The following is a 72089-nucleotide window of genomic DNA, read 5'->3' as shown; positions in this document are numbered from 1 at the left end:
AGGAGTGAGGGTCAGGCAGCTCCCCCCTGTCTGTGAAGCCAGCCTCTCACTAGTAATGCAGGGAGGGAGCTGTCTCAGACTTCACCATCCTCCCCCCCCCCCCTCACCCACACACCATTCACTAGCTGGGACATGGGGGAAGTCAGGAGTGAGGGTCAGGCAGCTCCCCCCTGTCTGTGAAGCCAGCCTCTCACTAGTAATGCAGGGAGGGAGCTGTCTCAGACTTCACCATCCTCCCCCCCCCCTCACCCACACACCATTCACTAGCTGGGACATGGGGGAAGTCAGGAGTGAGGGTCAGGCAGCTCCCCCCTGTCTGTGAAGCCAGCCTCTCACTAGTAATGCAGGGAGGGAGCTGTCTCAGACTTCACCATCCTCCCCCCCCCTCACCCACACACCATTCACTAGCTGGGACATGGGGGAAGTCAGGAGTGAGGGTCAGGCAGCTCCCCCCTGTCTGTGAAGCCAGCCTCTCACTAGTAATGCAGGGAGGGAGCTGTCTCAGACTTCACCATCCTCCTCCCCCCCCCCCCTCACCCACACACCATTCACTAGCTGGACATGGGGGAAGTCAGGAGTGAGGGTCAGGCAGCTCCCCCCTGTCTGTGAAGCCAGCCTCTCACTAGTAATGCAGGGAGGGAGCTGTCTCAGACTTCACCATCCTCCCCCCCCCTCACCCACACACCATTCACTAGCTGGGACATGGGGGAAGTCAGGAGTGAGGGTCAGGCAGCTCCCCCCTGTCTGTGAAGCCAGCCTCTCACTAGTAATGCAGGGAGGGAGCTGTCTCAGACTTCACCATCCTCCCCCCCCTCACCCACACACCATTCACTAGCTGGGACATGGGGGAAGTCAGGAGTGAGGGTCAGGCAGCTCCCCCCTGTCTGTGAAGCCAGCCTCTCACTAGTAATGCAGGGAGGGAGCTGTCTCAGACTTCACCATCCTCCCCCCCCCCTCACCCACACACCATTCACTAGCTGGGACATGGGGGAAGTCAGGAGTGAGGGTCAGGCAGCTCCCCCCTGTCTGTGAAGCCAGCCTCTCACTAGTAATGCAGGGAGGGAGCTGTCTCAGACTTCACCATCCTCCTCCCCCCCCCCCCTCACCCACACACCCTTCACTAGCTGGGACATGGGGGAAGTCAGGAGTGAGGGTCAGGCAGCTCCCCCCCTGTCTGTGAAGCCAGCCTCTCACTAGTAATGCAGGGAGGGAGCTGTCTCAGACTTCACCATCCTCCTCCCCCCCCCTCACCCACACACCATTCACTAGCTGGGACATGGGGGAAGTCAGGAGTGAGGGTCAGGCAGCTCCCCCCTGTCTGTGAAGCCAGCCTCTCACTAGTAATGCAGGGAGGGAGCTGTCTCAGACTTCACCATCCTCCCCCCCCCCCCCCCTCACCCACACACCATTCACTAGCTGGGACATGGGGGAAGTCAGGAGTGAGGGTCAGGCAGCTCCCCCCTGTCTGTGAAGCCAGCCTCTCACTAGTAATGCAGGGAGGGAGCTGTCTCAGACTTCACCATCCTCCTCCCCCCCCCCTCACCCACACACCATTCACTAGCTGGGACATGGGGAAGTCAGGAGTGAGGGTCAGGCAGCTCCCCCCTGTCTGTGAAGCCAGCCTCTCACTAGTAATGCAGGGAGGGAGCTGTCTCAGACTTCACCATCCTCCCCCCCCCCCTCACCCACACACCATTCACTAGCTGGGACATGGGGGAAGTCAGGAGTGAGGGTCAGGCAGCTCCCCCCTGTCTGTGAAGCCAGCCTCTCACTAGTAATGCAGGGAGGGAGCTGTCTCAGACTTCACCATCCTCCTCCCCCCCCCCTCACCCACACACCATTCACTAGCTGGGACATGGGGGAAGTCAGGAGTGAGGGTCAGGCAGCTCCCCCCTGTCTGTGAAGCCAGCCTCTCACTAGTAATGCAGGGAGGGAGCTGTCTCAGACTTCACCATCCTCCCCCCCCCCCTCACCCACACACCATTCACTAGCTGGGACATGGGGGAAGTCAGGAGTGAGGGTCAGGCAGCTCCCCCCTGTCTGTGAAGCCAGCCTCTCACTAGTAATGCAGGGAGGGAGCTGTCTCAGACTTCACCATCCTCCCCCCCCCCTCACCCACACACCATTCACTAGCTGGGACATGGGGGAAGTCAGGAGTGAGGGTCAGGCAGCTCCCCCCTGTCTGTGAAGCCAGCCTCTCACTAGTAATGCAGGGAGGGAGCTGTCTCAGACTTCACCATCCTCCCCCCCCCCCCTCACCCACACACCATTCACTAGCTGGGACATGGGGGAAGTCAGGAGTGAGGGTCAGGCAGCTCCCCCCTGTCTGTGAAGCCAGCCTCTCACTAGTAATGCAGGGAGGGAGCTGTCTCAGACTTCACCATCCTCCTCCCCCCCCCCCCCCCACCCACACACCATTCACTAGCTGGACATGGGGGAAGTCAGGAGTGAGGGTCAGGCAGCTCCCCCCTGTCTGTGAAGCCAGCCTCTCACTAGTAATGCAGGGAGGGAGCTGTCTCAGACTTCACCATCCTCCCCCCCCCCTCACCCACACACCATTCACTAGCTGGGACATGGGGGAAGTCAGGAGTGAGGGTCAGGCAGCTCCCCCCTGTCTGTGAAGCCAGCCTCTCACTAGTAATGCAGGGAGGGAGCTGTCTCAGACTTCACCATCCTCCCCCCCCTCACCCACACACCATTCACTAGCTGGGACATGGGGGAAGTCAGGAGTGAGGGTCAGGCAGCTCCCCCCTGTCTGTGAAGCCAGCCTCTCACTAGTAATGCAGGGAGGGAGCTGTCTCAGACTTCACCATCCTCCCCCCCCCCCTCACCCACACACCATTCACTAGCTGGGACATGGGGGAAGTCAGGAGTGAGGGTCAGGCAGCTCCCCCCTGTCTGTGAAGCCAGCCTCTCACTAGTAATGCAGGGAGGGAGCTGTCTCAGACTTCACCATCCTCCTCCCCCCCCCCCTCACCCACACACCATTCACTAGCTGGGACATGGGGGAAGTCAGGAGTGAGGGTCAGGCAGCTCCCCCCTGTCTGTGAAGCCAGCCTCTCACTAGTAATGCAGGGAGGGAGCTGTCTCAGACTTCACCATCCTCCTCCCCCCCCCTCACCCACACACCATTCACTAGCTGGGACATGGGGGAAGTCAGGAGTGAGGGTCAGGCAGCTCCCCCCTGTCTGTGAAGCCAGCCTCTCACTAGTAATGCAGGGAGGGAGCTGTCTCAGACTTCACCATCCTCCCCCCCCCCCCTCACCCACACACCATTCACTAGCTGGGACATGGGGGAAGTCAGGAGTGAGGGTCAGGCAGCTCCCCCCTGTCTGTGAAGCCAGCCTCTCACTAGTAATGCAGGGAGGGAGCTGTCTCAGACTGGTATCAGGGTTAGGGCACTGTGTGCAGGAAGATCACAACACTCCTGGTATTAATAGGGATAGGGCACTGTAAGAGATGACTGTAGTAGATTGAATAAAGATCTGATGTTTCTGCTCTCCTCACACCAAACAAAAACAACACACAAGCAGAGAAGCCCTTCTTACAAAGCTGAGCTAGTGAGTTAAGTAGGAGGAAAAGTAAACATACTTGTGCCAGTGTGGCTACTTAAAAAATACACTTACCAACAATCAATTACATATATTTGAACTGTGTACAGTTCCAGCCAGGACCACCTTTCTAAAATGCACAGTGATTGGCAAATTCAACATGCACTAGCATTTCAGGTGCCTGCTAACAAAAATAATAAACAAACAAGTTCTAGTCACGTGAGTGCTGATCATTACATTACTTTTTTTGTCAAGCTTCCAACTGTTTCCATTTCACATCCCCCCAACCATTACCTCAGTGTTAGCCTTGGTAACATCAATAGATAAGAGCACAGCCAGCCAATAGGAATACATACATACATATTCATTCCTAAGTGACCTTTACTGACCTGGGAAGTGTGAACACTTTGTTTCATTTTCTGTTGGTGTTCGTTAGTTTCCAGTTCCATTTCCCATCCCCCCAACCATCACCTCAGTGGTAACCTTGGTAACATCAATAGATAAGAGGGCAGCCAGCCAATAGGAACACATATTCATTCCTAACTGACCTTCAGTGACCTGGAAAGTGTTTATTTGTATCATTTTCAGTTAGTGCGCACTAAATCGAGTTAGTGCGCACTAACGGGGAGTTAGTGCGCACTAACTCCCGTTAGTGCGCACTAACACGATTTAACGATTTTTAACGATAAATCGTTAGAATTTCTATTGTATCGTGTTCTATAACGATTTAAGACGATATTAACATTATCGGACGATAATTTTAATCGTTGAAAAACGATTCACATCCCTAATGCAGATGCTTTTACTAAAATTACATGGCGTAGCATTGAGCTTATCCTGATTCAAATTGCTTTCCACTTGTGTAATGCTATTCCTATAGTTACACAATGATGGGTTCCATATTAGGTGCTACAACCCAAGAAAGAGATCTAGGCGTCATGGTGGATAACACATTGAAATCGTCATTTCAGTGTGCTGCCGCAGTCAAAAAAGCAAACAGAATGTTGGGAATTACTAGAAAGGGAATGGTGAATAAAACAGAAAATATCATAATGCCTCTGTATCGCTCCATGGTGAGACTGCACCTTGAATACTGTGTACAATTTTGGTCGCCGCATCTCAAAAAAGATATAATTGCAATGGAGAAGGTACAGAGAAGGGCTACCAAAATGATAAGGGGAATGGAACAGCTCCCCTATGAGGAAAGACAAAAGAGGTTAGGACTTTTCAGCTTGGAGAAGAGACGACTGAGGGGGGATATGATAGAGGTGTTTAAAATCATGAGAGGTCTCGAACAGATAGATGTGAATCGGTTTTTTACTCTTTCGGATAATAGAAAGACTAGGAGACACTCCATGAAGTTAGCATGTGGCACATTTAAAACTAATCTAAGAAAGTTCTTTTTCCTCAACGCACAATTAAACTCTGGAATTTGTTGTCAGAGGATGTGGTTAGTGCAGTTAGTATAGCTCTGTTTAAAAAAGGATTGGATAAGTTCTTGGAGAAGAAGTCCATTACCTGCTATTAATTAAGTTGACTTAGATAATAACCACTGCTATTACTATCAACGGTAACATGGAATAGATTTAGTTTTTGGGCATTTGCCTGGTTCTTATGGCCTGGATTGGCCACTGTTGGAAACAGGATGCTGGACTTGATGGACTCTTAGTCTGACCCAGTATGGCATGTTCTTATGTTCTTATGTGTGTTGATGTGGACTGGATGGAGATTGCTTGTGTCTTAAATATGCCTTTTATTCGACTTGAAAATGTTTACCAACTGAATCAAGTAATTAATGTATGTACTTGGTCTAATAATTTATGTCTGCATGTTAAAACACTTGCCCTATTAGCTTTTCAGAGTGATAATCTGCAACAATATTTAATTCCAAATTTAGGCCTGTGTCAACAGAAAGGACATATATTAGTTGTGTCCAAGTAACCGTTTATGAATGATTCTGTGGAAGGTCTTTGTGGTTTGTTTTCTGACAATGTCCAAGAGAAATGTAGACTTACTATGACTAAGTACGATGAATTCTCTGAAACTAGTTTCCGGTATAAATAATGGGGGCCATTTTTCAAAGCATTTGCATGTCTTTTAAGCATGTAAATGTATATTACCTGTGTAAGTGGGCTTTTGAAATTTGCTATAAAATGCATTGAATTGTCCATAGAATTTGCTCACGAATGGGCACTTTACATGCATAAATGGTTTTTGAAAAAGTATAGTATGTTAATTTACATGTGTAACTGTGGTGATACACCAGTTTGTGTCTTTCTCACTCTGCAGACCTCCCTGTTTAAAACACACATAGGATCAACGCAAGACTGGGTATAAGTAAGGGAAAGTAAAAGTAGTGTCACAGGGGACTACGTTTGCCAGGGACATTCTGTCGAGTCTCTTCGGCAAAAAGCCAGCACACCTCGGTGGAGTCCTTAGTACCTTACGGAAGACTCCATTCAGGTGCATAAGAGGCTTCTGAAGCAGTTACAGGGGAGCTCACTGCTGGGAGAATACAGCCAGGGAAATAGCTGGGCAGACAGCCATGGATCAGACGGCGAAGACGACGAACCTGAAGCAGCATTTACTGGGCTCAGCCACTCAGATAAGGGAAGTTTTCCAGATTTATTGTAGAAAATGAAATTCTAAACTGCTGAATTTGAGGAAAGAGAAAGGAAAACTCACAAGGGAGAGAGAAGAAAAATAATTTTTGGGATAATTTTTGTACTGTTAAGAACTACAGAGTTAATACTCCAACACAAATAAACTCTGAAGTATTAAACAGGAAGAAATAGGAAGAGGACATTTGACTGTGAATTTGCCTGGGGTTAGCCAGCTACGTCTCTCAAATGCACAGAAGGAAGGTTTCTCCTTGATTAGTTAATAAGTTCTTTCTGGGAGCAATGCTAGAAAAAAAAAACAGAAGAGCTATCTGGCTGCAATCTAAGCAATCTAAAAGCTGCAATGATTTTTGTGTTTGGTGTTTTTTTTCTTTGGAAGCTAAGTATGGACTTTAATTGTTTACTGAAGAATTGTTTATTGCCCTGAAGATTAAAATTGTAATACATTCTAAATGAAGGAGCACATGTGGAGCTTGAAAATAAACAACTGAAGGAATTTCTGTCAAGTCTGGACTTTTTTTCTAGAAGTAAATGCTTGTAAACTAGTCAGCAGGTTAAATGACCAATGTTGCCCGCAGCAGAAGCATCTCCAAACTTGGCTACTGAAGCTGTTAATATGGGTAGCCAGGATTTACACTCCTTCCGCGCCTCGCCCTTTAACAATCACAACACTTCCATCCCCAATCCTTCTCCCCTCATTCCCTCCGATAATTCACAAACACAGTATTGGAATCCAACAGGCCGCAGCTTTATTGTACAAAATAGCTGCCCGAGCCCTCAGTACCCGATCTAGAAACTCAACCAACCATCTGCCACCTCCCAGTCAAGATGATCACTACTAGTCAACCGGCCATCAAGTTCCTCCGTTCATTGAACTCATTATCCCGGCCCCCGCCACCTCCCAGCAAGGAGCCCAAGCCAGTGTGACCCTCGCCACCTCCCAGCAAGGAGTCCCGTATTTTACAACTGCACCCAGCTGTCTTCATAAATTACAATTGACAAAGTCAACTCGAAGAAATAATAACATTTCACCCTAAAGGCTCGGGCAACCCGCCCCTTACCCCCGCTGCGACTAGAACCAACCCTGTTTACAATCCACAAACAGAAGGGCGGGCGGGCGGGAAGCGGCCACAGCAGCAAAAAAGGCGCGAATGAGGATTTGCGCCGTTGCTGCTGATGCTCCCCCCTTCAGGCCCTCACCTATTTACAAACTTCCGCCCTCCCCGGGCAATGAACACACTACCTTTAAAATTCAAACAAAAGCAGGGGACGAATGAACTGTCCCCCTGCTCACAAACCCCCCCTCCTCACTTCCCCCTCCCCCTCTCACCTAACCTAAAGTTCTTAGGGAGCACTGCTCCCTCCCTTTCTTAACTCCCTCTCATACTTCCCCCTCCCCCTCCTTTCACTTCCCCTAAACCCATGGCCAGCTGCCTCATGAGCCTGGCACCATATCACATTGGCCAAGCAGGCACAAGGCCTGCTTTGTCTCCCAGTCAGGGCACAGTGAACAAAGATTAAGACCTGTTCTCACTAATGCCTGGGAAGTCAGTGCCTATTGGAGCCCGTTAGTTCCAATCAGTGGTTTGAGAGCACCGGAATTTTCTTGTGGAATCTTTATGAAGCTGTCATGAAGGAAGCAAGCGACATGGTATAAAAGGTTGGAGGGACCGCTCGTAACCAAAAGGGGGCACTACAAGCATTCGAGAAGACACTGTGGGGTACATCTTTCATCTGGGGAGAGTTAGTCTAGGCCGCAAACGCCCTGTAATCTCTCTGATTTGTTAGGTTACTTGGTTACAGATTAGCCTACACCCAAGATTAGCCTACACCTAATTCACTGTATCTGCATGCCCCAAGGCTTCTACCTTGCGACAGTAACTCCTTTTATAATTACCTCCTAAGTTTGGTTAGTTAGTACTCCAGTCAAGGAAAATAATGTTTTCAAACAAACATAATGATATAAGTAAAGTTAATTTACCCAGGAATTTTCATTAATTACTATTTCAAAGAACTCTGTAGTTACTGTTTGTGTGTATGGGGGGGTGGGGTGTATCATTATATTACTGGAACCAGACCCTGTCCCTACAGAGACAGAGATCCTGGATGTGTTTCAGGGGACACAAAATCAGCTTTAACCAAGACCAAATGTATCTATTGGACTATAAAGATTTTCACACTATTGAAATGTCCGTCAACCCAGGATACAATGCAGTTCACTGACCTTGACTATGATTCTAGAGATAAGGAACTTTTGCAAATGTATTATGGTTTGACTTATGCTCTACCTATCCTAGTCATGCTATCAATTGTTCAAGTTTTCTCCTCATTTCTCCTCCTTTAGAAAGGTCATGACCATAGTCTGAAACACATGCAGAAGTTCCCCTCATAATGCAATACATTTGCGTGATCTCACTTTCTAAGTTTCTTGTTATGGAGTCTTGCTTAAGATGTTTAAGAGCTGTCATTTGAGGAAGTACACAAGGATCTGAGCCACATTATAAGCCATTATACTTATATATTGTATCACCTTAACTTAGTATTACATAAATTGTTTGCACTCTTAATTTCTACATCAAGTCTTACTGAGTTTCATTTACCTCATCTTTTATGCTATGCACAATTTATATATATTTCTGTCATTTAATAGAAACTTGGAAAATTATAACTTGCTAGTCAGGTTTAAGAACTGATAAGCTCATTCTCCATCAAATCAAAAAAAGGAGGAAAATGTAGAGGCAAAGTCCAAAAAAGCAGTCTAACAGTTTTTTCCACATATCAAATGGGCTTAGTGTTATGAGAGTCTCAGTTTAGTCGACCCTTGGGCCGACCTGCAGGAGACTGGGAAAAGATGGTCAATTTCTCTAGTATATGGCAGGCCGGGAGGCAGATGTTCAGGCAGGACGTAGAGGTGCTCTTCACCCTGGAAGCTGGTTCTCCCCTGGGAGGAGCCCATAGAAGCCCAAACGCTGGGACTTAGGCGGCTTCACCCTTGGAAGCCGAAACCCCCCCAGGAGGAGCCCGTAGGGGCCCGGCCACTGGGACTTAGGCGGTAGTGGATCAGGATTGGGAACTAGGGATGTGAATCGTTTTCCATATCGTCTTAACGATAGAAATCGTGTGGCAGGGCAAGAAAATCGTCTTAGGCACGATTTTTTAGTTAAAAAATCGTTAAAAATCGTTTTTTCCGATTAGTGCGCACTAACTCGAGTTAGTGCGCACTAATGGGAGTTAGTGCGCACTAACTGGGAGTTAGTGCGCACTAACTGAAAATGATACAATTTGACACTTTTCAGGTCAGTTAAGGTCAGTTTAGGAATGAATATGTATTCCTATTGGCTGCCCTCTTATTTATTCATGTTACCAAGTTTCCTACTGACAGTATATGGGGGATGGGAAATGGAAACAGTTGGTAGCTTGACAAAACAAGTAATGTGATCAGTCAATGTGACTAGAACTTGTGCCCTAACCCTGATACCAGGGGTATTGTGATCTTCCTGCACACAGTGCCCTATCCCTATTAATACCAGGAGTGTTGTGATCTTCCTGCACACAGTGCACTATCCCTAATACCAGGGGTGTTGTGATCTTCCTGCACACAGTGCCCTATTCCTGATACTGGGGGTGTTGTGATCTTCCTGCACACAGTGCCCTATTCCTGATACCGGGGGTGTTGTGATCTTCTTGCACACATCGCGGTATCAGGGATAGGGCACTGCATGCAGGAAGATCACAACACTCCTGGTATTAATAGGGATAGGGCACTGCATGCAGGAAGATCACAACACCCCTGGTATCAGGGATAGGGCACTGTGTGCAGGAAGATCACAATACCCCGGAGGAGTGAGGGTCAGGCAGCTCCCCCCTGTCTGTGAAGCCAGCCTCTCACTAGTAATGCAGGGAGGGAGCTGTCTCAGACTTCACCATCCACCCCCCCCCCTCACCCACACACCATTCACTAGCTGGGACATGGGGGAAGTCAGGAGTGAGGGACAGGCAGCTCCCCCCTGTCTGTGAAGCCAGCCTCTCACTAGTAATGCAGGGAGGGAGCTGTCTCAGACTTCACCATCCTCCCCCCCCCCCTCACCCACACACCATTCACTAGCTGGGACATGGGGGAAGTCAGGAGTGAGGGTCAGGCAGCTCCCCCCTGTCTGTGAAGCCAGCCTCTCACTAGTAATGCAGGGAGGGAGCTGTCTCAGACTTCACCATCCCCCCCCCCCCCCCCTCACCCACACACCATTCACTAGCTGGGACATGGGGGAAGTCAGGAGTGAGGGACAGGCAGCTCCTCCCTGTCTGTGAAGCCAGCCTCTCACTAGTAATGCAGGGAGGGAGCTGTCTCAGACTTCACCATCCTCCCCCCCCCCTCACCCACACACCATTCACTAGCTGGGACATGGGGGAAGTCAGGAGTGAGGGTCAGGCAGCTCCCCCCTGTCTGTGAAGCCAGCCTCTCACTAGTAATGCAGGGAGGGAGCTGTCTCAGACTTCACCATCCTCCCCCCCCCCTCACCCACACACCATTCACTAGCTGGGACATGGGGGAAGTCAGGAGTGAGGGTCAGGCAGCTCCCCCCTGTCTGTGAAGCCAGCCTCTCACTAGTAATGCAGGGAGGGAGCTGTCTCAGACTTCACCATCCTCCCCCCCCCCTCACCCCCCCACCCTTCACTAGCTGGGACATGGGGGAAGTCAGGAGTGAGGGTCAGGCAGCTCCCCCCTGTCTGTGAAGCCAGCCTCTCACTAGTAATGCAGGGAGGGAGCTGTCTCAGACTTCACCATCCTCCCCCCCCCCCCTCACCCACACACCATTCACTAGCTGGGACATGGGGGAAGTCAGGAGTGAGGGTCAGGCAGATCCCCCCTGTCTGTGAAGCCAGCCTCTCACTAGTAATGCAGGGAGGGAGCTGTCTCAGACTTCACCATCCTCCCCCCCCCCCCTCACCCACACACCATTCACTAGCTGGGACATGGGGGAAGTCAGGAGTGAGGGTCAGGCAGCTCCCCCCTGTCCGTGAAGCCAGCCTCTCACTAGTAATGCAGGGAGGGAGCTGTCTCAGACTTCACCATCCTCCCCCCCCCCCCTCACCCACACACCATTCACTAGCTGGGACATGGGGGAAGTCAGGAGTGAGGGTCAGGCAGCTCCCCCCTGTCTGTGAAGCCAGCCTCTCACTAGTAATGCAGGGAGGGAGCTGTCTCAGACTTCACCATCCTCCCCCCCCCCCCTCACCCACACACCATTCACTAGCTGGGACATGGGGGAAGTCAGGAGTGAGGGTCAGGCAGCTCCCCCCTGTCTGTGAAGCCAGCCTCTCACTAGTAATGCAGGGAGGGAGCTGTCTCAGACTTCACCATCCACCCCCCCCCCCCCCTCACCCACACACCATTCACTAGCTGGGACATGGGGGAAGTCAGGAGTGAGGGTCAGGTAGCTCCCCCCTGTCTGTGAAGCCAGCCTCTCACTAGTAATGCAGGGAGGGAGCTGTCTCAGACTTCACCATCCTCCCCCCCCCTCACCCACATACCATTCACTAGCTGGGACATGGGGGAAGTCAGGAGTGAGGGTCAGGCAGCTCCCCCCTGTCTGTGAAGCCAGCCTCTCACTAGTAATGCAGGGAGGGAGCTGTCTCAGACTGGTATCAGGGTTAGGGCACTGTGTGCAGGAAGATCACAACACTCCTGGTATTAATAGGGATAGGGCACTGTAAGAGATGACTGTAGTAGATTGAATAAAGATCTGATGTTTCTGCTCTCCTCACACCAAACAAAAACAACACACAAGCAGAGAAGCCCTTCTTACAAAGCTGAGCTAGTGAGTTAAGTAGGAGGAAAAGTAAACATACTGGTGCCAGTGTGGCTACTTAAAAAATACACTTACCAACAATCAATTACATATATTTGAACTGTGTACAGTTCCAGCCAGGACCACCTTTCTAAAATGCACAGTGAATGGCAAATTCAACATGCACTAGCATTTCAGGTGCCTGCTAACAAAAATAATAAACAAACAAGTTCTAGTCACGTGAGTGCTGATCATTACATTACTTTTTTTGTCAAGCTTCCAACTGTTTCCATTTCACATCCCCCCAACCATATTGGTAACATCAGTAGATAAGAGCACAGCCAGCCAATAGGAATACATACATACATATTCATTCCTAAGTGACCTTTACTGACCTGGGAAGTGTGAACACTTTGTTTCATTTTCTGTTGGTGTTCGTTAGTTTCCAGTTCCATTTCCTATCCCCCCAACCATCACCTCAGTGGTAACCTTGGTAACATCAATAGATAAGAGGGCAGCCAGCCAATAGGAACACATATTCATTCCTAACTGACCTTCAGTGACCTGGAAAGTGTTTATTTGTATCATTTTCAGTTAGTGCGCACTAAATCGAGTTAGTGTGCACTAACGGGGAGTTAGTGCGCACTAACTCGAGTTAGTGCGCACTAACACGATTTAACGATTTTTAACGATAAATCGTTAGAATTTCTATTGTATCGTGTTCTATAATGATTTAAGACGATATAAACATTATCGGACGATAATTTTAATCGTTGAAAAACGATTCACATCCCTATTGGGAACTGGAACCAGACTAGGACAGTAGGTCAGTACTGTAACGGGGTTCTGGTTCTGGAACCAGGCAGGAACTGTAGCAAGACTCGGGTACTGGAACCAGGCAGGAACTGTAGCAGGTAAACAGGAACCAGACAGGTACTGTAGCAGGCAAACAGGAACCAAGCAGGTACTGTAGCAGGCAAGCAGGAACGGAGCGAATAGCAAGGCAGGACGTTCCAGGACACAGCGCAACAGGGATCTGGTAGGTAAGCCCGTTGCAAGGCAAAGACTGGGTGGCCACGGCCAGCTTATCAAGGCCGCGCCAGTGGTGACTCCGCCCAGGAACTGGGCGGAGTCACCACTGGCGGGAAATGGCCTAGAAAAGTGCCCAAGCGGCGCGTGCGCACACGCCTAGAGACAGGGTGTCCAAAGAAGGCTTCCCGGTGGCGTGGCCCTCACAGGAACGCCGCCAAACAGGCCAGGAACTAGTCCAATGAAAGCGAGAACAGGTCCAAGAACATGGAGGTAAGGGTCTGGTCGCGGCGCTCGAGGCCAGAACCACAACAGTACCTCCCCTCTTACGCCCCCTCTTAGCCGGTCCGGGTTTACTCAGGTGGTCCAGATGGAACTGCCATAATAAGTCTTTGTCAAGGATGTTACGGGCCGGTTCCCAAGAAATATCCTTGGGTTCGCAACCCTCCCAGGCAAGCAGGTACTCCCATCGGCGTTGGTGAAACTGGACATCTAAGACCTCACGTACTTGATATGTGACCTCATCCGGTACTGAAGGGTCTGATGGTTCAGGAGCCTGGGAGTGGTATCTGGATAAAACAAGAGGCTTCAGCAATGACACATGGAACACGTCATGTATGCGCATAGAGGAGGGTAGGCGTAGTCGGTACGAGACTGCTCCCATTCGTTCGGCGACTCGGAAAGGCCCACAGAATCTTGGAGCTAGTCTTCGAGATGGAATACATAGCTGTAGATTTTTGGTACTAAGCCAGACACGGTCTCCTGGGAGGAAGATAGGTGCTGGCTGACGATGGCTATCCGCCCATTTCTTGGCGGACTGGGCGGCTTTACGGATATTTCCCTGGATAGACATCCACAAGGAATGAAGCAGGCAGGCTGAAAGTTGCACTGCTGGGAGTGCACTAGGTTCAGGTGAAGGCAAAGGCGGTCGAAGTTGCTTCCCATAGACGACCAGGAAAGGCGAACATCCAGTAGCAGCATGCGTGTGATTATTATATGAGAACTCCGCCCACGGGAGTAGCTTGGCCCAATTATCTTGGCATTCGTTCACGAAGGAATGGAGAAAAGTATTCAAGGTTTGGTTAGTTCGTTCTGTTTGCCCATTACTTTGAGGATGGAACGCCAGGTCGATAGCGTAAGGTAAAGTCGAACTGGTCAAAAAATAGCGACCACCGGGCTTGCCTTGGGTTCAGGCATTGGGCTTGCTTCAAGAATGCTAGGTTTTTGTGATCGGTATATATCGTAACCAGATGGTTGGCTCCTTCCAACCACTGTCTCCATTCCTCCAGGGTTAGTTTCATGGCTAGCAACTCTTTATCTCCAACACAGTAGTTGCTCTCTGCCGGAGAGAATTTCTTCAAGAAATGTGAACAGGGTAGCAATTGTCCAGAATCTGAGTACTGGCTCAGCATGGCCCCCACGGCTACATTGGAGGCATCAACTTCCACCACAAAGGGCCGGCTGGGATCCGGATGACGAAGGCAGGTGTCTAACAAGAAGGCTTCCTTAAGGGCCTCAAAAGCTTGGCAGGCGGGAACAGGCCAATCCACCGCGTTGGCCCCCTTCCGGGTGAGAGCAGTCAACGGGGCCACGATGCGGGAGTAGTTAGGAATAAAGTGACTATAGAAATTGGAAAAACCGAGGAAGCGTTTCAACGCTTTAAGGCCTTTAGGTCAGGGCCAAAGGCCACTTTCTCAGGATCCATTTGAAAGCTGGTTGCAGAGACTATGTAGCCCTGGAACGGCAGGGACGTCTTCTCAAAGCTGCATTTTTCCAATTTCGCGTACATACTATGCTCCCTAAGTATTCGGAGTACTTGACGGAAATGCTGACGGTGTGAAGGCAGGTCCTGGGAGTAGATTAACACATCGTCGAGGTAAACGATTACACAGATGTTCAGAGGTCCCGTAACACCTCATTCATAAGGTGCTGGAACACCGCCGGGGCATTACATAAGCCAAAAGGCATCACGAGATACTCGTAATGCCTGACTATGGTATTAAATGTCTCTGGGACAGATTCTGACTAAGTTGTATGCTCCTCGTAAGTCCAACTTTGTGAAAATCTTCACTCCCTGGAGACAATCGAGGAGCTCCGGGATTAGCGGGAGCGGGTAACGGTTTCGCTTAGTAATGGAATTTAGGCCTCGATAGTCTATGCACGGTCTCAGCGAGCCGTCCTTCTTGCTGACGAAAAAGAAGCCTGCCCCTGCAGGCGACTTGGACAGGCGAATGAAGCCCTTGGCCAAATTCTCTGAAATGTACTTGGACATGGCCCGGGTCTCAGGTAATGATAAGGGATAAACCCTTCCTCTGGGAGGCATAGTACTAGGTAACAAGTCTATAGCGCAGTCATATGGATGATGCTGCGGAAGGATCTCTGCCTTGGTCTTGGAGAATACGTCCATAAAGTCCTCATAAGGTGCAGGAGGACCTAAGGTAGAGTGCATCAACGGAAGTGCGGGACTCCTGGGCACTTTCATACAATTAGCTAAGCAGAAAGGACTCCACTTGACAATCTGTAATGTATCCCACTGAATCGTGGGTGAGTGCTTCTGTAACCACAGCAACCCTACACCACAGGGTAGACAGCCTTATCCAACACTAGGAAGACTATCTTCTCCAAATGGATCACCCCGGTGCGGACAGTAATGGGTGCCGTGGACATCAGGACAGGTTCTGGAAAGGGCGTCCCCTGGATAGAGGTAATTCATAATGGGACCTCCCGTCTTTGCGTAGGGATACGCAACTGGGAGACTAGGTCCTGCAGGATGAAATTACCTCCGGCTCCCGAATCCAGGAATGCCTTCGTCTCAAACAAACCTCCAGGATATTCCAGGGTAACAGGGACAGTACATTGAGGAGCTGTAGCACAGCCTAGGAGGAGCTCCTCCCGACCTCCTAGTCTTTGGCGTTTTCCGCACTCTCCTGGCAGCGTGCCAAGAAGTGGCCCTTCTGACCACAATATAAACATAACTTCAATGAACGGTGACGTTGCCTTTCTTCAGCAAAAAGCGGGGCCCGTCCCAGCTGCATAGGTTCGCAGGTGGGAGCATCTGGACGAGAACTCTTGGAAGAAGATACAGGTCTCGCTGGCCCCCGGGCAGGACTATGGCGAGAGGAGCGCTGCTCCTTGGCCTGTTGTTGTAGGTGGTGGTCAATGCGAGCAGCCATCTCTATCAAGGCGTTGAGGTCCTCCGGCAGATCTCGAGCAGCAATCTCATCCTTTATGCTTCTGGAAAAGCCCTCCAAGAAGATGGCCTTAAGACTACCATACTGCCAACCTACTTCTTGGGCTAAAGTCTGAAACTCCATAGCATAATCTGCCAAGGAGCGAGCCCCGTGTCGAAGTTGCAGCAGATCAGACGTAGCCATGGCTACTCGGGCAGGCTCATCAAAGGCCTGACGAAAGTTTGAGATGAACTGTTGTAAGTTCGTTAGCGAAGGGTCATTGTTTTCCCAAAGGGGAGAAGCCCATACTAAGGCTTTCCCATCATGCAGGGACAGGATATACTCCACTTTCACCGCATCCGAGGGGAACTGCCAAAGCAAAAGAGTGAACCAGACAAAACATTGGTTTAGAAAGCCGCGGCAGGTCCTTAAATCTCCAGCGTAGCGGGAGTGTGCCGGAAGCTGAGTCACAGAAGAGCTGTGTCCCTCGGGTACCCTGCCAGCAAGAGGCAGGGACTCCAGGTGTGAGGATAGCTGTTCCACCGTGGCTGCCAGTGTATCAATGCAGCTCTGCTGCTGAAGCATCTGCCGGGGCAGATCTGAGGGAGCGGACACATCCGCTGAGTCCAAGGCCTTGCAATCTGTAACGAGACTTAGGCGGTAGTGGATCAGGACTGGGAACTGGAACCAGACTAGGACAGTAGGTCAGTACTGTAACGGGGTTCGGATTCTGGAACCAGGCAGGAACTGTAGCAAGACAGGTATTGGAACCAGGCAGGAACTATAGCAAGACTCGGGTACAGGAACCCGGCAGGAACTGTAGCAAGACTCTGGTACTGGAACCAGGCAGGAACTGTAGCAGGTAAACAGGAACCAGACAGGTACTGTAGCAGGCAAGCAGGAACCAAGCAGGTACTGTAGCAGGCAAGCAGGAACAGAGCGAATAGCAAGGCAGGACGCTCCGGGGCACAGCGCAACAGGGATCCGGTAGGTAAGCCTGGAGCAAGGCAATGACTGGGTGGCCGCGGCCGGCTTAACAAGGCCGCGGGAAATGGCATAGAAAAGCGCCCAAGCGGCGCGCGCGCCTAGAGACAGGACGTCCAAAGAAGGCTTCCTGGTGGCGTGGCCCTCGTAGGGATGCCGCCGAACAGGCCAGGAACTAGGCCAATGAAAGCGGGAACAGGTCCAGGAACATGGAGGTAAGGGTCTGGTCATGGCGCTCGCGGCCAGAACCGCAACACTCACAACCTCTGCTACTGTTTTAAGACTCCTCTGCAACTTCCCTTAGAGCTGCCATCTTATAGTCTCACAAAAATCCCTCCCATAAGGATTAAGGCATATTATCGAATTATGTGAGGGCTCTGTGTGTGTGTCTCTACATACAGAACCAAAAAAAATCAGATTGGCTATCTATACTTGATCCTTTGTCTTTAATTTCTTATATTACATTATATTGAATTATTAAACAATTAATCACAAAGTCACTTTAAGCCCGACAACAACAAAAGTTTCCTTGAGTAAAGTGGTTAAAGAAAATTTTAGTTTATATTTATTTTTATTATTTATTTATTTAAAAGATTTATAAGTCACCTACCCCCATCGCTCTAGGCAGCATACAAAGCATGCATTCATAATTAAAACAAATACTAAAATTCAAAACCAACCATTAAAAATAAACCAGATAATAAAGGCAAGGAGGTAACTGCTAACATCACATTGCAGAAGAGAAAACATCAATATTCATAAATTTGCCCGCTGGAATAAGAATGTCTTTCACATCAACCTGAAAGATTTCACCAGGCAGTCAGCTGCAAGCTCTCAGGTGCTGAGTTCACAAAATTGGTGCAGATGAGAGAAGGCTCTCTCTCTGGTTTCTGCAAGACTGTAGGGAATTTACACATAATACCAATTAATGCGTAAGTGTGAAGAACAGTCAATAGTATACAAAACGCAAAAACTCCACTTCAAATATTTATAACTGCTTGCTCATTTTTTCACATACTGAAGGCCATCATAATAGGCATTCCCGGTGATGAAACCACTTTTTTAGCATTATGTTTAATCATATACCATAAACTACTTGAGTTTATGATTTATCCGAGTACCTCAGTTAATGAAACTCTTCTCGTTTGTCTTAGATAATAGGTTTTATTAAGGGGTTTTATTGCACTTGGTTGTCAGATGTTAAAATTATTACATAGCAATTGTTTCACATAAGAAAATATACTTTGGGATTTTAAAATATAAGGCACGGTCATATCAGATTAACTTCACTTTATCAAAAGTCAACGCAGTCTAACTCAGCTGATAGGAGAATAAAGAGCACCAAACCTTGGAAATGCAGACAGTCTGTTGATTGCTTCTATTGTTTTCAGTGTCTCTCATCTTGCTGCCAGTACTGAGGGATTTTTTTAATAGTAGACCTGAATTGTGTCACTCTCTGTCATGAGAGGAAATCAGAGAGAGACAGCACTTAAAGACCGCAGAGCAAAGGCTACAATTCCTGTGAAGTTTGCCGGTGTCAGTGAGTTTAGTGGCACCTGGATCCCAGGTCCTTTGTTCTCACCTTTTTTAAAGACCTCAATTTTCATTTCTCATTTAATTAATGCAAATTCATTGGTCTCAAGATCAGCAGCATCATTCGTCCAGTCCATACAGTTTTCTTCTCTCACTGTCGGGTCAGCTCCTGGGCAAGTGGAAATTAACCACAAGGTTGTAAGAGATATCTTTGTGATAACTTTCTCGGTTTTGATAGGCTGATTTGTTTGTGAAAGTTGGCACTAAGTGTTGCGGTTCTGGCCGCGAGCGCCATGACCAGACCCTTACCTCCATGTTCCTGGACCTGTTCCCGCTTTCATTGGCCTAGTTCCTGGCCTGTTCGGCGGCATCCCTACGAGGGCCACGCCACCAGGAAGCCTTCTTTGGACGTCCTGTCTCTAGGCGCGCACGCCGCTTGGGCGCTTTTCTATGCCATTTCCCGCGGCCTTGTTAAGCCGGCCGCGGCCACCCAGTCTTTGCCTTGCTCCAGGCTTACCTACCGGATCCCTGTTGTGCTGTGCCCCGGAGCGTCCTGCCTTGCTATTCGCTCTGTTCCTGCTTGCCTGCTACAGTACCTGTCTGGTTCCAGTACCCGAGCTCTTCCCCCATCCCTGTCCCTCTAGAGATTCTTCTCCCCCCTTAGTGAGTCACGGTCTAAGCCTTTTTCGCCTTCATCCCCTCTCCCTTCCTCTATAGGCTCTGTCCTCCCTTCTTCTCACCCCTTCCTATGCTTTCCCCACTTTCTTCCTGCTGGCTCCCTATGTCCTTCCTCCACCTTCTCACCAAATCAATTCCAGATGCTGAGCCCTCCCCAAGCTCTTCCTCCTCTCAGTCCCTCATATTTAGTTATCGGATTGGGCAGAAGTAATCATCCCAGGGAACTTCTGAGTTAGGCTCATCCTGAGAATAGTGCAGGGGGTGGGGGGTTAAGAATGGTGTTTGCAGTAAAGAGCTGAGGTAGTGTGAGGAGGGAATATCTAGAGGGAGGGAGGGAAAGAGATGAAAAGTGGGAGAAAGAGCAAGATTGTGAGGGGAAAGGGGAGGAAGAGCTGAGGTAGTGAGGGAAGGGGATGAGAAGTGAGGGAAAGAGCTGAGGTAGTGAGGGCATGGGTTTTCCAGCAGACCTTATCCCGTCCACTGGAAGCCTAAGCAGAGAAGAGGCTGCGGGCTGCCAGTGGACCCCATCTCACCAGCAGCCAAAGTGGACTGGAGGCCACCTTATCCCGATCTGATGGAGGCCAAAGTGAAGAGGTGGGCCCAAGGCTGCCGGTGGAGCCAGTGGAAGAAAAAAAGGTGAAGCTCCTGTGTTTGAGAAGGAGCATGTATGTGTGTTTGTATGAGAAAGAGAGTGCATGTGTGTGAATCAAAATGAACTAGCTAGTGTTACACATTAATAAATTTAGATTATGTTGCTATTAATCAGAATCAAACGTGAGAATCATCATGTGACTAAGGAATTTATTTGAGTTAAAATGATCTTTATTTATATTCAGAAGTATTATTCTCTGTAATATATTTATTTGTAAGAGAGGGAAAGACCTCAACACTGGTTCTGACTATGTATATCATCAAGTCTAACACCAGTCATTGCAATCTTAGGACTTAAAAAAAGCTCTCTCTTTTTTTTAAGTCTATGAATAAAATCTATATCATAACAGGTCTGCAACTTACAAAAGGCCTCTCCATTCTGTGACTGGTCATTTTGGCATGGGAGCAATTCCAACCAGAAATGGCAGTAGGGGTATATGAGTGAGAGAGAGAGAGAGAGAGAACGGCACAAAGAATGCAAGCGTGAATCTTGATTTAGTCTGTAGTTTAAAATATTGAAAGTCTTTTGTTATCTAAAATGCATATGGACAAAAAGCCTTGACTGATTTATTTATTTGATTTAGATTCCACCTTTCAGACATAATGGGCAAGAAACAATTGAAGTCCTGGAACAGATTCTGTTCCATATTTCATGTGTTATTGCAATATGAAATGTTTGCCTTCATGCAGATGGCACAGGGATCTGCAGAAGTATGCACTTAAAGGAGTAGAATGAAGGACAATCTAACTGGGAGATGTATCAACAGGTGGTAGGGTTCTAGTGTGCATTAAACAGCGTATATCATGCAATATATGCTTTTTTTTTGAAGGGATGAATAAACATGTGCTTAAAGGTGGTGTATTTGGATTTTCAAAAGGTGTTTGACAAAGTCCCTCATGAGTGACTTTTAAGAAAATTAAAAAGTAATGGGATAGGAGGCAATGTCTTTTTGTGGATTGTAAACTGGTTAAAAGACAGGAAACAGAGAGTAGGATTAAATGGTCAATTTTCTCTTTGGAAAGAGGTAAACAGTGGAGTGCCTCAGGGATCTGTACTTGGACCGGTGCTTTTCAAATATTTATAAATGATCTAGATAGGGATTCAATGAGTGAGGTGATCAAATTTGCAGATGATACAAAATTATTCAGAGTAGGTAAATCTCAAGTGGATTGTGATAAATTGCAGGAGGAATCTGTGAGATTGGAAGATTGGGCATCCATATGGCAGATGAAATTTAATGTAGACAAGTGGTGATGCATATAGGGAAAAAATAACCCATGCTGCAGTTACACTATGTAGGTTCCATATTAGGAGTTATCACCTAGGAAAAAGATCTGTGTGTCATAACTGATATTATATTCAAATCGTTGACTCGGTGAACTGTGATGGTAAAAAATGAAAAGAATGTGTTATAAATGGAGAGTGGACCCCTGTTCCAAGGTAGAGTCAGCGCTGCCAAGAAGGAAGTTAACCCTCTTCGGTCTCTACCGTTGGATGGCAAAGCCTGTTGAAGATATTGAGATGAAGGCTTCACCCTGGAAGCTCGTGATCCCCCCAGGAGGAGCCCGTAGGAACATGGCCGCTGGGACTTAGGAGACTCCCTGAAGAATGAAGATGGTCTGGATGCAGGCGCCTCCTGCAGGTCGTGAGTTCCAGATGACTAGCACCTCCAGCAGGTCGTGATCATTCCGGGAGTACACGTTGAAAGATAGTCCCAATCCAGTCCAAGGGTCGAAGTCCAGAGAGAGGTCGAGAGCCGGTCCAGGAGCAGACAGGAGAGTGGTCCGAAGCCAATCCAGTAGCAAAGAAGGAGAAGGATCCAGAGCCAGTCCAAGTCAATACCAGAAGATCACCACCAGCAGAAGCGGGGCAAAGAGCGGATCCAGAACACCGACATAGGAACCAAGCACAGAGCCTCAATACCAAGGCAAGGTCCGAGTATCAGACCTTGCCTTATATACTGGAACTGGAAGGTGAAGTCCCCGGGGGAGCCATGGCAATTTCCTGTCATGGCTCCTTTAAATTCTCTCTTCAGTCGCGCGCGCGCGGCTCCTAGGAGGCTGAGGGGGAGGATCCAGACCACCAAACCCATGCCGTCGATTAGGCAGTGGCAGAAGCCACGAAGATGTTAAAGCAGAGGGCTGCCTGCCGCCGCAGGTGCCCCTGATGCTCCCGGTGAGTTAGTCTATCGCCGTGGCCGCTGGCCCGACCCCGGTCGTGACCCGCTGTGGCCAGTGGCCATGACACCTGGCCGCGGAGTGCTGCAGCCGGCGTTTCTAATAGAATGTTAGGAATTATTAGGAAGGGAATGGCAAATAAAATGGAGGATGTCATAATGCCTCTGAATCACTTTATGGTGAGACCACACCTTGAATTCTATGAGTAATTCTGGTCTCCACATCTCAAAAAAGATCTAGTTGCACTGGAGAAAGTACAGAAAAGGGCAACCAAAATGAGAATGGGCATGGAACAGCTTCCCTATGAGGAAAGGCTAAAGAGTTTAGAGCTGTTCAGCTTGGAGAAGAGATGACTGAGGGGGGATATGATAGAGGTCTACAAAATCATGAAAGGAATTGAATGGGTAAATGTGAATCAGTTATTTACTCTTTCGTATAATGCAAAGACCAGGGGGCACTCCATGAAATTAGCAAGTAGCACATTTAAAACAAAATCAGAGAAAATTATTTTTCACTCATTGCACAATTAAGCTCTGGAATTCATTGCCAGAGGAAGTGTTTAAGATAGTATAGCTGTATTTTTAAAAGTTTTGTATAAGTTCCTGGAGGAGAAGTCCATAAATTACTATTAATCAATAGGGAATAACTAATGGTTGCTGCTGGAATTAGTAGCATGGGATCTATTTAATGTCTGGGTACTTCCTAGGTACTTATGACTTGGATTGGCTACTGTTGGAAACAGGATAGTGAGTTTTGTCTGACCCAGATTGGCATGTCTTATATTCTTCAGTTCTTATCACATGATATAACCATATTGCAGCAATATCTTGTAATATACTCAGTTATAGAAACATAACATAGAAATGTCGGCAGAAAAAGACCAATCGGCCCTTCCAGTCTGGCCAGCAAGCTCCCACACTTATTTTCCCATACTTATCTGTTTCACCAACCACCAAGTTTATGGCCCTTGTTGGTGACTGTTTGATTCAAATTTCCTACCATCCCCTGTCATTGTTGCAGAGAGTAATGTAGGAGTTGCTTCAAAGGTGAGCATAAGGCTTAATGGTTAAGGATAGTAACTGCCGCATCAAGCAAGTTACCCCGATGCTTGTTTACCCAGACTGCACAGATCAATGCCTTGTTGGATGTTGTCTGAATGTAAATCTTGTTTTACACATTTCTCCCTGCCGTTGAAGCAGAGAGCAACGCTGTATATGCATTCAAAGTGATGTATCAGGCTTAATTGGTTTAGGGTAGTAACTGCCATAATAAGCAAGCTACCCCCACGCTTATTTGTTTATCCAGATTGTGAAGATCAGTCCTTGTTGGTTGCTGTCTGAATGCAAATCCTCTCTTCGAAAGTTCCCCTGCTGTTTAAGCAGAGAGCAACGCTGTATATTCATTCAAAGTGATGTATCAGGCTTAATTGGTTTAGGGTAGTAACCACCATAATAAGCAAGCTACCCCCACTCATATTTATTTACCCAGATTGTGAAGTTCAGTCCTTGTAGGTTGTTATCTTAATGCAAATCCTCTTTTCCACATTTCCCCTTGCCATTAAAGCAGAGAGCAATGTTGGAGTTGCATTAACCGTGCGAAGGTTTATTAGGTAAGGGTAGTAATCACCAGCTAGTAGCCTCCACTCTAGTAATATATCCTCATGGCTCTTCTCTTCAGTCCCATCCTCTAGGGTTTATGGATCCACAGTATTTATCCCATGCCCCTTTGAAATCCTTCACAGTTTTAGTCTTCACCACTTCCTCCAGAAGGGCATTCCAGGATCCACCACCCTCTCCGTGAAAAAATACTTCCTGACATTGGTTCTGAGTCTTCCTCCCTTGAGCTTCAAATCATGACCCCTAGTTCTACTGATTTTTTTCCAACGGAAAAGGTTTGTTGTTGATCATGGATCATAAATAATTTTATGAAGACCATCCACCTTTTTGGTCGGCCTTCTCTGTCCTTTGGAGATACGGTCTCCAGAACTGAATATAGTACTCCAAGTGAGGCCTCACCAAGACCCTGTACAAGGGGATCATCACTTCCTTTCTCTTACTAGATATTCCTCTTTCTATGCAGCCCAACATTCTTCTGGCTTTAGCTATCGCCTTGTCACATTGTTTTGCCAACTTTAGATCATTAGATACTATCACCCCAAGGTCTCTCTCCTGCTCCGTGCACATGAGCCCTTCAGTTATTAGTGCAATCTTGCCAGATTCCCTCCTCTATTACAATGAGCTGCTTTGCATGCAATTTGCATACATGAATTTTGCAAATATATGCAAAGCAGCTCATTAATAAGCAATTGTCAGCTACTATAAATTAACTATACCTCCTCAGGAATCAGTAATGTAATGTTGAACCCTCAGGATTCTAACGTGGGTCCCAAGGCTTCTGCATTAGATGTAAGGTACCTTGCTAAAATTAAAAAGATATCACAAAAAAAGGACAAAGAGTGAGGGGGTCAGGTGACTTGGGCAAGGTCAGGTTGGTGCCATTTTGAAAAATGCTGCTGACCAGGCCCAGAGCTAGGGGGCACCCTGGGCCCTATCATGGGATCCCTTTCGCTATTATAAGGTTAGAGGATTCAGGAGGGTCATCAGCGGTTGAGGGTAGGAGGTAGGGAGTAGGGTTTAAAATTCAAACGGTTTTTAAATTTGGGAGATGAAGAAGGCAGGTATGGGGGGCACTATACACCAATAATATTGTTTTTTTTTTTATTGGGGGTGATGGTGAGAGAATGGGGAGACATATTTGAAAGGAAAGGGCGTGGGTGGGTCTTAGTTGATTAATTATTGATTGGGTTGGAGGATTGGGGGTTCATCATAGAGAGAGAGCAACTTTTTTTTTTAATATTTGGGTGACAGGGCCACCTCAAGTGGTGGCCCTAGGGTGAGCAGGGGGTCAGCCTTGACCCCCTCATCCCTTTGTCTACATTTGTTTAGGCATCAGCACTTTAAGGCAATAGTGGTCCCATAAGATTGGAGCTACCATCTCGCTTAAAGGGACAATACCACATTGTTTTGCCCCACTGTGTTTTGCCACGAGATAAAACAATGCTGCGATAGAGCTGCAGTATTTGTCATAATGGGACCCCGTGCTGCGAAAAAAACATTGTGGGTTAGCGCCTCTAGGCCTATAAGAGCTTTAGGAACAATTAGTTTTTGGCAGCTAAGTTTCATTGCACAACAGAGCAAAGTTATATATTTGGGGTGCAGCAATCCATCCGAGCTGTGATTGAGGGGCAGGAGTGAGATATTAGTATGCACCAAGAAGGAGAGAGATCTTTGGAGAATCCTATCCAATGTTATTATTTTCACAGTATCAGTACAGTGAGTCAGATTTGTAAGAATATAGACAAAATAGAGGCAGTCCAGAGAAGGACTTCTAAAATGATACAGAGTCTGCCCCCAAAATCCTATGACATGAAATGTAAAGACAAACACATGTGTACTTCAGAAAGGAGAAAAGAGAGGGGGAATATGTTAGAGGGCAGACATGTATCTCAAACTTATAAAGAATGCAGTGGAAAGGCAATTCTAGAACTTGAGATCATGCTAGGAAGCTCAGCAGGGGTAGACTCATGAGTTCCACTAGGAAGTATTTCTTCACAGAAAGATTGGATGACGCCTGGAATGGCCATCCAGTGGCAATGAAAGTAACAGAATTCAAGAAATCCAGAGCTAAGGATATAAGATCTTTAGAAAGCAATTTTAAAAGGTCATTTATCTGGCTTTCTGAAAATTGCCACGCCACCCAATCATAAAAGTTTGCATGTTATTCCACAGTGCATATTCTTTTCCCCTCATTGAATGGAGGCATTTCTGTGGACAGGCTAGAGTGGGGAATGCATGTAATTTTGCATTTTCAAAAGCACACATGATATTGTGAAGAGAAAATAGTACCCATAGAAAAAGCAGGTGCAAATCATTGTGGGTCCTTTTTTCCATGGACAATTTTCTAAGAGAAAGCACTCATATACTTTCCCTTCAAAATAGTGCAAAGTCTAGGGGTTAAAAGATCCAGCAACTACCCACAGACATTTGAAAATTACCCCCTTAAATGCAAAGACATAAAGTCAAAGCCAGAGATCAACTATGGTCTATGTCACTGCAAACAGTTGCAAATTGAACAGACTAGATGGGCCTTATGGTCCTTCAGCAGTTATTAGGCTTTGATTCTATGCTTCTAAAGCTACAAATTATCTCTGTGTCCAACATCAGTGCTGCATGCACACCCTCTATTTCTTTCATTTTGCAATCGGAAAGCAGCCAGAAGCAAATAGCTCTTCAGGCAGACTGGTGAATAAAAATTGTTATTCACAGCTGGAGCACGGGCTATGCAGGAGACCAAATAACAACAAAATTGGTGATAATGAACATATAATGAAGTACTTCATGACCACCTTTTTCTGTGCAGTGGAATGCATTAGCTGTCTTAATCTCATATGCATGAGCCTCATTATTCCTGCTCTGTGACACTGGTCTTCTACAAAAAAGAAGCCAGGAAGCTGCAGTGAATGTGAGTGGCCCATGATGGCAGTATGATTAAAAGGCAAAAAGCCAAACATGCCTACCCAGTCGTCAAACCTATTTACATACTTTCAACATGTTTATCAGCTTTCGTTCCATAGAAACTGCCAGCATGCAGACACATGCCAAAAAAACACTTATCATAAGCTCAAACAAACCACCAGGCAGGCAGCAAGCTGCAGGGCTCAATAAGTCAGAAAAAGGAGTCTAAAATCTGTGATAATCAGAAGTGTCCTAGGTCATCAATCTTGGATGCTCCTTGAGATGCACAGAAGGACCACCCTGTTATTGATTTCTAGACTTTTACCACTAGTCTAATCCACAAGTTTTATGGTAAAAGCCCTATCAATGCATTGTGGAAGAGATAGAAAAGGAAAGGTAGGAGGTATTCCCATTCCCATCAGTATTGAATGCAGCCCAAGGGTCCTGGATGTGGTGCTATTTTAAGCTGGAATCCAATGGAACTGTTATAGTTCATTGTACAGACTGTATGTAGCAGGGGAAGCATGGCAATCGCCTAGGGACTTTACCAATGATAATTCACATAAAGCATCTGCTAGGCCCACCAGTAACACAGATGGTGTATCGAAAGCAGAGATGTACAATGGACATGTGGCCACCAGCACTTAGAGAACACTTTGACTTTACTAATGGAGTTAGATTATATGCTTGTTCATTTGATTTAACTTAATATTTATATTCCACGTATTGGTTGGCCAGAACTAGATCTCGAGCGTTTTACCTGTATTGTCTTGATTTAATGGAATATGCTTCCAAAGAAGGTAATCTACAAAGTCTTTTTTTGTTGTTGTTGTTGTTGTTTAGGTACCTTTTGAAAGCTTAATTTTTTCAGAATGCATTTTACTAGCCATTTTTGGATAGATCTATAGCTATTAAGATGTGACAGTTGAGCTTGGTTTAATGCTGCTATATTTAATTGATTTGTGATTTGTTTTTGCCTTTTAATTGTTTTTCTATGTGTTTATTTTTTAATTATAATATATCTTATGCTTTATGCTTTCATTGACATATTTTTATTAGGTTCTGTATATTACCAGGAATTGTTCTATTCTTTCTTAAACTGTTGTAAATTAGATAAATAAAGAAGAAAATGATATGTATATCAAATGCCTTCCTTCTGGGAAAACAAAAAAGGAGCTACAGGGTTTTCCATGGGTGAAATCTGCCCTTCCACACACATACAAACATTAGCTAGACCTGCTTCAGCTGCTGTTGTTCCACACTCTGGTGTTTGCCCATGGATCAATTTAATATCATTGATGTCTTCACAATACTAGGATAAGGTGAGATCTGCTAAAGGGGATATTATGGTCATAAATCCCTGGGTGAAGGGGGAGTTGGGCTACCTATGGGGAGGAATTCCACAGGTTCCCACCATCAGCTGGCGAGGCCGGTGAGAGACTGATGCCCCGCTGGGGCTTCACCACTAGCAGCCTTCGTTCCGCTTAGGTTGAGCCTTTGGGTACCGGGGCCAGCTGGACTTACTTGGGGTCTCAGGTACGGAGAGCCTCGTGGTCCTGCTTCAGGCGTGGGTCATGGCAGGTGGCAATTCTCATGGCCTGGATATAGGTGTGGGTCTTGGCAGGCAGCGAGTCTCGTGGTTCAGGTGCAAATGTGGGGCTAGGCAGGCAGCGAATCTCGTAGTCCAGGTCAAGCATAGGTCAAGGCAGGCAGCAAATCTCGTAGTCCAGGGTCAAGTGTGGCTCTCAGGTCAAGCAGGTCAGGATCGCAGAAACTTGGAACAGGAACCTCCAAGTACAGGAGCGGGAGCCAAAGGAAGCCAAGGCAAGGTCTGGGAGCAGGCTGTGCCTTAATATAGGCCGGGATCAGGAGGGTGGAGCCAGGGCACCTCCCGACAAGGTCCCTTTAAATTGTATCTGGGGGCGTGCGTGCGCGCCTAAGGCAGCCAGGAGGCAGGAGGACCCAGGCAGGCTCAGCTGTGTCAGGAGGGCCGCACTGGTGGCAGAAGTCTAGCACGAGGCCCGGGCAGCAGGGCGCATCCTCCGCGGCTCCCCAGCACCAGTAGAACCCCATGGCCGCTGAGGACACTGGCACAAGGCCGGTAGGTGGAGAGAGCTGGCTGTGGGCCTCTGTGGCTGGTTCCCATAATCAGGCCTTTATCGAGGATGTTAGTCGAGGGCTCCCAGGAATTCTCCTCTGAACCGAATCCTTCCCACTATAACAAGTATTTCCATCTTCGGCCTCTTCTCCTTACATTAAAAATCTCTCAGACTTGGTATTTGGTGTCCTCTTCAGCGGAGCTCAGAGGAGTTTCAGGGGTTTTCGAGATGGCTATGAGAGCACCAGGGGCTTTAGTAGTGAAGCGTGGAAGGAGTTATATATCTTCAGAGAGGGTGGTAGGTGGAGTTGGTAATCAACGGGTCCTAGTTGTTGGAGAATGGGAAAATGCCCAATGAAGCGGCGAACCAGTCACAAAGATTTGACCCTCAGCCGAATGTGGTGGGTGATGAGCCATATCTTCTCTCCTAGGCAGAATTGCGGTGCAGGCCTGCGATGGCGGTCGGTGAATTTCTTGGCCGAGTGGGCAGCCTCTTGAATCATTTGCTGAGTGTGGGTCCAAAGTTCCTTCAATTTTTCAGCTGTCATTTGGGCGGCTGGAGAGGGAACAGATAGAGGAAAAGGTACAGCGGAAGGGGTTATTTCCCATAGACTATTTGGAAGGGCGAAGCTCCCGTCATGGTACAAAGGTGTGAGTTATGGGAGAACTCATCCCAGGGGAGTAATGAGGCCCAATTGTCTTGGCGGGCGTTGACGTAGGTTCTTAGGAATTCAGAGCTCAATTAGTGCGCTCTGCTTGGCCGTTCGCCTGGGGGTAATAGGTGGTGGTGTAGTCAAGGGTGACATGGAACTTCTTGCAGAGGTTTTGCCAGTCTTGGTGGTGAACTGAGGTCCACGATCTGAGGTGATGTGCAGAGGAAGACCATGGAGCTGGAAGATGTGTTGGATGAATAGTTGCACTAGTTGGACCGCTGAGGGAAGACCAGCCAAAGCCGTAAAGTGAGCCATTTTGGAAAAGCGGTCCACCACCACCCAAATGACCGTGTTGCCTCCAGAGGCAGGCAGGTCCAGAGAAAATCCATAGATACATGTGTCTATGGTTCCTTCGGCACAGGGAGAGGCTGTAATAAGCCCCATGGTTTACCCACAGCTGTTTCTGCTGGGTGCAGCCGGGGCAAGAGTCCATGTACACATGTACGTCTTGGCACATCCCAGGGCAACAGTAATATTCTTGAAGCAAGGACAAGGTCCGGGCTTGCCCAGGGTGTCCAGCAGTATGGGACTCATGACCCCATTTTAGGACCCTGTTGCAGAGTCTTCGAGGGAATACTGTCATGCCTGGCGGCACCATCCGGGTAACCATGACGATGATATGAGCAGGGTCTATGATATGTTGTATTGGTTCCTCATGGTCCTCTGGAGAGAACGAGTGAGAAAGCGCGTCCGCTCTAAGGTTTTGGCCACAGGCAAGTAGCGGAGTTCAAAATTGAAATGGGTGAAGAACAAGGCCCAGCGGTCTTGGCGAGGTTTAAGGTGCTGTGCTTGATGTAGGTGTTCGAGATTCTTGTGGGCTGTGTAGACCGTGATTCAATGCTGCGCACCCTCCGGCCACTGGTGCCATTCCTCAAACTCCAGTTTTATAGCCAGGAGCTTCTTGTCACTGATGGCGTAGTTGCGTTGAGCTTGGGTAAATTTCCTGGAGAAAAAGGAGCAGGGGTGAGGGGTCCCAGATGGGTCATATTGGCTGAGCATTGCTCCTACCCCTTCAGAGGAGGCGTCCACTTTGAGTATAAATGGAGCTCGGGAATCCGGATTTCATAGACAGCGTTTGCACAAAAAGACCTCTTTAAGCATCCAGAAGGCCTCCAGAGCCTCGACTGGCCAGTCTTGGACATTGGCTCCATTGCACGTTAGGGCAGTGAGGGGTGCGGCCAACCTTGAGTAGTTTTTGATAAAGCTGCGATAGTAGTTTGTGAAGCCCAGGAATCATTGAAGAGCCCATAATCCACTGGGTCGCATCCATTCCTGGATGCTTCTAAGTTTGATTGGGTCCATCAGAAAAACCTGGATGGACACAATATAACCAAGAAAGGGAAGGGAGTCCTTTTCAAATAAGCATTTTCTGGTTTGGCATAGAGATGGTTCTCTCTGAGTCATTGCAGAGCCCAGCTCTCATCCTGGCGGTGGGTGTCTAAGGACTTGGAGTAGATCAAGATGTCATCCAGGTATACGACAACACAGTTATAGAGGAGGTCGAAGAAAATATCGTTCATGAGATTTAGGAAGACAGCAGGCGCATTACTAAGGCCGAAGGGCATGACTAAATATTCGTAATGGCCATAGTGTGTGTTGAATTCTGTCTTCCACTCGTCTCCCTCATTAATCCGGACGAGATTATAGGCTCCCTGGAGATCCAATTTGGAAAAGATCTTAGCTCCCTGAAGTCGGTCGAAGAGTTCTGCTATCAGCGGGAGTGGGTATCGATCCTTCACAGTGATGGCGTTCTGGTCATGGTAATCGATGCATGGCCAGAGGATTCTGTCCTTTTTGCCCACAAAGAAAAAGCCGTCCCCGGCCGGAGAGTTGGAGCGGCAGATAAAACCTTTCTGTAGGTACTCCCAGATGTATTCTGACATGGCACGGTTCTCAGGTAGGGATAAGGGGTACACTCTTCCCTGAGGAGATGTCGAACCAGGCAACAGGTTGATAGCACAGTCAAACTCCCAATGAGAAGACAAGATGTCCGCAGCCTTCTGGGAAAAGAAGTAGTGAGGAAGCACTCCTTTAGGGAGCAAGTAGTGGAACAACAAATGAAGTCCATGAGCTTGGTCATGCAGGTTGGTGACAAGAGGGGCCCCACTGAATGAGCCTCAATGAGGTCCAGTCAATGTGCGGGTTGTGTTGTGCAACCACGGCATGCCAAGTACCACAGGATGGATAGCCTTTTGAATCATGTAGAACGAGAGGTGCTCACAATGGTTAGGCTCAATGTGGCATTCCAAGGGAACGGTCATATGTGTAATTCTCCCAGGAAGGGGATTTCCATGGATGGAGGAGATGCTAGCGGAACGGGACAGGGGCACATGGAGATCAGCAGTTGGTCAACTAACTCTTGCATGAGGAAGCTCCTACTCCCCCCAGAATCCACCAGGGCAAGTGTACAGAAGTCACTTGCAGGGTTAAGGGGGGAGCTGGAGCAATCAGGCCTAGAGTCACTCCCCTGTTGAGACTTGGGCCCAGGAGTTTACCGGCCAGACCGGGCATTGGGCGATGAGTAGAGGCAGAGACTGTCCCACCGACGTCTCTGGTGCTCCTTGGGAGACAGAGGGCCTTGGCCCAATTGCATAGGTTCTTCAGGAGGGCCCTCCGCAGGGGACTGCAGGTGTGAGCCAGCTGAAGGCTGTTGGGGGTGGCCAGGCGCAGCCATGCATTGCTTGGAACTGGGCAGCTCTAGTACCCTCCCCTGGAGGCGGCGGTCAATCCTTCCCGCTAAATTGATCAGTGCGTTCAGGGATGCAGGAAGGTCACAGGCAGACAATTTTTGGAGAGAGCCCCTCTAGGCAGGGCTAGTGCAAGGGGATTGGGCACCCTAGGCACGTTTAGCCTTGCGCTGCCCCCAGCTGCAGCCATGACTCCTCCTCCCCCCCCCCCAAAAGAAAACATACAAAATACCTGGTGGTCCAGGTGGGGGCCCGGGAGCGATCTGCCACTCCCGGGGCCTCGGCTTCCACTAAGCAAAATAGCTTGGCCCCTGTCACATGGTAGGGGCTAAAGGCCACCAGCGCCATTTTTCTCAGTGGAAGCTGAGGCCCCGGGAGTGGCAGATCGCTCCTGGGCCCTCCACTGGATAACAAGAGGGGCATCAGGAGGGTGGCACGGTGAGGCAGGGGCTGGCAGAATTTTGAAAGGGCACTTTTTGCCCTTTCAAAATTTTGCCAACTGCTATGGCACCCCCTAAATCACAGCACCCGAGGCACAGGCCTAGCTCGCCTAGTGGTTCCTCCGGCACTGCATCTAGGAAGATGGCACTCAGGCAGGTTTCCTCCCAATGGAGCTCAGTGGCCAGTGTCCTGAACTCAATGGCATAGTCCAGCAGGGGGTGTCTTCCTTGACAGATATGCAGAAGTTTGTTGCTGGCCATAGCTCGCTGTCTGGGATTCTGAAATATGCAGAACAGGTGCAGGAAGTCAGTAAGATCCAGCAGAATAGGGTCCAACCACTCCCACAAGGGTGATGCCCAACCAGGGTCTTTCCCTCGAGCAGGGACAGAATGTAGGTTGTCTTGGTAAGCCTGTCGGGAACAGTGCAGTCTGAAGACAGCAGTGTATATTGCACTGATTGAGGAACTTGCGACACTGTTGTGGGTCACTGCATAGCAGGGAGGAGCCGGCATGGAAACGACCAGTCGGGACACGATACAGCTACCGAGGCAGTCGGAGCAGATGAAGCAGCAGGACTCGCTGATGCCACAGAGTCTAGGCAGGTATTAAGACGCTCCATGGACGCCGCAAGCAACTCTAGGACCTTCTGTTGTTCTAGTATTTTTTGGCCAGACCAGGTATAGCCTGAAGGGCTGAAGCCTCCGCTGGATCCATGGCCTTGGCTTGCTTTTATGGTCGTGGATAGGCACGTGCAAAGCCTGAACCTTTTGGTTCGGGCTTCGTTTTCGGCCCACCGCAGTAAATATTGTATTTCCCGCAGTTTGGGCCTTTGTAATTCGGGGGGACCTGAATTTCAAGTTAGTGTGTGCTAACATTTTAACGTTAGCACGCACTAACTCCCATTAGTGCGCACTAACCCGAAAACAAATTTTTCCTGAAATTTTGGTAAAAATTTGGGTTTTGGGGTCCCCGAACCAGGACGAATTAGGCACAGGATCCCACCATCGGCTGACGAGGCTGGAGAGAGACTGAGACCCTGCTGGGGCTTTACCACTACCAGCCCTCGTTCCCCTCAAGTTGAGCCTTTGGGTATCGGGGTCGGCTGGACTTACATGGGGTCTCAGGTACGGAGAACCTCGTGGTCCTGGTACGGCATGGGTCATGGCAGGAGGCGATTCTCGTGGTCCGGATAGAGGTGTGGGTCTTAGCAGGTGGAGAGTCTCGTGGTCCAGGTGCAAGCATGGGGCTAGGCAGACAGCGAATCTTGTAGTCCAGGGTTAAGCGTGTGTCAAGGCAGGCAGAGAATCTCGTAGTCCAGGGTCAAGCATGGGTCTTGGGTCAAGCAAGTCAGGAACTCAGGAATTTGGAACAAGAACCTCCAGTCACAGGAGCGGGAGCCAAAGGACGCCAAGGCAAGGTCTGGGAGCAGGCCTTGCCTTAATATAGGCAGGGGTCAGGAGGGTGAAGCCAGGGCACCTCCCAACGAGGTCCTTTTAAATAGTTTCTGGGGGTGCAAGCATGCGCCTAAGGCAGCCAGGAAGCAGGAGGACCTGGGCGGGCTCGACCACGTAAGGAGGGCCGCACTGGAGGCGGACGTTCAGCGCGAGGCCCGCATGGCGGGGTGCATCCGCCATAGCTCCCTGCCACCACTAGAACCCCTGAGCCGGTGAGGATGCCGGCACGAGGCCGGTAGGTGGAGGGAGCCGGCCGCAGGCCTCTGTGGCTGGTTCCCATAACAGGGGAATGGTCATCAAAGGGCTTTTGGTGTAAATGGGACTGTTATGTAATATTATTGCAGTTTTTTTTATTTTGTGACTATTATTGATTTGCTGTGGGTAAGATGAACGCTGGTTTTTAGTTTTTTTCCTGCCCCTTAGTGAGAGAAGGTTTTAAGGATAGGGAATGTTATTGTTTTATGCATTATTGTATGAATTAATTTTTGACATGTTGATAGTTATTGTATTTTGTGGGGTAGATATTCAAACAACATTTTAAGTGAGTCAGCCAGATAAGACTTATCCAGCTAACTCACTCTGGATATTCAGAGGCAGGACTATGCTGCTGAATATACCTGAATAAATTGCTAGTTAGCTGAATAAGTTTTATTTAGCTAACTTTAGACCTTTTATACTTATCATTATGTAAGTCGGATAAGTAGCTCCTTCCTGGAAAGTCAAGTAGGAAGATAAGTAGTTATGTGGCAAAGTGGTAGCCACTAAATGAGATATTCAGACACCCCCACTTAGCCAGATAAATCCCTACTTATCCTGCTAAATAGTGATGAATATCAGCCTCTATACTACTAGTACTACATTGTTAGCTACTCTTAATTTTTTGAGATGTAAATTGTATTGTTCAGTCTTCTTTTTACCATATCCCTTTATGATATACCAACACAATTTTGCAGTAGCTGTACCCATCCTCATATCTCTTTGATGCTTTCCTATTTTTTCATTCAGACTGCAAGCACTTTTGGCAAGGAATTTCAATATCTGTCTCTGCATAACTTGCATTAATCATTAGGTGTATCTCTGTATGTTTATTCTGTACAGCGCTGCATACAATATGAATATTAAAAACAAATTGATACTATTAGCAAAGCAAATAAAATAAGCAATGTGAAATCTGAAATAATGAAAATCTTATGAAGTGCTTTGTTTGTTGACACCCATGTTGGCACTTTGTAATGGAATATGAAAATGTTAATTGACTTAATGCCAAAGTCAAATACATCATTCCACCAGAATACAACAAGTCCTAAGTTATTAAATGAACATTTGAATTTAGTTTACACAGGGCATATTAATAAATTAACAAAATTTGTCTTTCACATTATAATATTCTAGAGTGATTTTTTTGCAAGGATCAAGGGTTTTGTTTTTTTTTTTGCTTCAACTTTTAGGTTATTGATGGCATTTTAGAGGTTGATATTCAAAGGTTTTGGAGTTACCCAAACAAAAGTGATGTTTGAATATCTCCTCTTGTTAACAGGATAAATTATATGTGCATAACTCATTGCTTGCACATAAAGGGATTCAATGTAGAGTCAAGCTTTTGGTTGGAAAAATTGTCTTTCTAACTTTATCAGGGTGATTTGCAAATATTCTGCAGCGGACATCCAGGAAAGTTCTCACTTAAAATGTCCATGGAAAGTTATGCAGGTAACTTTATCAGGATAAATTTGCTACTTGTCAGCTCTCTGAATATTGATCTGATCTCTGCAAGTTATCTAGTAACAATCATTACAAATGTAATAACTGTACTCAGATGTTCCTTTAGGGGGCAATTTTGAAAAGATCCCATGGTCTACAAGTATTATTTTGCCATGGACTTTTCACCAACTCTCAAAAGGAAAATACTAGGGGTGTGCATTCGTATTGACCGCATATGTAAAACGCTACGCATATTTTTTTTTTAACTTAAAAAAGTGATGTGACATAAACGATCGGATTTCCCACATATCCAACATAGCTATGTTGGATATGTTGGAAATCGCGATTGTTGAGCCAAAATAAAAATTTAAACCCCCTCACCCTCCTTAATCCCCCCCCCCAGTCTTACCACAACTCCCTGGTGATCGAGCGAGGAGTGAGGACGCCATTTCTGCAATCCTTGGCGAGAAGCATGAGACGTCGGCGCCACGTCGAGTGACGCGGCGTCACGTGATTCCCGGCGAGTTCGCGCCGGAAGGCTCGTTCGGCCCAAAAGGAACTTTTGGCCAGCTTGAGGGGGTCAGGAGGCCCCCCCAAGCTGGCCAAACGGTCAGGAGGCCCCCCCAAACTGGCCTTCCGGCGCGAACTCGCCGGGAATCACGTGACGTCGGCGCCACGTGATTCCCGGCGAGTTCGCGCCGGAAGGCTCGTTCGGCCCAAAAAGAACTTTTGGCCAGCTTGGGGGGGCCTTCCGGCGCGAACTCGCCGGGAATCACGTGACGCCGCGTCACTCGACGTGGCGCCGACGTCACATGCTTCTCGCCAAGGATTGCAGAAATGGCGTCCTCACTCCTCGCTCGATCACCAGGGAGTTGTGGTAAGTCTGGGGGGGGATTAAGGAGGGTGAGGGGGTTTAAAATTTTTTTTTTGCACATATGGACATATACCCAACTCATTTAATTTTTTTTATGTCCATATTGACCGCAAATGGGACCCCCTTTGGACATATTGACATATGGACATAAACTTTTGCTCTGCACATCCCTAGAAAATACAGTCATGCTTTCCTTTTGAAAACTGCTCCGGTAAATAGTATCGACAACTGTTTCTTCCGCATGTACTTTTTTTCCTTTCAAAATAATATGGGTAGTTTTGAAAATGTAACACTACTCATGTTGTTGTCTCCCCTGATCGAATCCTGCCTCCCACTCTGTGTACTTTTTCTGTGGGTAAAAGTACTTGCATATGTATTTATCTGCAGAAAAGGTAAGCAATTTTCAGATGGCCAATACACCCGGTTAAATATCCATGGCTTTTGAAAATTTCCCTTTCTGGCTATACTATTGTAAATTAATTATTGAGTAAAAATAAACAAGCAGATATCCCTTCAAACCAGATATATAAACACAGAACAAAGGGTACAAAGAATATTGAATATAGTATCAAATATTTTGAAAAACCATTTTTCTAGCTGTTAAGAACACAGCATCAGAAACAATGGTGTAACCTGATATACATCCACTACCTCTCGCCACTCAATGGGCCACAAGTGGTATCAGCAATGGACAACTCTAATCTCATTCATTTGCCAGTTCAAAAAAACAATTATTTATTTTAACTAAATGTCTCAATTGTTTTTTTAGTTTGAATATGAATATGGTTAGAAAACCAAAACCTACACCCAAATCATTTAACACACCACTCTTCAATCTCAATATAAATCTGAAAAATAATGACTTATCTTAAAGAGACAAAGAACTCTTGTACGTCCTTATTTGATATTCCTAACTCAGAATGGATTTATGTTATGCCCTCTAGGGATGTGCAGAGGGACCGCATACATTACATTCTGAATTTCGTATTTGGGGGGGGGGGGGGGGGGGGGGAGGGGCAGATACATTGCATTCGACAAGGGGGGGACCCGATCCGTTCATGCGTTCCATTCTTATTCTTTTCCCGGCTAAAATTTAACTACAACCCCTCACCCTCCTGACCCCCCAAGACTTGCCAAAACTCCCTGGTGGTCCAGCAGGGGTCTGGGAGCCATCTACTGCACTCACGCCATCAGCTGCCGGTATTCAAAATGGCACCGATAGCCTTTGACCTTACTATGTCACAGGGGCTACCGGTGCCATTGGTCGGCCCCTGTCACATGGTAGGAGCAATGGTCGGCGCCATCTTGTGCTCCTACCATGTGACAGGGGTTGACCAATGGCATCGGTAGCCCCTGTGACATAGTAAGGGCAAAGCCTATCAGTGCCATTTTGAATACTGGCAGCCGACGGCCCAAGTGCAGGGACTTTTGGAAAGTCTTGGGGGGGGGGGGGTCAGGAGGGTAGGGGTTTTGTTTAAATTTGCTCCTTTAGACGGCCAAATAATTTGGTGAAGATTCGTTGTATTCATGGGAATCGCGATACATTTCACTTCCCCACGAATACAACGAATATGGCCCTATACGTTGCGAATTGCCAATATGTTGCAAACGAATGCCCACCCCTAATGTCCTCTCTGAATTTCAAAACTCAGAATGCTCCTTGTCCGTGATAAGGGTTCATCTGTCAGTTCAAAAACAGCAACTCCTCTAAATAGCAATATACTACTGAACTGATAGATGACCCTTATCATGGGCAATGGGAGTTGTTCTGGCATTCCCAGCAATATGATTTATGGATGAAACATGCGCTCCCTATACAGCCTTTGTGTTCTCCTACTTGGCAAGACCTACCATGGGCCAGAGTGTTGCACCGATGGAGCTTGCAGCTCTGGCTCTTGTGCACATATAGTTCCCTAGGAGATGTTTGAATCTCCTTTGCCTGTTGTAGTATTTGCTGCTGTTTTTGTTGCTGCTCATGTTGAGCAGCCCAAAGCAGCTAGTATCCCACTATTAGTGCATTTCCAGATTTCAGAAAACATGGCAGATAGGAAAAGCTGTTTTTATTTGGCCAGCAAGGCTGTGTATGTGTGTCTAAGAGAAGGCCATTTTTATCATGCACGATAATAGCTGCGATCCATGATAACAGATGCTTTGGTGCAATAAAAACTTTTTCCTCATCTACTGCAAAAAAAAAAAAGATGTTATTTCCCACATTAAATCCCACGTTATTATGTGTATTTTACTGTGAAATGTAGTTGGAGTCCTCATTTGCATAATGTTCTATCTTTTGCATGCTCATTATCATATTTGCATGCTAGCATGCAACACGATAAACATCATGCATCCAATGTTCTTTAGATCCCATTTATCTTGTGATATGATTGGAACAAGGCTTGATGAATGACCCTTATGTCAGGTTTGTCTGTGATGGTATGGGAACATTTTGCTGGCTATGATACATATGTACTATTGGCTTTATTTGTAATTATAAAAAGCCTAAACTTTGAACATTGAGACTTGTGAATTTATTGGAATAAGCATTGGCACAGACAATTGAAGAAGACTTGTGTGATTGTATATGAGCGTCCCATTAGATTATTTATAAACTACATATAGCATTAGTTGGTGGTGATTAGTAGAGCTGGATCACTGTTGATTGTTTCTTAATAAACAAGCCTTGTATATAGCCTTGAACCTGGTTCTCTGTTTTATGGTGACAGGGGAATGCCTTCTATTAAGCTTGTATTACGCTTATGTAAGGGGGGTCCGAGAGGCACTGAGGGCCGTGACTGCCTTCCAGGAGAGGATGATCCAGAATATGGATCAGATCCTCAGGGCTGTACAGCTGCTAGGCACAGCTGTAAGGGTCCTGGGGAATCTGAGCCGTCGGCCAGATTATCCTCCCTTGTCCCTGCCTCCCTAACTTCCCGGGGTTTTTTTTATGTAAATACTTTTTCTCCCTAGTTCTCCCCTTCCCATCCTTTTCTCTTTTAACAATGTTGATATTGTACATAGTTTTGGAAGAATTATTTTAAAAAAAATTATTTTCTAAACTGGTGTGTTCATTTCAGATGAGGGCATGGTGCTTGTTGATGGGTGGAAGGGGGAAGGGGCTCATGTATTGGCTGGGTGGGTCATGGAAGGGGGGTGAAGGAAGGGGTGGGGGAAGGGGAGAATAGTTACAGTAACACTTCAAGCGTCCAGTGGTCAAGGAGGAAGAACCAGCTTGGAATGCAAGGAGCGCTATTGGAGTCCGCATCATCAATGAAGACATACAGCTGGGATGTCTACTGACCTGGACATGCAAGACACATAGGAAAAGAGATGACTAAGAAATTCCTAACTATCTTAACATTTCTTGACAGCTGTGGGCCACAGGGAGGCACTCAGGGCAGTGCAGGCAAAAAAGTAATTGCTGACATTTAGGTTTATCTACTTAGAAAGTTCACACAATATTACAGCTGACAGAGCAAAAAAAAAAAACAACACACGGGGGTAGGTGTACTACAGATATGGATCATAATGGACACATGGTGATGGAGGAACAGCTGAGGGACCAAACACGTTTGTACTTACCTGCCCTATACCTAGTTTTACTCTGCATTACTATACACACCATGAAGCCATGTACAGGGGCAACCATAGGCTCAAAAATGTCTGTAAAACACACCCTCTTTACATATCTCAGCACATATATACTCAATTCTAGAAACAGAAAACTCATTGCTAACTATCACTTCACAATTATTTCATATCTACATTGTCAATGTTGTACACCCCAAACACATGATCATATTTATTTAGAACAAGTAAAACTAAAGTGTTTTTGTAACCTCACCACTATTATAGAGTTTCAGGTAGCTCCCAGCCTGGACACAAAAATAAGTTATCCTAGGTCTTTAATACATGTTCCCTCAACCTCTCATAAGGTTTCAACATAGCAAACAATAGAATACCATTGGGATACCAGGAAATCTGCAGAGCTGCTATAGTGAGAAAAGATTCAAGTGACATACAAATGTGAACTGCTACAAACCCATGGGGAACCTTTTGGGGAAGGGGGAGTCTCTTCCGAAGGGATGGACTCCACATTAACCAGGGTGGAACCAGACTGCTGGCGCTAACTTTTAAAAAGGAGATAGAACAGCTTTTAAACTAGAATAAAGGGGAAAGCCGACAGTCGCTCAGCAGCGCATGGGTCGGAGAGAGGTATCTTCAAAGGATACTAATGATGCATTAGAATTAGGGCATCCCAAAAGTGAGGTTCCAATAATAAGAAAAGTAGTCCAAATGCCTGTAACTAAAAACTCAGCTGAGCTAAAACAAATTCTAACTTATCCCTATCAATTAAAAAGCAGAATAAAAATACAAACAAAAAACAAACTTTGAAATGTTTGTATGCTAATGCCAGAAGTCTAAGAAGTAAAATGGGAGACTTAGAATGTACAGCAGTGAATGATGACATAGACTTAATTGGCATCTCAGAGACATGGTGGAAGGAGGACAACCAATGGGACAGTGCTATACCGGGGTACAAATTATATCGCAATGACAAGAGAGGAGCACCCGGGAGGCGGTGTGGTGCTTTATGTCCAAGATGGCATAGAGTCTAACAGGATAAACAGCCTGCATGAGATTAAATGCACACTTGAATCTTTATAGGTAGAAATCCCTTGTGTGTCGGGGAAGACTATAGTGATAGGAGTATACTACCGTCCACCTGGTCAAGATGGTGAGACTGAGAGTGAATTGCTAAGAGAAATTAGGGAAGCTAACCAAATTGGTAGTGTGGTAATAATAGGAGACTTCAATTACCATAAATTAGTAATGTGGTGTCATACACTTTTAATTTACAAATGCTACGATCATTTTTTTCAAATGTAAAGATCAAACATAAATTCAGCTGACTCTCCTAGTCCAATGCTCCCAGCATGACAAATGCCAAGACAGAGAAATGGTGTGAGGGACCTTTAATCTATTCAGTCGCCTTTAAGCAGCATTCGGCAATGTGAAGAATCCTGTTCCTGAGTTCATGTGGGGAGCGTTGGACTAGGAGAGTCAGCTGAATTTACATCTCTGAAGCAGCGGACCGCGAAATGCACGCGTCAGACCGCTGACTCCGACATCAATTCAAGGGAAGTTACATCCTTTATATTTTAAGTAAAAATTAAAAAAAACAAAAAGTATAAATTCTGGACTTTCTGGATCAGAAGACCCATCAAAGTGCATAAACCCATCAAAGTGCATTAAAGAAGACCCATCAAAGTGCATAAACACAAGTATTAACTTGCAAGCACAGTGGGTGGTATGATGGTCCCTAATCCAATATAGTTATCTTTACATTTGAAAAAATGATTGTAGCATTTGTAAATTAAAAGGCATGACACCAAGTCACTAATTTATGTTTATACAAATCATGGGTTCACATACAAAGAGATCTCTTAGATATTTAGACTTCAATTACCCCAATATTGACTAGGTAAACGTATCATCGGTACATGCTAGAGATATAAAATTCCTGGATGGAATAAATGAAATTTTTATGGAGCAATTTTAGATCTAATTCTCAGTGGAGGACAGGATTTGGTGAGAGAGTTAACGGTGGTGGGGCCATTTGGCAATAGTGATCATAATATGACCAAATTTGAATTAATGACTGGAAGGGGGACAGTAAGCAAATCCACGGCTCTCGTGCTAAACTTTCAAAAGGGAAACTTTGATAAAATGAGAAAAATTGTAAGAAAAAAATGGAAAGGAGCAGCTACAAAGGTAAAAAGTATGCAAGAGGCATGGTCATTGTTAAAAAATACCATCCTAGAAGCACAGTCCAGATGTATTCCACACATTAAAAAAGGTGGAAAGAAGGCAAAATGATTACCAGCATGGTTGAAAGGGGAGGTGAAAGAAGCTATTTTAGCCTAAAAGATCTTCATTCAAAAATTGGAAGAAGGATCCAATAGAAGAAAATAGGATAATGCATAAGTGTTGGCAAGTTAAATGTAAGACATTGATAAGACAGGCCAAGAGATAATTTGAAAAGAATTTGGCCGTAGAGGCAAAAATTCACAGTAAAAACTTTTTAAAATATATCCGAAGCAGAAAGCCTTTGAAGGAGTCAGTTGGACTGTTGGATGATTGAGGGGTTAAAGGGGCACTTAGAGAAGATAAGGCCATCGCGGAAAGATTAAATTATTTCTTTGCTTTGGTGTTTACTAAAGAATATTTTGGGGAGATACCCGTTCTGGAGAAGGTTTTCATGGGTAAAGATTCAGATGGACTGAACCAAATTATGGTGAACCTAGAAGATGTGGTAGGCCTGATTGATAAACTGAAGAGTAGTAAATCACCTAGACCGGATGGTATACACCTCAGGGTTCTAAAGGAACTAAAAAATGAAATTTCAGACCTATTAGTAAAAATTTGTAACCTATCATTAAAATCATCCATTGTACCTGAAGACTGGAGGATAGCTAATGTAACCCCAATATTTAAAAAGGGCTCCAGGGGTGATCTGGGAAACTGCAGACTGGTTAGCCTGACTTCAGTGCCAGGAAAAATAGTGGAAAGTGTTCTAAGCATCAAAATCACAGAACATATAGAAAGACATGGTTTAATGGAACAAAGTCAGCACGGCTTTACCCAAGGCAATTCTTGCCTCACAAATCTGCTTCACTTTTTGAAGGAGTTAATAAACATGTGGATAATGGTGAACTGGTAGATGTAGTGTACTTGGATTTTCAGAAGGCGTTTGATAAAGTTCCTCATGAGAGGCTTCTAGGAAAATTAAAAAGTCATGGTATAGGTGGCGATGTCCTTTTGTGGATTACAAACTGGCTAAAAGATAGGAAACTGAGAGTAGGATTAAATGGACAATTTTCTCAGTGGAAGGGTGTGGGCAGTGGAATGCCTCAGGGATCTGTATTGGGACCCTTACTTTTCAATATATTTATAAATGATCTGGAAAGAAATACGACGAGTGAGGTAATCAAATTTGCAGATGATACCCAATTTTCAGAGTAGTTAAATCACAGATTGTGATAAATTGCAGGAAGACCTTTTGAGACTGGAAAATTGGGCATCAAAATGGCAGATGAAATTTAATGTGGATAAGTGCAAGGTGATGCATATAGGGAAAAATAACCCATGCTATAGTTACACAATGTGAGGTTCCATATTAGGTGCTACCAACCAAGAAAGAGTTCTAGGCATCATAGTGGATAACACTTTGAAATTGTTGGTTCAGTGTGCTGCGGCAGTCAAAAAAGCAAACATAATGTTGGGAATTATTAGGAAGGGAATGGTGAATAAAACAGAAAATGTCATAATGCCTCTGTATCGCTCCATGTTGAGACCCCACCTTGAATACTGTGTACAATTCTGGTCGCCGCATTTCAAAAAAGATATAATTGTGATGGAAAAGGTACAGAGAAGGGCTACCAAAATGATAAGGGGAATGGAACAGCTCCCTTATGAGGAAAGACTAAAGAGGTTAGGACTTTTCAGCTTGGAGAAGAGACGGCTGAGGGGGGATATGATAGAGGTGTTTAAAATCACGAGAGGTCTAGAACAGGTAGATGTGAATCGCTTATTTAGTCTTTCAGATAATAGAAAGACTAGGGGGCACTCCAGGAAATTAGCATGTGGCACATTTAAAACTAATCGGAGAAAGTTCTTCTTCACTCAAGGCACAATTAAACTCTGGAATTTGTTGCCAGAGGACATGGTTAGTTCAGTTAGTATAGCCGTATTTAAAAAAGGATTGGATAAGTTCTTGGAAGAGAAGTTCATTACCTGCTATTAATTAATTTGACTTAGAAAATAGACACTGCTATTACTAGCAACAGTAACATGAAATAGACTTAGTTTTTGGGGATTTGCCAGGTTCTTATGGCCTGGATTGGCCACTGTTTGAAACAGGATGCTGGGCTTGATGGACCCTTGGTCTGACCCAGTATGGCATGTTCTTATGTTCTTATTCAACTCACATAGGCAGGTGAGAAATAGCAACACATGTTTGAAAGAAAAAATATGCCATGGATACCCTATCAGAGTAAACACAGAAAACTGCACATCAAACTCTATACACAATTATCCCAAAATAAAAACATATGTCTCCTTGTCAGAATTTATTAAAGCCTTCTTACCAAGACATTTGACTCTGGTTCCTACAGCCGCAGCATTCAACCGAACAGTATGTGCACATACTTGTGAACACTGCAGGATCTGGCCTGCAGGGTCACAGAGAAGGTCAATTCAATCATGGGCAGCTGCTAATCATCCCCCTCCCACACCCAACAGGACACTGAGGTCCTCCCCAGTGTTTAACAGTGTATGGAGAGAAACTCGACTCTGGTAGGTGATTACTCGTAATTACCCGTGGGGAAAAGAAACAGCACGCACATGTGCACCAGCATTTTCGAGTGTAAAGTGCACCAATCAACTCGCATACACATGTTGCATATAATACGTAACCACTGTATGCACACATTTTGCAGCACGTACAACTCAATTGAAGACTAGAGATGTGAATCGTGTGATCGATGGTCTTAACGATCGATTTCGGCTGGGAGGGGGAGGGAATCGGATCGTCGCAGTTTGGGTTTTTTAAATATCGTGTAAATCGTGTAAATCAAAAACCAGCACACTAAAACATCCCTAAAACCTACCCCGACCCTTTAAAATAAATCCCCCACCCTCCCGAACCCCCCCAAAATGCCTTAAATTACCTGGGGTCCAGTGGGGGGGTAAGGGAAGGGAGAGGGCGGGAAAACCGGCACACTAAAACAACCCTAAAACCCACCCTGACCCTTTAAAATAAATCCCCCACCCTCCCGAACCCCCCCAAAATGCCTTAAATTACCTGGGGTCCAGAGGAAGGGTCCAGGTGTGATCTTTTACTCTCGGACCTCCGTGCGTTGTAGAAATGGCGCCGGCGCCATTTTGTTTTTTTGTCCCCCGACGTCAGGAGCGTAGGAGATCGCTCCCGGACCCCCGCTGGACCCCCAGGGACTTTTGGCCAGCTTGGGGGGGGCCTCCTGACCCCCACAAGACTTTCCAAAGTCCAGCGGGGGTCCGGAACGATCTCCTACCGCGAATCGTTTTTCCGTACGGAAAAACGATTCGACTGCAGGAGGTCGTTCCGGACCTCCGCTGGACCCCCAGGGACTTTTGGCCAGCTTGGGGGGGCCTCCTGACCCCCACAAGACTTGCCAAAAATCCAGCGGGGGTCCGGAACGACCTCCTGCAGTCGAATCGTGTTGCCGTATTGCCGGCGCCATTTTGCGCAAAATGGCGCCGGCCGTACGGCAACACGACGGTTGCCCGTATGACATAGTGAGGGCAAAGGTAGCGCCGGCGCCATTTTGAAGATTGGTAATACGGCCCGCACGCAGGAGGTCGCTCCCGGACCCCCGCTGGACTTTTGGCAAGTCTTGCGGGGGTCAGGAGGCCCCCCCCCCAAGCTGGCCAAAAGTCCCTGGGGGTCCAGCGGGGCTCCGGGGGGCGATCTCCTGCACGCGTGACATCGGGAACCAGGAACCAAAATGGTGCCGGCGCTACCTTTGCCCTGTCACATGATAAGGGCAAAGGGCCACCGGCGCCATTTCTCTCAACGCAGTCGTGGCCAGAGAGAGGGAGATCGCGTCGGGACCCCCCCACTGGACCCCAGGTAATTTAAAACATTTTGGGGGGGTTCGGGAGGGTGGGGGATTTGTTCTAAAGGTTCGGGGTGGGTTTTAGGGTTTTTTTGGTGTGCCGGTTTTCCCGCACTCCCCCGATTTACGATTAAAAAAAAAAAACACGACGATAAGATTTCCCTCCCCCCCTCCCAGCCAAAATCGATCGTTAAGACGATCGATCACACGATTCACATCCCTAGTGGTTTTTCATGTGTGTATGAAGAAATGCAATCTGTAGGTATTATGGGCTAATAAAGCTGAGTCTTTAAGGTGTACTTGCCTAGCCTGAATATTAAAATGCATAGAGGAGGTTCTTTGTTAGGGCATATGTAGGCTGACCAAGTAGCTGCTGCTCAACGTGAAATACCAGGAACACGCTCCTGGCTTTACACAATGTATGCTATGAGATATTGTTCATATTTTCATACGGAGATCACTACACACCGGGAGTATAAAGCTGGGTTGTGAACAATTTAGAATGCCTGGGGCATTTATAGCTCTAAACCACTGAATTAATAGTGAGGCTTATGAACTGTAGCATGCATGCCATATGAACCAAAGTACATAACACACCGATTGGCAGTGTGTGCACATTTGTTTATGATCTTTTTTAGGGGAGCCAGATGATAAGTGACCTGGACCTGCACCTAGATGACCACAAAGGCTTTACCATCATCTGTGGATGATCTCTGACTCGTCAGAAGAGGAGGAAGGGGGAGCCCGTGAACATCTGTACGCACATATGGAGGAAGAGGAGCAGCAACAGCAGGGAGAGGAGCCGGAGGAAAAACTGACTGATCTGCTTCATGATCGACCACAGGACAGCAGTGCGTTGGACCAGCCCAAACCTGAACTGGTTGCCAGTCAGGCTGAGAGACTGCTATTATATCAGAGCACCAGGCTCTTGGATGCTATCTCAGGTCTGCCTGTGGTGCGGCAGGAAGCAGAATCCCTCCATGATACCATCAGGGAGGAATCACAAGCCCTCCGTGATACCATCAGGGAGGAAGAACACCTTCAGCAGGTGTGTTGGTGTTTGAGGTAGTTGTGGGTGGATCCTTGGGCCGGTAGCAGATGACCACACCCCCGGGGGAAGATCCCGAGAGGGACCACCGGTCAGGCTCAGAGTATGGAGACAGACACAAACTAGTTCTTTTATTAAACAGTATATTGAACCACCAGAGGTGGCAGTAGTGAGCTGGGCTGTAGTCCCTCCAATACTGGAACAGTGATCCTGGATAGCTGAGCTGTAGAGAAACTGGATATAGTGAGTAGGCAGGGTATGCAGAATTCAGGAACAGAACCTTGATGGTAACACTCACACAATAGTTCCTTGGAAGTAGCCCAGGAGCTGGAAAGAGTAGGCCCTCGAGGAGCGAGTACCTGGTTCCAGGGAACACTCTGAGAGAGAGAAGGTAACTCACTGATACTGTAGGCAGCGATGGCTTCCTGGTAAAAGTGGTATTCAGTAGCAAGTCCGGGAACGAGGGCCCACGAAGAGCGAGTACCGGTTCCAGACTGATCTGCAAAGCAAAAGAGAAAGTGAGGCCCTCGAGGAGCGGGTACCCCTGGTAAGTTCATGGAGGCAGAGTAGCTTAGGTAGAGTAACCCATCCCCTGCTAACTCGATTAGTCAGCGATTTCAGAGACCTTAAATATCCGGTGCGGATGACATCACCTCAGGGGGACGCCCCTGAGGTTCGCGCCACTGCTGGTACTTCACTCGGGGCCGCGCCGAGTGTGCGCCCTTAGGCTCCGAGGAAACATGGCAGTGTGCAGCGTCTAGCCAATCCGGGAGACGCCGGAGGAGGATGGCAGGAGGGCGCCGTGGCAGCCAAACTTCCAACAGGCAAAGAGGGAGTCGCCAAAGCATTAAGGTGGGCGTCGTGGAGACGTCAGGCAGTGATGGTCGCAACAAGGGATACTGATGAACAAACTGAGGTGTGGAGGGAGATGCTGCAGCAGATGCCTCCTGTGCAGCCGCAGCCACCAGCGGCAGCATGGCCTTTCATGGGGCCCTGGATGCATTACCCTCCACCTTTGGGCCATCCTTCCCATGGATGGCACCTTCCCATGCAGAAGAGCCCACCTGGGATATTACCCTCCACCTTATGGGCCACCGTTCCCTGCACCATCTGTCATGCCTCCACCACCACTACCAGAGCCACTGTTACCACCGGCTACAGCCATGAACAGGAACTGCCCCAACCTCCTCTGCCCTCTGAGGGTAGTGTGAACAGTGGGAGGTGTCCACTGCGCAGGAGCTTCAGGTTGGGGCAGCCAAAGCTTCCTGAAGCCAGAAAGAGAGGACAACCAAGGAAGTGATTTTTTATTTTGTTCACTTTTATTTATCTGTACTTTATTGTAAGTAAATCCACTTTCACCTTATGAAATGGCTTTCTATGAGAGTGCTTCTTTGTTGTATAGCCTGCCCTTGACTCAAGCGATGGATTTCTTGCAATTCCTCCTGAGACAGATGCTCCTCCTCATTCTCTTGAGGGGCCTCCTCCGGAGAAGGCATGTGTCTGTTTAGTGCAAGGTTATGTAGCATGCAGCAGGCTAGAAAAATCTCACACACTTTAGGGGAACTGTAAGGAAGGCATCTTCCAGATCTTTCTAGACAGCGGAAGCGTGATTGCAGTAAACCAAATGTTCTCTCTATGACAGCCCTGGTCTTATGGTGTGCCCTGTTGTAGTGAGCCTCAGCGGCAGTTGCGGGGGAGGAAATTGGGATCATGAGCCAGGTTTTTAGTGGATAGCCTCTGTCACCTGTAGGAGAAGACACAGAAAATCATATTCCTTCTGGGTTTCATTGTGGCACAGCTCACAGGCCAAGTAAACAGGAGCCCTGCTGTGGAGCAGCATGTAAGGCTGCTGTGGAGCAGCATGTAAGGCTGACACAAAGATAGCTGGAAACTATGTATGTTAGAAGTGTTGGTTAGCTTACTACCTAGGAGCCACCCCCAGTGATGTGTCCTTGCTGGAAGTGGTCATGAATTCTGGATTGTGAGAGAATGTAGGTGTCATGAGTGGATCCTGGAAAGTGGGGCACCACATTCGTGATGATGCCCTTGGCATTCCATACCACTTACATGTTTAGGGAGTGGAATTGCTTGTGGTTGCGGTAGGTGGCCTCATCTCCTCCTGGTGCCCTTAGGGGCATGTGAGTGCAATCAATAGCTCCCAAGATTGAGGGGAAGTGTGCAATTTGATAAAACTCTGTCGTTATTTCTTGTTGTTCCTATCTTCTGAAGGGGAAGGAGATAGTGTTCTGTTTTCCAGAGCAAGGAAGACAGGACCTGCTCTAGACACCTTGAGGTGGCAAACTGAGTGATTCCAGATGTCACTCTGAGCAGTGTTTGGAAGGTTCCGGTAGCAAGAAAGGCCAGGGCGGTAGTCACCTTGATGTGTACTGGCAAGGCATGGCCCCTTTGGGTGATAGGTTGCGGGTCAGGCTCTAACATTTGGCAGAGGTACAGTATGAACCTGCACATTACTTCCTCCTCAGACAGATGCAGAAATTGTGCGCGAGTCCTGTAAACTCTATGTAAAGGGTACCTCCTCAGCCTCAGCATTCTTCTTCTCTTCTCCCTTTCTCTTCTGAGCCATATAGATCGTAGGACCCATGCAGCTATTATAATCATGTGTAGAAACAGGAATGACCAAGGAGAATAGATGTTCCTTCTATTTATCACCTCCTGAAGCAGTCCCTTACCATTACACACAAATGAACAGTGCCTAGGAAAATAGTTTCCCGTTTCCCAGTTACCACCAGTAAGCCCCACAAGCTCTTCCTTCCACCTTTGCCCTTTCTCCGTAATCGAGGGTCCCTGAGCGATGAGGCCAGGAAACTGCAAGCAACCAAGGACACTTTAGAAGTCCCTTGTGCCCACAGGCAGGCAGTAGTAAATATACGTGCATGAGATACACTGAACGCGCCGGGGGTTTTACGTGCGTCCCTTATAAAATACGTCATATGCTTGTAAGTCATGCGCATGCCTCTGAAATGCCCTTTCTTTTCCACGCTACTGTGTGTGAGCTGGGTGTTTTACGCGCACAAACACCGCTATGCAAAATTCGGTTTCTGCGCGCCCCGGGATTTTACGTGCGTAAGTGCCTTTTTTGGCGCGCGTAGGGCTTTGAAAATCCGGCCCTATGTTTGTTAGCACTCTGTTAAATTGTTAAACACATTGTATTGCATTCTGCTCTAGTACCAATAGTAATTCTAGCATATGTTACAAGGACCATTGTGATTTTTTATAATGGTAGTATCTCAAATTCTGTAGGAATTCTTATTTTCCAAGCTTACAGCTTGTAAAAAAGGTTTCCAGCACTCATAGTAAGTTCTTTTTAAATATTCTGAAAAACATTTTCAAATGCAGACCATGTGGGTATCAAACAGATTTTCTCAATGGATATTTATAATGTACCAGACAATTAAACTATGAAAACTTCTAAAATGTTTACACTATTCACTATCCATGTATCTTTCAATTTTTTGCCACTTTCATTTCATATTTAATTTCCAGGAGCCCATGGGGTATAATTCCTTTCTTATTCTGTCAACAATTTTTAATTTAGTCTATAAAAACCACTGCTTGACGTAGTTTTTCTTAGATCTTATTGCACTACAGTTCATACGATTGGATTAAGAATCTCATAAATTAGAATTATCTCTTTCCCTGCTGTTTTTCATTACTTCTCAGTCTTATCTCCATAGACTTTCTAGTCGGGAAAAAAAAAAAAAAAAAAAGCAAAAGGGGTAGTTTCATCCAACATTCACGTTGTTATTGTAGCTGCTCATTTTACCACCAACTGCATACTTTAAGGCTTTTCATAAAACCCAATATTGATACATGTCCTTTTCATTGTTATCTGCAGTATTTTTTATTCCATGTTATTTATCTCCCCAGAATTTTCAATTAGGGAAAAATACCACAGGATTCAGTAACCTGTACTACTTGCTACTGCAGCTTCGTAAACCCTGTGGGATTTTTCCAGCCAGTAAAATACTATGGAGAAAAATAACCGGCATAGTTTAACCCGCACAATGCTGGCCCCCAAATTATGTGGCTGCCGTCTTGTAAAGGGAACATTTGCCCCCCCCCCCCCCGAGGGTATTATGAAACTCCCTTCTCCCACTCCCTCTCTGTAATTAAGGGCACCTCATTAAGAGCTTACTGCTAGCGAGATCTGACAAAGCAACTGTGATGGCTGAACCCGGAGAACAGTTCTGGAGGCCATATCTCACACTTGTATTTGGCTGGACACCTATTACTATTCCACAAGATATAAATTTAGGATTTCCTGCACAGGGGGTGGGTGGGAGGGGGAGTTTCCTTTCAAGGCTCTCCCACTGCTCTTAGATTTCCAAATTTTAAGTCTTTGCATACAGCATTGATAATCACAGCATTAGTGAATAATGAAGCCACTACTCCATAAAATACAAAGGAGTTGTTTGGTGGTTTCCAACTTGTCTCTTTTACTGATAAGGTGCAATTGATTATTTAAAGTCTTTACAGCATGTGTACTTCATTTTTAAGATGGCAAAAGTAAGTTAGTGATATTTTACAGGGTTTTTTTATATTCCTATTTTATATCAGATTAAGGGCTGGATTCATCATTCTTGGCAGAATGATGAATCCCATGAAAAAGGGGGCGGGGAGAAGGGGGGCTGGCCTGCGAAAGGCCACAGCCATATACACCGCAGCAGTATAATTTCACCAGCCACGGTGTGGACGGCTGCAACCTTTCACACAAATAGCGACGCCATAAAAGGTGTTTTTATTCACCGCACTATGGCCGGCAATAATGTTCCTCACATTATTGCCGGCAGTGGTGCTGTGGCCAACTCCTCCCCTTCCCTGCCCTGACTCCTCCCCTTCTCCACCCCGACTCCTCCCCTCCCCACCCCGACTCCTCCGCTCGAGCTAATTTTTATCCTATTGAATGCGAAAAGGCCCTAAAGCATGCGATAAACCTTTAATTTTAATTTAATTTAATTTAATTAAATGCTTTTAAAATATACCGACATTCATAGGACACATCATGCCGGTTCACAATCAACATTGCAAAGGGGGAAGAGGAAAATACAAATAACAGGGAGGGGGGAGGTGGAGCAGTGAAGGAAAAAGGAGAGGATGGGGGTCAGGTGACAATAAGCGCAGAAGTTGCGGGGAGGAGAAAGGTAGTGAAGTGCTAGGGGAGAGAGAAATTGATAGGAACTGTGTTAAAAAACTGAGAATAAAAAATTAACAAATTTACAAAATCAGCAATTCCCTAGGATGCATCAACGGATTAGAAGGGGTAAGGGAATTGGAAGTGGCAGTGGAGGGGGTTTAGGTCTGATTGGAGTCAGGGTATGCTTGTAAGAAAAGCCAGGTTTTGATGCCTTTTTTGAAGTTGGGTAAGGAAGGTTCAAGGCGGAGATACGTGGGAAGAGAGTTCCAGAGGGAGGGGCCGGCTATGGTAAAGGCTCTCTCTCTGGTAGTGGAGTGGTCTGCTATTTTGAGGGGTGGGATGTGTAAAGTGCCCGCCGTGGAGGCTCTGGATGGACGATTGGATGTACGGAAACGTGGTGTTTCCTTGAGCCATTCGTGGTCATTTTTGTGGAGCACGTTATGGAGTATTGTAAGGGTTTTGTATTTTATACGGAAAGGGATGGGGAGCCAATGCAGTTCTTTTAAAATGGGTGTGATGTGTTCTCTCTTACGAGTGTCTGTGATGATTCGTGCCATGGAGTTCTGCAAGATTTGTAGGGGTTTAATTGTGGCGTAGGGCAGGCCTAGGAGAAGTGAATTGCAGTAGTCTAATTTTGATAGGATTGTGGACTGCAATACAAGGCGAAAGTCTTGAAGGTGGAGGAGGGGTTTGAGCTTTTTGAGGATGTGGAGTTTATAGAAGCCGGTTTTTAGAAGGGATTTGATGTGTGGATGAAAATTAAGGTGTTTGTCTAATACAACACCTAGGTCTCTTACAGATGGCAGGATGGGGAGGGTTGTGGGGGTAGTTTTAGTAGAGGCCTGTGAGGTAACCTCGAGTTTGTTGGAAATGAGGATGATTTCAGTTTTTGCTGTGTTAAGAGCGAGTTGGAGGCTGTCTAAGAGAGAGTTAATGGAGGCAAGACAGGATTCCCAGAAGTTTAGAGTTTCTTGTAGGGTTTTTTGCATGGGGATGAGGATCTGTACATCATCCGCATACATGAAGAAATTGAGACCGAGGTTAGAAAGTAGATAGCAGAGGGGAAGAAGATATATGTTAAAGAGGGTGGAGGATAAGGAGGATCCTTGGGGGACACCCTGGAGGAGGGGTATGCGTGGGGACTCAGAGTTGTCAATGTTGACCAGGTATTCTCTATGGGTGAGATATGAGGTAGACCATGATAGTACAGTGCCAGAGATGCCGATTTCTGATAGCCGGGATAGGAGTATTTGGTGGTTGACAGTGTCGAAAGCAGCAGAGATATCTAGTATAGCGAGTAAGAATGAGGTTCCTTGGTCCATGCCTATATGTATGGTGTTGGTGACTGCCAGAAGGAGGTTTTCCTAAATCAGTTCTTTTGATTAATTGGTATCTTCCTTCCCATAGGATTCCGGGCAAGATTTTGCTATAAATCTAGTGAAAATAGAGCTCGTGATAAAGAAGGGGGTGTTTATGATACTTTTCCTGATACAGCATTACGGGATACATTTACCACACCGCATGTTATTTCACATCGGGCACTGAGTAATCTACTGCAGCTGTGTTACCAGCTGAAAAGGCTTTTATCATGAATGGGATTCAGGCTGCGAGAGAGAGAGAGAGAGAGGGAGGGAGAGAAAGCACTTCTGTAGAGGCTCACAAAAAGTTAACTATTTATATTTATATCACTGTAAGAGAGGGCACTAGTAACACGGGGTAAGGTTTGTGGGGTGGGGTTGATTTTGGGGCCAGTTTAACATGCACAGTCAAATGTGCAAACAGAATAGTTACCATCAGTGAAGATGTAATATGATTTGAAGTGATGAAAGGTAAAAGGAAGAGTAGATTTGTACCATGTTCTCTCTACCTAGCTTGATTGCACTCCAAATCATATTACATCTTTACTGATGGTAACTGTGTTGTTCGTAAGTATGACTTGCATATAAAACCAGCCCCCCAAAACTACCTCACTCTACAAACCTCACCCTGAGTTCATAATGCCCCCTCTTACAGTGGTATAAAAAGTTCAATTATAAGTGAGCCTCCACAAAGGCTCTCTCTCTCCCTCTTCCTTCTCCCCTACCAAACCGGCATTTGCGATAAATACATTTCAGCAGCTAACACTGGCATAATGCACAGGAAATGGTGTAGTTATTTCAGCTGTTACATCCTGCCTTGCTGTGCTTTACTTTATCACACACCAGATTAACCGACCCTCATTTCCATTTACTCCACCCAAACTCTTTCCACTCGAATACTAATTTTAAATTTGCATACATAGTTTGCAATGTGGTATTTATTGCGTTCATTATCACGCGCGTTAGAGCCCTAACGCGTGCGATAACTCCCTAATGCATTTTGATAATTGACCCTTTTAGTCTTTTATCTCCTACGTCCTAGTAGTATCAAGGTTGATATTTTTTTCTCCTTATCTCCCAAATCTTCAATAGATATTCATGGGCCACTGAAGCAGTCCATCTCCTCTCCTTTCTTCTTCTTCTACTAATTTGCCATCCATTCCTTGGATCTTGGAGATCTCAGATTCCTCTTGCTAGAAGGGAATACCTCCCATTTGATAAAAGATCAACATTAAATAAGCTTAACTGAGTTCCAAAGGATTTGGCACACCAGACTCAAATGCTTAATCAAAGATTAATGAGTGGAATGAGGAGGTGGAAAGCAAGTCTCATCCAAAACAAAGATCTCCATGCAAGTTTCAGTTAAATCAGATCTCAGCACCAGACTTGCTGTCTCTTTCTAAATCAACAGACATCCATGAGAGTTAGATGGTGATCTCCCAACCTAAACCACAGGATAACTCCATTGCTAGCTTCCACATGGGGAACTGCAAACTCTTTATCCCTAAACTGCCTCTCCCCATACCAAACAGTAAAATCCTAATTAACTCTAGTAGGGGGACTAACAGGATTCCCTTCACAACTTTATGTGGTCTTGAAAACTCCTGCATAAGAATTCCTTTCATTGGACTGACTTAGCTAAAGAACCCACTTATCTATCTGAGCAGTGAATTCAGTTCCAACTCTTAGAAATCAGTCTACACATGATGGTTTGAAATGTAAAGCACACAATACAAAAAAAAAAACAAAAAAATGGAGAAAAGTGCACATAAAAATAAAATATACCAAAAAGAAAAGTGAAAGCACTCAAGAATTCAAATGATTCATAGGGCAACACATCCACCTCAATCAAACCTTGCAGGCTGTAAAATAGATTAGTACTGTGTTGGCACCATCGGTGTTCATACCATGTGTGAGCCCAGGTAAATACCACACAAAACAGTAAGTTAAGTCACAACTGTAACATGACACTTTCTATATTTTGTTTCACATTAAATCCCTCTAGAATTGCTCTGTTATTATAAGCAGCACAGTATATAAAATGCCTCAAATAAATAAATAAATAGGTAGATAAAACAATAAATGATGGATCCCATCAAAATACTTTCTTCACACAGATTTAAGAATTTTGACTCCCACATCACAGGATGGAGAGATGAAGGTTCGCGATGTGCATTCATTTGAAACAAAAATGGAAAATGGGACAAATGAGTTTATTTTCATTTTGTGTCAAAGGAATCAAATTTGACATCCTAAAACTAAAATTTTTCATTCACATTAATTTGCCAAAATGAATAAGAACAAACAAAAAAAAAAATATCTGGAAACAGAAATCAGAAGAAAGATAACATGAGAAATGAAAAATGAAAACAATCAATTTTTGGCTGTGCACATCCCTAATAAAGAACACGCCTCCCTACAGTGATGGTCAAAAAATAAATATGAAGGAACTCCATCCTGTGATGTGGGAGTCAAAATTCTTAAATCTGTATTCTTGGGTAAGGAGAAAAGCTTTCTTAGACATTGGAAAAAAAAAAACCAACCCTTTTCTCCTAGAGCTTTTTGTCCCTTGCACAAAGATCCCTGTTTGTCTTATTTGCTGTTGTGTGAGAAATTTTGTGTTGTTTGCAATTTACCAGTGAGGCAACATTGAAGTTACATCCTGGGGCTTGTTTAATTAACAGCCCTCTGGCCCCCTGGCAAACCTATTTGGAGTTCAAAGAGAGAGTGCCCATCTAATGCATTAAAAAGAAAAAGCACAAGATTTCAGGTGTTAGGGGTGTCCCAGGGTTAAGGCACCCAAACAACCATTCCAAGTGGAGTCCTAAAGGAAAAGGGAAGCCAGAGAGTATGTGTGTCTGTAAAAACATTATCATCACGACTTCGACATTCAGAACCTTATGTAATTTGTTTTATCATGACGACCCCCACGACCATTAGGGACCACCAGCTGCACTCTTTCATCACCAAGCTTCTAATTTGATCCCTACCTGATCGTACACCCCCTAATCCAGCTATCCTCTCAGTGCAGACATCACCACCACTTCATCCACCTACAGTACTTCATACCACCCCAAATCTGTAACCTCCGCTCAGCCTTATCCAATCCACATCATTACTGGTCTAATTGAACATGCACTGTCCTATAAATCTTTCCTGCTCACACCAAAGAAACCACACAGAATTCTTCTCCACCAACTAATAGGAAAAGAAACATGGTGGTAACCTGCACAGCATGGCAGATACTACCATAAGAACTTTGCTGGCAGACAGGGTGGACCATTTGGTCCTTTTTTTGCCATCATTACTATGTTAGATATGTTACTATATGAAAATACAACACTACCCAGTGTTACTATATGAAAATACAACACTACCCAGACAGCCTAACAACTATACAATAAAACGCTACTTCTTCTAAATACTTTTTCCATTCATAATAAGATAAACTACCTACATGGTCTCCTAACTGATCACCTACCTGATATCCTGTGCCTCCTAGAAACATGGGCACCATGACACAGATCCCTCCCAATTCAACCAAATCTGCGCTCATGACTATATTTGCACATGACCCATGTAACTAAAAAGAGGTGAAGAAGCAGCTATCATTTCCAGAAAATCCTTGAACTGTGCACCAGTTCCTGCACAGGAACTGGACTGAATAGAAACTATCTTCCTTTGAATGGCTACCTACTTCAAAGGAGGGCTTCTCCTAATATATCAACCATCTTTAAGTAGAAAAGGATGCCCTTTATGACCTCATTCGACTCTCTCTGAAGTTAAACTGGAATACCCTGGGACCCTGGTCCGGGATGATTTTTAAGAAATAGAGGAACGTGTGGCATTACAGTGCAACCGTTCAATACGTGAAACTACATTTTTATTGATTTTAAGCCAGCAGGAACTACACTTTGGGACAACATACAATTACTGATGAAAGTGAAAAAAACAAAACAAAACATTTTTCCCTAGGAAAGTTCACCTGGGGAACCTGCTGCCTACCGCCCCACTCAAGACACCATTTTTTCACTTTCATCAGTAATTGCATGTTGTCCCAAAGTGTAGTTCCTGCTGGCTTAAAATCAATAAAATTGTAGTTTCACGTATTGAACAGTTGCACTTTAATGCTACACATTCCTCTATTTCTTATTATATAATTGTACGTGTATGTTATTTATTCCACATTTACTGTTTGCTTTGCCTGTATGATTTTTAACAACCACTTTGATGAACTTCACTTAAAACTCCCACAGAAATTATTAGCCTCATTAGCATCTTTGGGTCTAATTCAGTTAATCAATGAATCAACCCATAAGGCTGGCCATACACTCGACTTACTACCCGATCTGAATGTAGGAAGGGTAGGTAATAAGTGTTTTAAAATAAATAAATACTCAACACCCTACAATTACTACTTGAGAATCCACTGGAAAATGTTCAAAATCATCAACTCTCCTGAGCTGATCATCTAATACTCTTGGCATGCACTCACTCTCAACAAGAACACCTAATCATGAAAAGTCTTCTAAACACGTCACTCAACAGCACACCTTGATCCAGAAACCTTCCTACATGCCTTGCAATGCACAAATGAGAACATCCCCTCTACTTCCACTGCAGTTGACAGCTGGAACATTGATCTCAGGTCTGCAATTTATAGGGTTGCACCATGGAAAACCATCACCACAAAAATCCCTGAATCAACCCCCAATATACACCAGAGCTACAAATGATGAAAAGAACTGGAGGACAACTTGAACAAAAATGGCAGAAGTCAAATCTCAGTCTTACAAGAATTTCTGCAGAAGATACCAGTCTGTATGCCGCAAAGCAATCACTGCTGAACCTTCAGATCTCAGGTGCAGGGGAAATATCTCTTTCCTCTTCTCTGTCTCCTTCTCCAAATGTACTCACAGTTGCAGATTTCTCTGCACAGTCTCTGCCCTGGTACCAATAATTCACTGAGGGTGTTACAAAAATAAATTTTAGTGCAACCACTCTTCAAAATAAATCAAATGACACCATCCACCCATTTTCAAACATAATCCCAGTGTAGTTACAGACCTGTGAGTAATTGCTCCTCAAGATGGCCAGGCACTAGGGAAAACCCACCCTTCCAAGTATTGGATGCCAGGCTCCTAGTAGGGTACTGGTGTATCTTGTCTCCTCTGGTGTGCAAACTAGATCTCTCGGGTGGAAAATCCTAAACTGCAGTAACTGATGAAATCTTAAACTCCTTCTCTTGGCAGGAATGTTGGGCAAACATTTTTTTCCCAACAAAAAGGAACAAAAACTGTCTCCAAAACCCAGCAAACTCTACTCTGTGGCAACTGCCACTGTTCCTCACATGTTATAGGATAGAAACCACAGCTCTTTTCCCTGACTTCCTCCATGCAAGGTTGAAAAAAATCCTCTCAGGACCAGAAATCCCCAGGTAACTTCAAAAATAACTTTCTCAAAACTGTGTGCACTATATTGAGTAATCCTGCCAGACCAGTTTGGATTTGGACAAGGAATGAGTCTCTCTTTTCCTTCCAGCTATATTGCTGGGGGGAGCATGAAATTGGGATGAAGCTGGACTGGAAGACAAGACAAGACTGGATAATGCAAAGCAAGGCTGGAAAGTGAGGCAAGACTAGAAGATAAGGTAAGGCTGAAAGATGAAGCAAGGCAAGGCTGAATGAGGCAAGGCTGGATGAGACAAGGCTGGATGAGACAAGGTTGGAAGATGAGGCAAGGCAAGGCCTGAAGATGAGACAAGGCTGGAAGATGAGGCAAGGCAAGGCTGGATGAGACAAGGCTGGAAGACGAGGCAAAGCAAGGCTGGACAAGGCTAGAAAGGCAGGAAGACGAGACAAGGCTGGAAGAAGGAGCAAGCAACAGGAATGCTGGCAACATGCACTGCAGGGTATCCAGGAGACCCATTGCTGAGGCAAACTCTGGATTTCCAAAAGGCCCTTTCAAGGGCTGAAGTCTATGATGTCATGCAAGAGCACCGTGGCCTATTTCCCATCTTGGGGCCCTATATGTCTGGGCAGCTAATGTGCCTGTGCACCTAAGGAGAGCAGGGCCGATGCAAGGGTAGCAGATTCTATTCCGTGCTGTTGCAGGGTTTGGGGGTGAGTGTGCGAGCCAGCAAATGTAACACAGGGAACGCTCTTCCTTCTCTAAAAGCTAAACCACAATGTCATACATTACTAAGCACTAGAGATGTGAATCGGAACTGGAATCGGTTCGGATTCTGGTTCTGATTCACATGCGGTTTTTTTTTTCATCGGGCCCGATCACGGTTTTGTTTATCGGCTGCGCCCAAGCTGATAAACAAAAAACCCACCCCGACCCTTTAAAACTAATACCTTAGCTTCCCCAACCCTCCCGACCCCCCAAAAAACTTTTTACAGGTATCTGGTGGTCCAGTGGGGGTCCCTGGAGCGATCTCCCGCTCCCGGGCTGTCAGCTGCCACTAATCAAAATGGCGCCGATGGCCCATTGCCCTTACCATGTGACAGGGTATCCGTGCCATTGGCCGGACCCTGTCACATGGTAGGAGCACTGGGTGGCCCGTGCCATTTTGTGCTCCTACCATGTGACAGGGGCTGACCAATGGCACCGGTAGCCCCTGTGACATAGTAAGGGCAAAGGCTATCGGCGCCATTTTGATTACTGGCAGCCGATGGCTCGAGTGCAGAAGATCGCTCCCGGACCCCCACTGGACAACCAGGGGATTTTGGCAAGTCTTGGGGGACCCTCCTGACCCCACAAGACTTGCCAAAAGTCCAGCGGGGGGTCCGGGAGCGACCTCCTGCACTCGGACCGTCAGCTGCCAGTATTCAAAATGGCGCCGATAGCCTTTGCTCTTACTATGTCACAGGGGCTACTGGTGCCATTGGTCAGCCCCTGTCACATGGTAGGAGCATAAGATGGCGCCGGCCATCCAGTGCTCCTACCATGTGACAGGGTCCGGCCAATGGCACGGATACCCTGTCACATGGTAAGGGCAAAGGGCCATCGGCGCCATTTTGATTAGTGGCAGCTGACAGCCCAGGAGTGGGAGATCGCTCCAGGGCCCCCCACTGGACCACCAGGTACCTGTAAAAGGTTTTTGGGGGGGGTCGGGAGGGTGAGGGAAGCTAAGGTATTAGTTTTAAAGGGTCGGTGTGGGTTTAGGGGTTATTTTTGTGTGCCGTTTTTCCCGCCCTCCCCCAAAACAATAAAAGAACCCCCACGATCAATATCGTGGGGCTTTCCTATCGTTTTGGGGGAGCCCCCGATTTCTGATGATTTTGAAAATATCGTCCGATATTTTCAATCGTCCGAAGCCCGATTCACATCCCTACTAAGCACCCTTCTGCAGTTCTGCAGGTAGGCGACATATTTAGTCCCACATTCTGGGTGGAGGTGCTGAATAGGAATAGTATGCTCCCTTCTCACTCCCTACCCAAAATATGAACCTGGGTCATATAGTGGAGACCTAAGAGGTCTCTGCATTTGAAAATTGGAAAGGAGACAATTGAGGAAACAGCTTCATAGTGTATATCTACTTTATCTTCCCCCTTTTCTTTGGCATTATCAAAAGAAGCTCTTTGATGCTTGAAATTAAATAGTCTCTAAAATTTGTTTAGAAAGTGGAGATGGATATTAGGTAGTTCTAACTTAAAAAAAAAAAGCATTTGCAGGCATCTCATTATATTTCAAACTCTATGCCCTAATAAATAGAGCTTTTCAATATAATGAGACACCAACATATATTTTGAAATGTATATATCAAAACATATTTTTCTTTTAATTGACAGAAACACTAAAGTCATATTTCACATTATACAGAATAAACACACACTCAGGACAAATGGTTGAGCAAATGTTAGGCCAAGATTCATCAAACTATCGCATGAGTTAGGAAGAGGAGTGTGTTTTATGGTAATAGCCTATTTATCACAAAGTGTGCTATCTTAATGCTTTGGATAGGTATTACTGCAGAGTGCAATAACTTTTTTGCACTTTGCAGTACCACAAGTATTGCAATTCCTACCTACAACCACTGGGGGAAGAAAGAGAGAGAGAGAGCCTAGCTATAAGGCCCTTATAGTCGTTAGGTATTTATTCTTCTATATGAAGCCCACCTAGTAACTCGAGGTGAGGTTTAGGTAGTAGTGTAGGGGTTAGGGGCCACTTTGACATTCAGAGTGAGATGTACGAACAAAACAGTGCACTCTTGTGAAGATATGATGCCTTTCGGAGAGAGGAAACACACAAAGATGAGATTTCTACAATGTGAGTTTCCTCACTCCGAAGGACATCAAATCTTCAGAAGAGTGTACTGTTCTGTTTGTATTTCACACTCTGAATGTCAAAGTGGCCACTAACCCCCTACACTACTACCTAAACCTCACCTCAAGTAACTAGGTGGGCCTCCTATCCTCCTATAGAGAAATAAATAGCTAACTACTAGAAGGACCTTATAGCTAGTCTCTCCCTCTCCATCTCCCTCTCTCTCTCTCTCTCTCTCTCTCTCAAAATGGAAGCCAGCCCACTTAGACACAAATCTTCCTCCTTTTCCAAATTAGGATTGCACCATGTGTTAAGGCCGTAACATGGCTTGGAAAATAACTCCCCCTTAGATTTGTAAAGAATCCAGTTATTGTTCATTTCACTTTAGTGTTAATATTGGTGTGAGATCACTTAACCTCCTAGTTAATATATACTCTGATAGGGGTGCACTTGGAGATCCGACGCATGGGGCCATTAATGTGGTACAAAGAGACAATTAGATTTGAATAAATAGTAGTTTTTATTATAAATGTAATGCCTAGCGTTTTGAAACTTTTCTGAATTCACCATTGAAATATTTTGTTCATACATATATCTGATTCTTATAGAGTAATGTTACACCAGTTTTCAAAGTGAATTTATGCACATAATTTTCCTTTGAAAATCATGCAAATTAACATGCACAAACTTACCTGTGCAAAGTTACATCTGCTGTTTGCACAGCATAACTTATGCATGTGAATTTATATACAAGGGAGGCAGGGCAATTTTATAACAAGCCATTTATGAGCATTAACCCTTGCTTGATGTGAGCAAATAGCTTTGAAAGTTCACCATATATAATGGCCAGGGTTTTACTATTCTATCCTGATTATTGAGGAACAGACTTGAAATACGATGGATAAATCCCTGAAATAGTACAAGGGATCTGCATTTACTAATATCATTGGGATGCAATGAAGATATTTTGATTTGTTTTGCAAATGGGGCCCTGGGGGTAGCAGAACACAAAAATATTTGAAATTAAACTAGAAAAATAAAAACTAAATGGAGAACAAGTTTGGAAAACAAAAAAAGCAAAATAATAATCTTTGAAAAAATAAAACAGTATACTGAATAATGCATTGACGTCAAGTATAGATTTTAAACAAAGGTGATATAGAAAACATTTCACAGAAGATTAGGGAGGGAGAACTGGAAGCTAAGGATACTGAAACAAAAGAAATATTAAACAATTACCTTTTGTGCAATGTTGCAGAGGAAGAGTGGATAATTTTTAAATGAAGGATTAGATTTCAAAGGAGAGCCACTGAGGAGGAGGAGAAGGAATGGATGAGACAATAGAAACAGTAGTAAAAAACTTCTTTCTTATTGTCAAGGCATCAAATGAAGGCAACATGTATTACACTTATTAAGAGAACTGAGCATACAACTGTGAGAGATTTGTTTTCCACATTTGATTGTGCTTTGTGGAGTCTTACAAGCTCTCTAATGAAAACAAAAAAAGATTAGGTACAACTTCTAGTATATACTAATCAGTAAGGGATCAATTTTCAGTGCTCAGTAGGGATGTGCATTCATTTTCAACGAATGTGCAATCCACAACACATAAGTCCTTATTCGTTTTATTCGTGGGTTCGCGAAATGCATCGCGATCCCCCACGAATAAAACATATCATATTAGTTTCATTCTTTTGGTTCACAGTGATTTCTTAGCAGCCGTTTGAAATAGGAGAAGGCCATGTGGGAGTATCCATAGCAAAAACGAGCCCTTTCCTGTGAGTCATAAGTGCCCTATCCTGTGAGTCATAAGTGACCTCACAGCCCTGACAATGCAACCGATCAGAGCTAAGCATTTTTCTAATGCAGCCAATCACCGCTCTCACTCAGTAGGGATGTGCAAAGGGACCGCATACGTTACATTCAGTATTTGTATTCATGGGGGGGCAGATACGTTGCATTCGGCAAGGGGGGGCCCCCGATTCATTCATGCATTTCATTCTTATTCGTTTCCCAGCTAAAATTTAATTAACTACAACACCCCCCCCCACCCTCCTGACCCCCCCAAGACTTACCAAAACTTCCTGGTGGTCCAGCAGGGGTCCAGGAGCCATCTACTGCACCCACACCATCGGCTGCCAGTATTCAAAATGGTGCAGGTAGCCTTTGACCTTACTATGTCATAGGGGCTACCGGTGCCATTGGTCGGCCCCTGTCACATGGTAGGAGCAATGGACGGCCGGCGCCATCTTGTGCTCCTACCATGTGACAGGGGCTGACCAATGGCACCGGTAGCCCCTGTGACATAGTAAGGGCAAAGGCTATCGGCGCCATTTTGATTATCGGCAGCTGACAGCCTGATTACAGGAGATGGCTCCAGGACCCCCGCTGGACCATCAGGGAGATTTGGCAAGAATTGGGGGGGTCAGGAGGGTGGGGGTTTTGTTTAAATTTGCTCCTTTAGATGGCCGAATAATTCGGTGAAGATTTGTTGTATTCGTGGGAATCACGATACGTTTTGCTTCCCCATGAATACAACAAATATGGCCCTGTACGTTGCGGATTGCCAATACGTTGCAAACGAATGCACACCCCTATCACTTAGTGCTCTGTGACGCTGTCCCTGATGATGCTATACTATTTATACCTTAAGCCTGTTGCGTGCCATGCACTTTCTTTGTGAGGGTGGTCCTGGGTGGTGGCTTTACTCAGAACTAGTCTGATTGTCTCAAATCTGTATTCAATTGCTAGCTACTTTGATAGAATTTTCCATTGAAAACAATATTTCTTCGTTTGTGCTGCTGTGTCAGCCAGGCTTTTTTTTAACTGCACTTTTTTTAAATTGAACTCAGACTGTCTCTCCCACTGAGACAAGCTGCAAGCAGTGGTATTTTGCTGCTTATTTTACCCCCCTGGGGTAGGTTCCAAGCAGGATTTGGGTGTTGTGGGTGGGAGATATATTCAATAGGGGTGTGCATTCGTTCCCTATGAATTGGGAATCCACAATGTATAGGGCCCTATTTGTTGTATTCATGGGAAGCGAAACATATCGCGATTCCCCATGAATACAACAAATCTTTGCCAAATTATTTGGCCGCCTAAAGGAGCCAATTTAAACAAACCCCCCACCCTCCTGACCCCACCAAGACTTACCAAAACTCCCTGGTGGTCCAGCGGGGGTCCGGGAGCCATCCCCTGCACTCACACCCTTGGCTCCTGGTTTCAAAATGTTGCCAATAGCCTTTGACCTACTATGTCACAGGGGTTACCGGTGCCATTGGTCACTCCCGGACCCCTGCTGGACCACCAGGGACTTTTGGCAAGTCTTGGGGGACCCTCCTGAATCCCACAAGACTTGGTGGGATTCAGGAGGGGTCCGGGAGCAACCTCCTGCACTCCGGCCGTCGGCTGCCAGTATTCAAAATGGCGCTGATAGCTTTTGTCCTCACTATATCACAGGGCCCGATGGTCGGTGCCATTTTGAATACTGGCAGCCAATAGCCTTTGCCATTTTGAATACTGGCAGCCGAAGGCCGGAGTGCAGGAGGTCACTCTCGGACCCCCGCTGTACTTTTGACAAGTCTTGTGGGGGTCAGGAGGGTCTCCCAAGACTTGCCAAAAGTCCCTGGAGGGGCTTTTCAGCATTTCAGAGCAGACAAGTAGATTTGCTCGTGCAAAAACAGTTCTATATGTGGGCTGCACATGAACATCACAAATTTTAAGAAACACACACGTATAGAATAAGGGGCTGGGGCCAAGCAGTTAGTACTAGGGGAGAGAGAGGGCCAATCTGACCCTCTATATCCCACTGTAAGGGTAGTTTTTTTGGACGGAGAGGTTTTAGATTGGTCTGCCAAGAGCGCAAAGGTCTGTAGATTCTTCTAACACCCCCCCCTCCCAAATCCATCCTGAGTTGAACTGCCCCCTTACAGTGAGATATATATATATATATATATATATATAGGGAAGCTTTTTCCCCTTAGACACAGAATGTAAATCTGTGTCTAATCAGAAAATCAGGCCCTACATTGGCAGTACCAAGGAAATTCTGTGGGTTTGCAAACCACTTGTCCCCCTCCAACGAAATAGGGTTTTAAGTGCATAAAAAAGCAAAAAAAAAACCTTTTAATGAATGAATCACTAGGAACTGATAGTTAAATTTGGGCACAAGCAACAGGTCATGTTTCCTTCTCAAGGTACATAAGCACCTAGCTCATTAATATGAAGGTTTCTTTTTATCAATATCTAGGAATGAATCCTTCAGAATTTATATTTAATAAGTGTTATCGGGCTTAATACTGCCTTAGAGAGGAGGTGACATCTGTTCATTGGTGCACACGTATTTATTGGATTTTGCTATTGGTTTGCATTGAGCGCGTCATCCAAACAGAATTCCACAGCGCTCTACATACAAAAAGATCAGGCATGGAAGTGTCCAGATGGAAAAGGGGTGGACAGAAGGAGCGATGCTACTACCATTGCTATTATTGCATGTACTGTATAATCGAGTAAAAGCAAGGGGAAGAAGACAAGAGAATCAGTAGGGGAACAGGATGTGACCTTACATGTCTGAAGAGTTCTGCTGACTTGAAGTTCACTGAACTGTACTGTATCTACTAGAAAGATCACATCTCCTCCACAATCTGAACTCAAGGAAGGGGTGAGAAAGGACAGTGGTGGGAGATATCTAGGAACTTAAGACAAAAAAAAACAACCAAAAAACATTTAAAGGCATTGTTTACTAGACAAGCTCGGAAGAGCAATTTGTTTTCTTCCCAATAAATGGTCTGGTTGTTCTAAGTTGATACTTTCAATGGAATAGAGGAAAAAGAACATATTAAATCTGTATCCTGTGTTTACTGTGCACTGAAAGGAGCCAAACCATCCCCCATGTAGGGGCCACAACCTGGGCGATGTCCTGCCTCCAGATCCCAAAGGGGGGTGGCTCAAGGAGAGAGAGTGGCGTCAAATGTTGTGCATGAAAAAGGAAGGGGGTCAATATAGTACATAGAAGATTTTATTAAACATGAAAAAATTGTTTCTTAAGGCAATCTCGGCCAAAGTGCTGGTAAATTCTGGAGGAATGCGGTTGCCTTGACTCCCTGCATGGATCTTACTTTTGATAATATTGATCGCCTCAGTTTGCGGGATATTGGTGTAGATGGATACTACATCAATAGTAGCAAGAGCCAACGATTCATTGGGAAATATATCATCAGAGATATTCTCCAGTTGTTTAATCAGATCTGAAGAGTCCCTTACATATGAAGGTAACTGTTTTACCAACGGAGCTAGAAATTTGTCAACAAATATTGACAAGGGTTCCAGCAATGAACCCCTCGTTGATACTATTGGCCTGCCCGGAGGCTTGTCCAAAGACTTATGTATCTTTGGCAGTATGTACAGTACAGGTGTCTTAGGATAGTCCACCATCAGAAAGCGTTTCTCTCTTGATGTAATCCAAAATTTGGAGAATGCGGTGTCTATCAAAGAGTCTATAATAGACTTCAACTCAATAGTCGGATCTTCATTCAGTTTCATATAATATGTAGTGTCTTCAATTTGTCTCATAACTTCTGTGCAATAATCCCCCACGTTCATTATAACCACCGCCCCGCCCTTGTCCGCTGATTTTACAATAATCAAAGGATCATTGGCTAATTCCTTCAGTGATGCCATTTCTGCGGGTGAACAATTCCAATCTTTATCACAAAAAAAATTTTTTTTATTCCTTAATTCACTCAAAACCAAATCACGAAAAGTGCCAATCAATGGATCTACCGGTCCAGGGGGGACACCATTTAGACTTTGGAACTACTATTGATGTGTCCAATGTGGTATCAGAATATCTAGAAAAAAAAACCTTTAGCGAAAGACTCCTAATAAATTTATGAAAAAACTTCTCTATCTCAAACATATCAAATCTGATAGTGGGCACATACGATAATCCCCTCTCCAACATGGAGATTTGTACTGCTGACAACTGTAAAATGGACAGATTAATTACCGTGGATTCAGCTCCTGTTGTGACCGGGTTAAAGGACGTGTCCGAGTTTTAAGACACCAATTTTGTGAAAAAACAGTTGAAGACGTCCCCATTGCTTGTTGGGATAAGTAGTTTTCAGCCGATTGTCGGGGGATTTGAACTACTTAACTTCTGGTGACGTGGTTATTCTCAGGCCATTTAAATTTGACAAGGAACCCTTGGTTAAATGGCAAAGGCTTTAGACGCCATGTTGAGAACTGGAGAGATGTGAGTTTGACGTCCCGATGAGTTTTTATGATATTTAACATTCTGGGTTTAGTGTGTGTTTAAAATTTTTTTAATTCAGAGTATTGGTTTAAGTTAAACCTGGAGCCTTTGTGGGTTGTTTGAGACTTTTCTCACATATCAATACTTGGAGTTAATATGTTTTTTGAGTGTGTGTTCTAATGTTTTTCAGGAGTTCTGAATATTTTACCGGTAGTAAAGAGAGTTGATACATCCATTCCCCTTGAAAAAGACTCTTTTGAGTCGAAACATGGCCCATGTCGGGTTGGATATCGAATGACCTTCTATTCTCTGTTACTAAAATGTGGGTAATAAGCCGGTTTAGAGATTTTTTCAATAGATGCTTTATATTTGAATTGGTTTGAATTTGAGAAATCCATAATTAAAAAAAAATTTGAAAAATTATACAAAATATATTTTTTGGAAGACGTGAGACAATAAATGATTAAATAATTTTTGCTCATAGGCTGACTACTGCCTGCGGCCCATTGAGGGCGAGAGACAGCAGATTAAACCTTGTCTTGAGCATATGCCGATGATATTGTCTCTAGTCCTAGATATTGATCCTAGTCTAGTCTAGATATTGATCCTAGTCTAGTCTAGATATTGATCCTAGTTCTGTATTCCTCTGTTTTATGTAATTGCACTATTTGAAGCACTGTTATTGTTATTCTGTAAACCGTTTTGATTTGTAATCCTGTTACAAGAAATTCGGTATATAAAACTGTTAAATAAATAAATAAATATTGTGCCAGATTGGTCCTTTAAAAGAGTGCATATTGACACAGCTTTTTTATAATATAAGTGCACATGTGCTTTAAAATAAAATAACAACAATATGTGGAAAGAAGCACAAACCACACAGATAAGACAAATCCAAAGCAAAAGGTGGAGAGAGCTATATTCTAAACTCAATTAATGTTACACTTTCAGTGACCTGGATTTGTGTATTTTTCTCCTGTAATAAATATTTGTACTCTCCCTGTTTTATAATATTTGTAGACCCTTTAATCTTCAGAACACAACTTTTGCTTTGGATAAAATAACAAATGGCACACATATATGTATACTGTTATGGAGTCTCAATTTAGTGGACCCTTGGGCCAACCTGCAGGAGACTGGGAAAGGTGATCAATGTCTCTAGTATGTGGCAGGCCGGGAGACAGATGTTCAGGCAGGACGTAGAGGTTCACTTCACCCTGGAAGCTGGTGCTCCCCCGGGAGGAGCCCATAGGAGCCCAGCTGCTGGGACTTAGGTGGCTTCACCCTTGGAAGCCGAAGCCCCCCCGGGAGGAGCCCGTAGGTGGCCGGCCGCTGGTACTTAGGCGGGTAGATGACCAGGACAGAGAACTGGAACCAGACTAGAACAGTAGACAGGAACTGTAGCAAGACTCGGGTATTGGAACCAGGCAGGAACTGTAGCAGGCAGGCCGGAACCAGGCAGGTACAGTAGCAGGCAAGCAGGAACAGGAACCAAACAGGTGCTGTAGCAGGCAAGCAGGAACGGAACGAGTACCGAGGCAGCTCACTCCGGGGCATGAAGCAACAGGGAACCAGGAGGTAAACCCGTTGCAAGGCAAAGACTGAGTGTCCCCGGCTGGCTTATTAAGGCTGCGGCGTCTGACGTCAGGAACTGGACGGAGTCACCTCTGGCGGGAAACGGCCTAGAAAAGCATCCAAGTGGCGCGCGCACGCGCCTAGAAGCCGAGCATCCATGGGAGGCTTCCCGGCGGTGCGGCCCCCGTGGGGACACCACCAAACAGGCCACAAACCAGGCCTCCAGAAGCGGGAACAGGTCCAGGAGCACGGAGGTAAGGGTCTGGTCACGGCGCACGCAGCCAGAACCATAACAGTCTCTTAGCCGGTCTGGGTTTACTTGGGTGGTCCAGATGGAACTGCCTTAATAAGTCCTTGTCAAGGATGTTACGGGCCGGTTCCCAAGTGTTATCCTTGGGTCCGCAACCCTCCCAGGCAAGCAAGGACTCCCAGCTTCGTTGATGGAACCGGACATCCAAGATCTCACGTACTTGATACGTAACTTCGTCCGGTACTGAAGGATGCGATGGCTCAGGAGCCCAGGAGTAGTATCTGGACAAAACAAGAGGCTTCAGCAATGACACATGGAACACGTCATGTATGCGCATGGAGGAGGGTAAGCGTAGATGGTATGAGACTGCTCCCATTTGCTCAGCGACTCGAAAAGGCCCACAGAATCTCGGAGCAAGTCTTCGAGACGGAATTCGTAGCTGAAGATTTTTAGTACTAAGCCAGACGCGGTCTCCAGGAAGGAAGATAGGGGCTGGCTGACGATGCCTATCCGCCCATTTCTTGGCGGACTGGGCCTCCCGGTGAGCGGCTTCTGAACAGCGCAGGTAGGGCAAGAGCCCACAAAGGCTTGGACGTCCTGTCTTACCATCGGCCACCAGTAGAATCAATTCAACAAGTCCAAGGTCCCTTTACAGCCAGCATGGCCCCCAGTGAGGGAGTCATGGGCCCAAGTGAGGACTGCTCTTCGGGAGTGACGTGGAATGATGGTCTTTCCTTGGGAGGACACCAAGGTTGCTGTGACGCTCACTTTCATGGGATCCAAGATGTACTGGGGAGTGTCAGGAGTCTCTTTGACTTCAGAAGAGCGTGAAAGCGCATCGGCTCGAACATTCTTAGAGCCGGGTCGGTAGCGTAGTGTAAAATTAAACCGATCAAGAAACAGCGACCACCGGGCTTGCCTTGGGTTCAGGTGTTGGGCTTGCTTCAAGAATGCCAAGTTTTTGTGGTCGGTGTAAATCGTAACCGGGTGGTTGGCTCCCTCCAACCTCTGTCTCCATTCCTCCAGGGCAAGTTTCACGGCTAGCAACTCTTTATCACCAACACAGTAGTTGCTCTCTGCCGACGATAATTTCTTCAAGAAATATGAACAAGGTAACAATTGTCTGGAATCAGAGTACTGGCTCAGTACGGCCCCCACGGCCACATTGGAGGCATCGACTTCCACCGCAAAGGGCCGGCTGGAATCCGGATGGCGAAGGCAGATATCTAGCAAGAACGCTTCCTTGAGGGCCTCAAAGGCTTGGCAGGCGGGAACAGGCCAATCCACCGTGTTGGCCCCCTTTCGGGTGAGGGTGGTCACCGGGGCCACAATGCAGGAGTAGTTGGGAATAAAGTGACGGTAGAAATTGGAAAAGCCAAGGAAACGTTGCAACGCTTTGAGACCCTTTGGCCGGGGCCAATTCTTAATGGCCGCCACTTTCTCAGGGTCCATTTGAAAGCCGGTCGCTGAGATTATGTAGCCCAGGAATGGCAGGGATGTCTTCTCAAAACTACACTTTTCAAGTTTCACGTACAGACCATGCTCCCTAAGTATTTGGAGCACTTGACGGACATGCTGACGGTGTGAAAGCAGGTCCTGGGAATAGACTAGCACATCGTCGAGATAGACAATTACACAGGTGTTCAGAAGGTCCCATAACACCTCATTTATAAGGTGCTGGAACACCGCCGGAGCATTACATAAGCCGAAAGGCATCACAAGGTATTCGTAATGCCTGTCTCTGGTATTAAAAGCGGTTTTCCACTCGTCTCCGGGTTCTCAACCAATGGCTATGAACCTTCAGCCGGAAGAACCAATGCAACTAGGGAGGAGTCCTTTAACGACTGAAGAAAGACGGCATTGCTG

The sequence above is a fragment of the Rhinatrema bivittatum genome, chromosome 2 (genome assembly GCF_901001135.1).
Source record: "Rhinatrema bivittatum chromosome 2, aRhiBiv1.1, whole genome shotgun sequence".
NCBI classification, from domain to species: domain Eukaryota; kingdom Metazoa; phylum Chordata; class Amphibia; order Gymnophiona; family Rhinatrematidae; genus Rhinatrema; species Rhinatrema bivittatum.
This window is presented reverse-complemented; position numbering follows the sequence as displayed.